Source organism: Nicotiana sylvestris, chromosome 3, assembly GCF_000393655.2.
Source record: "Nicotiana sylvestris chromosome 3, ASM39365v2, whole genome shotgun sequence".
Lineage (NCBI taxonomy): Eukaryota > Viridiplantae > Streptophyta > Magnoliopsida > Solanales > Solanaceae > Nicotiana > Nicotiana sylvestris.
In genome coordinates, this window is record NC_091059.1 from 214,067,241 (window position 1) to 214,139,329 (window position 72,089).

The window sequence follows — 72,089 nt, forward strand, 5'->3', positions numbered from 1 at the left end:
TCATCTTTCGTCGCCTTATGGTGCCTGCAAAGGTTTTCACCGATAAGACTCTCCCATTTTGCCCTTCAACGGGGAATTGGGGTGCTGCCGACATGACTCTCTCTTTCCGAGATTCTTTCCGGCTATCAGTCCATATCTCATTTATGATCCCCTTCTCTGCTGGAGATCAGCATATGATCCTCGGCTTCTATTGTCCTAACTTGGCACTCCTCGGACGTTGATCGGGAGGTCTTTTGGGCATTGGTGTTGGTTTTGTGTGTCAAATATTTATCTTAACTCCGATGGGTAAAGTGTTACAACTCTTGGAATCGAACCCTTTAGGATATTCAAAACATAATTCCTGGCCCAGTTTTCTGGCTTGGGGATTTTCATATTTACACTATGTTGAGCTATGCGCATTACGCACACTATGACCGAGCCGTAAGGCGCCTACGTATCCTCTTTGAGGAATCAGGTCAAACGTAGTTCCTACAGTTTTGTTTTTTTTTTCTTGCGATTTTTATCTTCTCTTTTTTTTCATTTTCTTTTAATTTCTTTTTTTTCATCTTCTTTTTCATATCTTTTTCCCATTAGTGATTCCAAAAGAGGGGTATGAAAGAATAACTTAAGGCTCAAAAGTGGGAGCAAGGGTTAAAAGTGTTTGAATAGAAGAAAGAATTGACTCCGTCATTTCATTATCCAATAAGTACCAAATACAAACAAACGAACCAATAACTATCACAATCGAAGAAATTACGCATAATATCTTTTGACCGCATCCGAATTGATAGCCATGTCGACACACCTTCCCTCGATATCTGTTAGGCACAGAGCACCGTTGGACAACACTCTGGTCACGATATAAGGCCCTTGCCAATTCGGGGCGAACTTGCCCTTTGCCTCGGCCTGATGCGGGAGGATCCTTTTCAATACCTGCTACCCTACTTCAAATCTTCTGGGGCGTACCCTTTTATTGTACGCTCTTGCCATTCTTTTCTGATACAACTGGCCATGACACACTGCTGCCAATCTTTTTTCGTCTATTAAGCTCAGCTGCTCTAACCTAGCTTTGACCCATTCATCATCATCAATCTCGGCTTCAGCGACAATCCGGAGAGACGGAATTTCGACCTCCACTGGTATTACTGCCTCAGTTCCGTATACCAACAAATAAGGAGTTGCGCCTGTGGACGTCTGGACCGTAGTGCGATAACCCAACAAGGCAAAGGGTAATTTCTCGTGCCATTGTTTAGATCCTTCCACCATCTTCCGCAGTATCTTCTTGATGTTCTTATTGGCTGCTTCGACCGCTCCATTCGCCTTGGGACGATATGGGGTGGAATTGCGGTGTGTAATCTTGAATTGTTGGCATACCTCTCTCATCAGGCTGCTGTTAAGATTTGCACCATTATCCGTGATGATCACCTTTGGGATCCCAAATTTGCAGATGATATGGGAGTGAACAAAATCCACCACTGCCTTTTTAGTTACCGACTTGAAGGTTTTAGCCTCGACCCATTTAGTGAAGTAGTCGATGGTTACCAGAATGAACCTATGGCCGTTGGATGCTGCCGGCTCGATAGGCCCAATGACATCCATGCCCCATGCAACAAACGGCCAGGGTGCTGACATCGTATGTAACTCTGTTGGCGGAGAATGAATCAGATCTCCATGTATCTGACACTGATGGCATTTCCTCACGAAAGTGATACAGTCATGCTCCATGGTGAGCCAATAATATCTTGCTCGAAGGATCTTCTTTACCAACACATATCCGCTCATATGTGGCCCGCAAACTCCAGCATGTACCTCTGCCATAACCGTCGTGGCTTGACCGGCATCTATATATCTTAACAATCCCAAGTCCGGGGTTCTTCTGTACAACACCCCTCCGCTGAGGAAGAAACCATTCGACAAACGTCGAAGGACTCTTTTTTGGTCTTCAGTGGCCTGTTCCGGATATATCCCCATTTTGAGGTACTCCTTTATATCGTAAAACCAAGGCTCGCCATCTACTTCCTCTTCTACCGCGTTGCAATAAGCATGCTGATCACGAACCTGAATGTGCAACGGGTCAACACACATTTTGTCGGGGTGGTGTAACATTGATGCTAAGGTGGCCAATGCATCCGCAACCTCGTTATGAACTCTCGGGATATGTTTGAATTCCACTGATCGAAATCGCTTGATCAGATCGTGCAAACATTGTCGATATGGTATGAGTTTCAAATACCATGTTTCCCATTCACCCTGAATCTGATGTACCAAGAGGTCCGAGTCTCCCAAGACCAGAACGTCTTGGACATCCATGTCCGCAGCTAAGCGCAGACCCAAAATGCAAGCTTCGTACTCGGCCATATTATTGGTGCAATAGAAGCGTAGCTGAGCTGTAACAGGATAGTGACGTCCTATTTCAAATATGAGTACTGCTCCTATTCCAACCCCTTTCGCGTTCGCGGCTCCATCGAAGAAAAGCTTCCAACCCGGTTCATCGGGTAATTCCAGCTCACCCGTATGCATCACTTTTTCGTCGGGAAAATACGTCCTTAAAGGCTCGTATTTTTCATCAACGAGATTCTCTGCCAAATGGTCAGCCAGCGCTTGGGCTTTCATGGCCGTCCTCGTCACGTAGACGATATCAAACTCTGTGAGCAAAATTTGCCATTTTGCTAACTTCCCTATAGGCATAGGTTTCTGAAAAATGTACTTCAATGGGTCCAAATGGGATATGAGATAAGTAGTATACGAGGACAGGTAGTGCTTTAACTTCTGAGCTACCCAAGTTAGGGCGCAACATGTTTTCTCGAGTTGAGTGTACTTGACCTCAAATACTGTGAAATTCTTGCTAAGATAATAACTGGCCTGCTCCTTCCTTCCTGTGACATCGTGTTGCCCCAGTACACAACCAAATGAATTCTCCAGGACCGTTAGATAAAGAATTAAGGGCTTCCCTAGCTTAGGCGGAACCAACACGGGTGGATTGGACAGATACCCTTTGATTTGGTCGTTAGCCTCTTGACACTCTGTCGTCCAGCTTACCGCAGCATCTTTTATCAGCAGCCGAAATATGGGTTCACAAGTCGCCGTGAGTTGGGCAATGAACCTGCTGATATAATTTAGCCTCCCCAACAGACTCATTACTTCCGTTCTATTCTTTGGCGGTGGCAAATCTCGGATGGATTTGATCTTCGATGGGTCTAACTCAATACCCCGTCGACTGACGATGAATCCTAACAGCTTTCCTGATGGAACCCGAATGCGCATTTGGCCGGGTTGAGCTTGATATCATACCTTCGGAGTCTTTGAAAAAATCTCCTCAGGTCTGCTACATGGTCTCCCTGACGCCAAGACTTTATGATCACATCATCTACGTACACTTCAATTTCTTTGTGTATTATGTCGTGAAACACCGTAGTCATTGCTCGCATGTATGTTGCCCCGGCATTCTTCAATACGAATGGCATTACCCGGTAGCAGTAAGTTCCCCATGGCGTAATAAAAGCTGTCTTTTCCGCATCTTCTTCGTCCATTAGGATCTGATGATATCCTGCATAGCAATCCACAAAGGATCCGATCTCGCGCCCAGTGCAATTATCGATCAGGAGATGGATGTTGGGCAATGGAAAATTGTCTTTAGGACTTGCTTTGTTGAGATTGCGGTAGTCGACGCATACCGTGATTTTCCCATCCTTCTTCGGAACTGGTACCACATTGGCTAACCAATCGGGATATCGAGTGACTCGAATGACCTTTGCATGTAGCTGCTTAATCACTTCTTCTTTGATCTTTACGCTCATCTCTGTTTTAAATTTTCTTAGCTTCTGCTTGACCGGAGGGTATGCCGGGTCAGTGGGCAATTTGTGAACCACTAGATTGGTGCTTAATCCCGGCATATCATCATATGACCATGCAAAAACGTCTTTGAATTCCACGAGGGTTTTGATCAATTCTTCCCTGACGTTTGGCTCAATGTGGATGCTGATTTTGGTTTCTCTGACATTATCCGTGTCTCCTAGATTCACAGCGTCAGTGTCATTTAAGTTAGGCTTGGGTTTCTCTTCAAATTGGCACAGTTCTCGGTTTATCTCTTCGAAGGCTCCATCCTCGTCATATTCAGACTCATTGTCACAAATGACCTTTTGTATCATTAAGTCGGACTCGGATTGATTTATTAGACTAGGTCGAAGATCCGATGTGCATGCCATGTCATTAGAACTAGAAAAAAGAGAACTGTTCAGAAAGAAAAATTACAAACAAAATTAAAATGAGACAAAAGAAGAGAACTTTATTAAACTTGCAGGATAACAGGGTTCACACTTTTACAAAACAAAAATAAAATTTGGATTACACCCTGGAATAATCCGAACAAGAAAAGCATAAATCAAAGCCTACTACCAAGACTCCCCCCCGACAGGAAGAGGAGTAACCGTCCAATTGTTGGTTTTGGCCTTAGGCCCCACACACTGTATATCCGCTTTGCTGGAACTCTCTCCAACTTCTACCATATTGACATCAGCGAATAGCCTCTCGAAACTCTGATTCAGGTCCCCGTCCACTCCAATCAATGGTCCGAGAATTTTTGGGACCGTTGACCCCTTGGAAATTGCTCTAACAAAAGATCTGGAGAGACGTGGCACAGGTTTGGGAAGAAACCAGACTTTCTTCTTCATTTTTCGCGCTTGTTTTACGTCTGCCGCAGTCGGTTTGAAACCCAAACCAAAGGTTTCCAAATTCTTGGGCAGGGAGACAGGTTGGACAATCCTCTGAAGCTCAACTCCCAGGCCTTTTCCCGGCACAAACCCGTTACCCAGCATTTCCGAGATCATCATGATTGTTGCGGAAGCTACCCTAGGGTGCTGAATGATCTCACCCTCAGAAATCTTGTTTGCCGATATTGCATCGAAAATTTGGTAGACCCAGGGACCCTTGTCATCATTGGTCTCAATGAATGGCACAATGGCGCCACCCATTGTGCATGCAGTGTCCTCGCCGTGCAGTACGACCTCCTATCCATCCCACTCGAACTTGACCATTTGATGCAAGGTGGAAGGCACTGCTTTGGCTGCGTGGATCCATGGTCGTCCTAACAGAAGGTTATAAGATACCGTGGCATCTAATACCTGGAACTCCATGGTAAACTAGACTGGACCAATGGTCAATTCAAGTACAATATCCCCCACAGTGGTTGTTCCATTTCCGTCAAATCCTCTAACACAAATACTATTTTTGTGGATTCTTCCGTGGTCGATATTTAATTGGTTCAGGGTGGATAATGGACAAATATTGGCACTTGAGCCGTTATCCACCAATGGCCGAGTAACCGCCGCGTCTTCACATTTGATGGTTAGGTAGAGAGCTTTGTTATGCTCCGTGCCTTCTACTGGCAGATCATCATCTGAGAATGTGACCCTGTTCACCTCGAAAATTTTGTTGGCAATTGTTTCCAGGTGATTTACAGAAATCTCGTTGGGCACATGAGCTTCATTCAATATCTTCATCAGGGCCCGACGATGTTCATCAGAATGGATTAATAATGATAGCAGCGAGATCTGGGCCGGTGTTTTCTTCAGCTGCTCGACCACGGAATAATCCTATACTCTCATCTTCCTCAAGAATTCTTCAGCTTCTTCTTCGGACACAGGTTTCTTGGTTGCAGGTGGGTTGGGTCTTCCTAACTCCACCGGGGCAAAACACCGTCCTGACCGAGTCAGCCCTTGCGCTTCACAGCTATCTTCCTCCACTTGTTTTCCTTTGTACATCACCACCGCCTTCTCATATTTCCAAGGCACGGCCTTGCTATCAATCATTGGCAGTTGGACTACATGCTTTATGGTGACCATGTCCCTGTATATCCCTTTCAACACAACTGCGGGCATGGGTGGGGTCCCTGATATTACCAACTTGGCTGGCTCGGGTTTGCTTGTTATGGTGGACAGACTCTTTCCCAATATCACTACTGGCTTGACGCCTTCTCCCTGCGACTGTACCCCCTGTCTTCCACTGGTCGATCCTTTTTCCGGAGCGGCCTGGATCATCATCACTGTCTGTGAGGGCTTCCTCGGCTCTCCTCCCTCATACACCAACTCGATCATGTGAGTCTCGTGGTGTGTTGGCAAGGGGTTCTGGTTGATGTTAGGTGCCTTCGGCGTCTGGACCTCGATTTTGTTGGCATCAATAAGATCTTGTATTGCCTGCTTCAGCCTCCAACATTTTTCAGTATCATGCCCCAGCATTCCCGAGTAGTACTCACAACTTATTGATCTGTCCACATTTTGGGGTGAGGGGTTTTGCTCTCTAGGTTCGACAGGACTCACCAAACCCAACCGTCTCAATTTGTGGAATACGGCGGTATAGGTCTCTCCCAGCTCAGTAAAGGCTCTATGTTTCTACATCCTATCATTTCTAGCAGCTTGACTCCCTCGAAAGCCTGCCCTAGGAGGGTTCCTGTATGTTCTTGGTGGAGGATAAGCATTTTGTGGTGGTGGGTAGGTGTTATGTGGAGGTGGGTATGTATTGTGGGGAGCTGGCGCATGCCATTGTGGGCGAACCGGAGGTTGGGTGTATGTCTGGGCTTGATGGACGGTGAAAGGTGGTTCTTGAGGTGGATAGTAGTGCTGTGGTGGGCTGTATGGGTAGTTTGGCCTGTGGGGCCTGGGTTGGTTGTAGTGTAGTTTGCTAGACCTGGACCAACTGCTTGCCTCAATCGTGGCAATTTCTTCTTTCTTCCTTCTTCCCAGCGCACCTCCCGTGCCGCTCTGAATGGCCTGGGTCGTTGCCTTGAGTGTCGAGTAATTAAGGATTTTGTCAGACCTCAGACCCTCTTCTATCATGACCCCTATCTTCACTACTTCGTTGAAGGATTTTCCAACAGTTGTCATCAAGTGACCAAAGTAAGTTGGATCCAGTGTTTGCAAGAAGCAGTCCACCATTTCTCCTCTCATGGGAGGATCAACTCTGGCCGCTTGCTCTCTCCAACGGAACCCGAACTCGCGAAAACTTTCCCCAGGCTTCTTTCCGGTCCTCAGCAATGTGAGACGATCGGGGACTATCTCGAGATTGTATTGAAAGTGACCTGCGAAAGCCTACGCCAGATCATCCCAAGTGTACCATCTGCTAGAATCCTGCCTGGTATACCATTCTAGTACCGATCCACTCAGACTTTGGTCGAAATAAGCTATCAGAAGCTCATCTTTTCCACCTGCCCCTCTCATTTTGCTACAAAAACCCTGCAAATGCGCCATGGGATCACCGTACCCTTCGTATAAATCAAACTTAGGCATCTTGAAACCAGCCGGGAGTTGGACGTCCGGGAAAGGGCATAGATCCTTGTAGGCCACGCTGACCTGGTTGCCCAATCCGTGCAGGTTCCTGAAGGACTGCTCCAGGCTTTTGAACTTCCTCATCACCTCATCTTGTTCTGGGATTTTAACCGGCTTTTCAATCTCTGTCGGTACCTCTAAGTGCGGGTTGTAGGTATGGAGTTCTGGTGCCTGAAATGTGGGCTCAGGGGGATAGTATTGCGTATCATGGGCCTAAAACAATGGCTCGCTGGTTGATCTTTGTAAGGTGGCTGATGTGGGTCCCACAAAAGTGGGAACATTTGGTGTTGGGAGAGGTTGATGGGGTGGTGGAGCTTGGGAATCATGGGGGCTTCTCTCCTGATGATAACGGTGATTCGAGAGGCTTGTTGAAGCACCGGAATGAGGGTATTCTGGCATGTGCCCTAGTGGTTAAGGGCTCTTTTGTGCTTTGGCCAGAGCTAACTGCATTGCATTCATCTCTAGTCCCATCCTTTCTATCTTTTCTATCGCTTCTTTAAACAACTGGTTCATCGGCCTTTCTTCCTCGGTACTATTCTCTGAAGTAGTCATGCTCGTTATTACCGGTCCTTTGGATCTGGTTTGGTAAGGGTGTGTTGCCAGAATTCTTTAACAACTAACTGTCTGGATGTTGGAAAATAACAAACTTGTTAGCGTTAGAGCTTTAACAGATTTGATAACAACACTTTGGGGATGCAAATGCTCCTAGGCAGTTAACCGTTTCTAACATGCTTTGCTTCGCCAACATGCGTCATCCCGGCTTGCTTACTTGTCCCTTTTTAAAGTACTTTGGGAACCCCTGTATTTTATTTTTATATTTTCTTTTCTTTCTTTCTTTTTCTTTTCTTTTTGTTAATGGCGGCCGAATCTTATGTGGATTGCCTACGTATCACGTCCCCGCGTGAATCAGATCGGGTGTAGTTCTGCCACAAAGTAAAGACACACAAAAATTCTTTTGGAATCATTTAATTCATCATCAAAATTTGCTATTACAAATTACTTCAAACAAAGAACAGCAATAGTACAGATTCCAAAGTTCTTAATCTGACTCCTCGACAGAAAGAAAACAACACATAGGAAAACAACAAAGCCCATTAAACAAGACTCGAACTAGGGGCTACAATTCCATCTTGAGGGCCCGCGAGGCATCGCTCGGCCTTTCCGTGGCCCTTGGTGTAAGGTCTCTTTGCAAGCTCTTCAGCTCATTCATGATCCGGTCGACGCAGCCCATGATGGAAACAAGGAGGGTTTTCCGAGGTATTTGCTCACATGCTAGGCATCTTATGTAGATGTAGTGCCCAATCTCATCAATTCTTCCTCGAATGTTGTCCCTTTCAACCAACAATTGCTCTATTCGCCGGTCTTTTAATCCCAGTGCTTGAGCATTATCGGCAAGTCGATCCTGGAACATCTCCATTTGTCTTTCCATTCTGGTCATTGCATCGTAACAACGTCTTCTGTCGGCCTGGGCATCTCGTGCTTGTTTGAAGATCCGTTCATGAAGAGCGGAGTTCGTTCTCCTTAATATCCCGATGCTCATTTCATAATCCCTTATGACTTGTTACAGACGCTGCCTCCGGGCCATTGTACCTTCTGCCCATCTGACCTTCATCCTTGCTATGCGAGCTTCTGATTGTTCTAATTCTTCTCGGCTTTGGCTGACCTGATTTCTCAAATCTGCTATCAATCTTTCGTCGAAGCGACGTTTCTGTCGGTCGTTGTTACTCTTACTGGCTTGGCGAATGCGGGCTTTTAGCGTCTGGTTTTCTTTGGCTAATTTGTTCTTTTCACCCCGCTCGGAGGCGACTTGTACGTTGTTCTCAAATATAAGCCTTTCGACTTGTTGCTTTAGCTTCCCGATTTCAGCCCGGTAGCCTTCCTCCCTTTTTAACCAGCTCCACTGTGCATGTGATGATTCCGCGAAGTCTTGGATGTGAGCTCTCTTAGTGGGTCTCTGATGCTCAAGCTCTCTTCTGTACCACGTGAGGTATTTTGGCGACACTTCGCCCTTGGCCCGATCTTGTACACAAGTATCTTCTTTCAGGGTTTGACATTCATTCCAGATTCTCCGAACGACCGCTTCAGGGAACTGCCCACCAGGCCCGATTTCGATTACATGGCTACTGAGATCCTCTTCCTTCGGGATTATTTGATATCGCCCCAACTGTCTCAACACTCTGCATGGTGCGTAGGGCTGGATACTTTGGAGACCCATCAACAATAAATGAGACTCAGCGGTCGACATGTATATGACCTCATCTATGGGTAGCCACTCAAATACCCATTCTATCTGGTTTGCTGACACCGAGCACAGTAGCGTGACCCATTCGGCGACCCCTTCTGGCAGTTTGAAACCGTTGATCCTGGTGGGAAACTCTTCTATACAAGTCTTTTGTGATGACCCATATCTCAGCAACTGAGGGCGATGACATAGATGCTCTATCATCCACATTTGAAGTAGTATATTACATCCCTCAAAGAAACTTCCTCCGGTTTTGCAAATAGTGAGTGCGCGGAAAATATCTGCTATTATTATTGGTGCCAGAGTGTTGTTTTCTTGCTTGAGCAAAGTGCTGACAACCCCAGCGATTTGTATGTTAATTTTTCCATCTTTTCTAGGGAACACCAGAAAACCCAGAAAGGCTATCATAAAAGCAATACATCTATGCCTCTCCCATTTCAACCGGCTTTCCCCACTGCAAATCTTACTTTCGGGATTGTTGAACCCTCCCAGATGACCGTACCTGTCGTACAGAAATGCCAAACTACAAAACCCTTTTGATAACTTTGGGTTATGTACCGTTCTGCGGATCTTTACGATGTCCAGGAACTTGTGTATGGTCACGGTTCTTGGTGCAATGAGATACTGTTCTTTCATAGGGATTTTAGGACATCCAATGTATCCTGCCAATTCCTCCAGCGTCGGGGTGAGTTCAAAGTCCGAGAAGTGAAATACATTGTGTGCCGAGTCCCAAAATGAAATTAAAGCCCTGATAATGTTCCCTCGTGGATCGATGTCCAGCAATCCAACCAAATTTCCCAAGTATATTTTGACTGTATCTCGCCCTGATTCTTCTAAGTCGTTCCACCACATGCGTAAGCCCAAAGGAACTTTGTTTATAATGGCCTCAGATGAGCTCCTACTTGTGCTCATTCTGAACATTTATTAAGGTGATTTTAGACGAAAGCAAAAAAAAATCTTTATTTTGACTCCAAACATTTTTTCGTTTTTTTTTTGAAAGAAACAATATATACATGTGTATATATATATATATACATATCATTATTGGTAAAACAAAATGGGGAGTTGGACCCGATAAGGGTTGCCTACGTATCCCATATCCGGTGAGAATCAAACCGACGTAGTTCGGGTAAGAAAATTATCTAAATCACGGGTTCTTCTCAAAATTGAAAAATATTTGGACATTGCTTTTTTCTTAAGTGAGAAACTCTTGAAAATCTTGTCATTTATTTATTTATATTTTTTTTCAAAATTTCCGTTATCACCCGCCGGTCAACATGCGAATTCGAAGCAAATTAAATGCGCTAACAGACAAGATGCCACATGATGGTCTTTTTGTTCTAGGTTACTATTCCTAGACGGGCCCAACCCCTGTGTTGAGCCCCCTAAGTCAAATGCAACGTGATGCAAATAAGCGTTTTCCTACTAGGGATCCGGCATGAAGTTATGTTTTACTAAGCTTCAAACTGTGCTTTGTTCTAGACCTGGCTTACACGAGCGGACAACTCGAGTCGATGAGGGGGCTACGTACCGGGGACCCGCGGGGTCGTCCGGCTTTGTAACTTATCCGAGCCTCTTTCTACTTGGGTATGACACTAACAAAATAGGGAGTCTCGACCAGCGAGCTTCTCCCTGGAGATAAGAAGAGAAGGGTTTTGGCACAATTTATATATACAGTCAAATAATATCAAAGCGGTAACACACATCATTTTGCACATGAAGCACATATCAGATAAAAAATATCAGATAATCCGTGAAGGGAAGCAGCAAGTCTAAAAGGAGTCAAACTGAGTAAGCTATGTCTGAAGATGATACTGTGGGGATAGTAAGCTGGAAAGGAAAGTCTGTTGAAGGGACTAGAAAATGAAAACGGGAAACTCTTACAGTACCTGGTGCAGTAAGGATCATGCCCATGTGATAGTGGTCTCTGGCAGTAAAGATTAAGAACTCAGAAAGTCTTGTGGGGTCGTACATTTGATCTAACAATTTCGGAGATGGGCAGTATCAGACAAATTCTGGAGATTGTGGAATTTTAACAATGGGAACACATGTTTGAAGGAAGCATACCTCTGGTGTAAGAAGATGCGGTACAAACGTTTTACGCATCTCTCTTCACTGTTGAGGGGGATCACATTTGTGCGCTAGTAAATGGAGTAGACATTGTACTTGACGCCTCAACATTAGGAAAAGTTCTCAGAATTTCATATGAAGGGATGTTCTCAGTCAAGGGTGTCTGTGGTGTAAACTTCAGGAGAGCCATCATGAAGGAGCAAGCAATTCAGTAGGGGGAACAAGTGCATAAGAAGGTTTTGCTTCCTGAGTATCAGCTTCTCTTTGAACTGGTCAATAAGGTGCTTTTACCTCATTCTAAGAGGCGATCTATTGCTATAAAATTGTATATGGTTTTAATGGAAGCACTTGATGAGTTTGTCCCAATCAATTTGCTAGTAATCATGATAGATCATATGCAAAAGGTGTCAAACTTTAAAGGTGGGAATCATGGGCTACCATATGACTTTCTCCTCACTCAGGTGTTCAGATTCTATAAGGTCCCCTTGGGGAATCCCAGAGTAGGCACACATAAGAAAACCTTCTCTAAGACCACTTTAGAAGAATGCGAGTGTATAGAAAGAGTTGGTGGATGCATCTTGACCATTTCTCAGCTGATCAACGCTCAAAATGTAGCTTCTGAAGATATCAGAAGGTTAAGGGCTCGAAATGCCATACTGGAGACTCAGCTCAGTCAAGTAGTTAAAGGACCTGATTCTGTTAATGAAGAAGTTGCACGATTGACAAAGGAAAATGATAGACTTCGGGCACAATTACTTTAAGAACAACTGTCTACAAATGCTCGACTGGACCTGGTTCTCAAAACCATTGTTGCCTCTTCTTCCAAGCCTCCTTCTTCTAGTGTTCCTTAGGATCCTCTTAGTGACTAGCTATTTTTGCTCTAATCTTCTGTGGCTGCTGTTTTATTTTTGTTGGATTTTGTTTTTCTGATGACATGCTGGAATTCACCATTACTGCTCCTATCTTGCTCAGTCCATTATAAACATTAATAAAACAACTCCCCTTTTTGCTAATACAATACTGTGTTCCTCTGATTTCTCTCTTTTGTCACGTTGTGTGCACATATATGGCATGAGCTAGCTGTGTTAGACTTCTTTATGCTAAATACCTGCTTGTGCTCTTTTTTAATGATGCCAAAAGGGGGAAGAATATAAGATTCGGGGGGAATAATTGAAGGGAACTTTGTGTAGTCAAAAAGTTCTGAGATTCTGAGCTTAAGGGGGAATCTAAGATTCAGGGGGAATAATTGAAGGGAACCTTGTGTAGTTAAAAGGTTCTGAGATTCTGAGATTAAGAGGGAACCTTATGTAGTTCCTGGTATCTTATCTGGTTATTTATGCTCTAAACAAATACTATCCATGCATAAGTTTGTCATCTAAGATTCTTATGTTTTGATGATCTCACAAACTTGTTGTAAAGTACCAGATAGAGAATCTAGCCCACATGGTATACATTTCAACTAACCTGGTCCAAGTCTGAAAATCAACAAATAAATGAACGCCCACAGGGAGGAACACAACAGGGACCGGGCGACCTTGTCCCTTAGGGTCTCCGACACAAGTACAAGTCAGTGACTGTCCGCAATCATTATAAAGAGAAACACAACAGGGACCTGGTCCCTTAGGGCTCTCTGACAGAAGTACATGTCAACTGTACAGCTGGAACGTAGCAGCAGAAAGTGACCATCTCACAACTATTACAGAAGAGGATCACAACTAAGACTTGGTCCGTTAGTGTTCTCTGACAGAAGTACAAGTCGACTATCTAGCTGGAATGCAACTGCACAGAAGTGGTTGTACAGATAGTACAACAGTCACTTCCTATTGGGAAGAAGCGTGTATAAAAAAATTGACACCACTATCCATTGTGATGTCTTTTGTGATATAACAACCTAGTGCAAGGCACAACATCATTGCACATTCAGTGATATTCTCTCAAGCATAACAGTGTTTATCCGGTATTGAAGTCACTGGTGTGTCAAGAACAAGAAGACAACTCCACTAAGGATCAGTTTCTTATTGAGTTTATGTACATCCGTAGTTGAGTTGTAATCTTGTCATTTGTTCTTCATTGTATTTCCTAGTTTGCTTTCTTAAAAGCTGTGTCTTAGGAAAAAAACAAAAATTCGTAAACTTCCGAGTTTATGTTGTGACTAGGAATAGTCATAAGTTTAAAGCCTTTGTAACTAGGAGAGTTATAAAGTGGCTTGTGGTGAAAGCATCACAAGTTAGTTGAAGTCTTTTTAATAGGGTTATTGCAAAGTGGCTTGTAATAGGGAGATTGCAAGTTAGTGAAGTTAAAAGCCTACAAGAGTAGGTCATGGTTTTTTGATCCCCTTGTGTGGGATTTTTCCACGTAAAAATCCTTTGTTTTCTTTACTTTCAGTCTCTATAGAATTCTCAACATCATCTCATATAGGACCAGGTACTCTATAGTTTGGTGGACTCATATAAACTAACACTAGCATTGTCCTCAATGCTAACTAACCAAAAATAGCTTAAAATAAATTAGAGAGTAAAGAAAACTCCCTATTGGCCCTTCGTTTGCATAGGATCATGAGTCTGGGTCCTTGGGTCCTCGGACTACTCGGGAACCTGTGACTGGATCCTTGTAACCTGTGTTTGCACTGGGATCTGGGCCTGTACTAGGTCCTGGGCTTGCACTGGGTCCTGAGGCTGGCTAGAGGAACCTCCATGCAGGTCCTCCAACTCTATCACAGCATCATCAACACGGGGAATTACCCTCTTCCTCTTTGCTGGCCTCTCCACCTCCTGCTCTGGATCAGGCTGTGCTGCTGGAGCCGGGTCATGCAATAATAGCTCAAAGGGCAAGTGATCAGCCTTCAATTTCTCTACCTCTACCCTCAACTTTTTCACTGACTCCTTTGATGCCTGAGTCTTTCTCAACTTCTTTGTTTCCTTTGTCAGCTCCTTCAATGCTTTGCCATGAGAATCCAGAAGCTCCTTGAGAGTATACTCCGGAGCATTTAGCTGAGTCGAGTAAGCAGGCCTCTGGTCGGCCGACCATCACTGACACCGGGCCCGATGATCTCTGGAGAAAGATACACGCCAAGGAATACTCAGTCATTGATCAGCTGATCAAAATACCGGCACAAATTTCTATCCTAGCTTTGCTGCAAAGTTCCGATGCACATAAGAACGCCTTGTTGAAGGTGCTGAGTGAGGCATATGTACCCAGCAACATCACCGGAGGAGAAATGGCAAACATGGTAGGGCAGGTATTGGAAAGTCACAAGATCACTTTTCATGAAGATGAGCTTCCACCAGAAGAGTTGAGTCACAACAAAGCATTGTACATCACCGTTCAATGTGAAGATTATTTTATCACCAGGATCCTGATTGATGGAGGGTCCAGCCTCAATATTTGTCCGTTGGTAACACTTAGAGCATTGGTAAGGGGCTGCATGACATCAAGGACGGAGCAATCAACGTCAAAGCTTTCGACAGTTCCCAAAGGTCCACTATTGGGAAATTAGTTTGTGCTTGCAAATGGGACCTACTTGGTTCCATATCGATTTTTAAGTAATAGATGTGCCGGCATCTTACAACTTGTTGTTGGGACGGCCATGGATTCATGTCGTTGGGGCTGTAGCATCAACACTACATCAGGCAGTAAAGTTTGAGTGGAATCACCAAAAGGTGATAATTCACGTCGGCGGCAGCAATCCCATATACGGTCACTAAACCATCCCAATGATAGGAGGAAGAATAAATATAGGTGGGGAAACCTATCACCACATCGAGCGAGTCAACACCGTTGACAAAGACAAATGGTGGGACAACAAAATTGAAAGCATATTGAACAGGAGCGGATATAAACCTGGCAAGGGACTTGGCAAGAATCTCCAAGCAATCGCTAAGCCTATCAAACTAAAGAAACATGGTACCACATTTGGTTTAGGATATGAGTACACTTGGGAGGAATTCAACAACTGGTCGCCACCATGGCGCGGTCCTTACTATCCGCTGGAGCGGCCAATACCTCACTTGGAGCAGACTTTCCAGCTAGCCGATGTTGTTTATGGGTCGGAAGAAGAGGAAGCACTGGAAATAGTAAGGAACTTGTTCCTAAAAGACGATGACATGGATTGTTGTGTCATCTTCAAAGAGGAGGAGGGGGAAGGCCCTTCCATACAGGCCGTAAGCCGGGGAGCATGCCTCAACAATTGGACCATCAGAACCACCAGAGCCCGGAAAGCCTCGGGGTAGCAAGGCCGAACAAAGCATCATGCACTATCTTTTATTTTTACTAGTTTATTTTCCTTTCGCATTTTGAATTTTTGCAATAAGATCTTCCAATGTTCAAAACAGTTATGAAATTTATCAAAGCATTTCAGTTTCCTTACAAATTCTTACTCTCATCATTTTTCTCATTACTTTATTTATACAGCATTACTATTACCTATCTTGATGAACCAATGACTGTGACATGCAACGAGATAACGCAACAAACAGACATAGATTCAGAGGAACATGATATGCCAGAAGAGATTGTTAAAGAGGTTGAGAATTTTGAGAACAAGCCGAAGTCCAACTTGGACGAGACTGAGATCGTTAACCTGGGAGATGCAGAAAATGTCAAGGAAACACGAATCAACGTTCACTTATCACCATTAGAAAATGAAGGGTACACAGAATTTCTAAGAGAATACAAGGACATATTCGCCTGATCATATGATGACATGACTGGTGTGAGCACATCTATTGTGGCCCACAAACTACTAACTGATCTGACATGTCTACCGGTAAAACAGAAGCTCAGAAAGTTCAAGCCTGATATGAGTCTGAAGATCAAGGAACAAGTCATTAAGCAAGTGAAAGTTAAGGTTCTCAGGGTAGTAGAATATCCGACATGGTTAGCCAATATTGTGCCGGTGCCGAAGAAGGATGGGCAGGTCAGAGTCTGTGTCGACTATCGGGATCTCAATCGGGCCAGTCCAAAGGACGACTTCCCCTTGCCGAACATACACATCCTGATTGACAATTATGTCAAGCACGAGTTGCAATCATTTGTAGATTGTTTCGCTTGTTATCATCAGATCTGGATGGATGAAGAAGATGTTGAGAAATCGGCTTTCATTACGCCATGGGGAATGTACTGCTACAAAATGATGCCGTTTGGGTTAAAAAATGCAGGGGCCACCTACATGAGGGCCATGACCACCATTTTCCACGATATGATACACAAGGAGATCAAAGTATATGTAGACGATGTTATCATCAAGTCCAAGAAAGCCACTGATCACATGGAAGATTTGAGGAAGTTCTTCAATAGACTGAGAAGGTACAACCTAAAACTGAATCCCGCAAAATGTGCATTTGGGGTTCCTGCCGGAAAACTACTTGGGTTCATTGTAAGTCGCCGAGGAATAGAACTGGATCCATCAAAGGTTAAAGCTATTCAATAATTGCCACCGCCAAAGAACAAGAAGGACATAATGAGTCTCTTGGGGAGACTTAACGATATCAGCAGGTTCATAGCACAATCTGCAGTTATCTGTGAGCTAATATTTAAGATGTTGAAGAAGGATGCCGCTACCAAATGGCCCGAGACTGCCAAAAGGCCTTCAACCGAATCAAGAAGTACTTATCAACACCACCGGTTTTGGTCCCGCCCGATCCAGGTAGACCTCTATTACTCTACCTCGCAGTATTGGATGGAGCATTCGATTGCGTTCTGGGTCAGCATGATGAAACGAGGAGGAAAGAGCAGGCCATTTATTACCTCAGTAAGAAGTTCACCCCGTATGAGGCCTAGTATTCATTGTTAGAGCGCACCTGTTGTGCTTTGACTTGGGTGTCGCAGAAGCTGAGGCACTATTTCTGTGCCTATACCACATATCTCATATCGAGGATGGATCCTTTGAAGTACATATTTTAGAAGCCCATGCCCACTGGCAATCTAGCCAAATGGCGAATCCTGTTGAATGAATTTGACATTGTCTACATAACTCACAAGGCGATCAAGGGACAGGCACTGGCAGATCACCTCGCTGAAAATCCCGTGAATCGAGAATATAAATCCCTGAAACGTATTTTCCCGACGAAGAGGTATTATTCATAGGAGAAGACCTTGTAGAATCCTATGATGGTTGAAGGATGTTTTTCAATAGAGCATCAAATTTCAAAGGAGTTGGCATAGGAGTTGTCCTGGTATCAGAAACCGTTCAGCATTATCCGGTCTCTACCAAACTCAAATTCCTGTGTACCAATAACATGGCCGAATACGAAGCATGCATCTTAGGGCTCAAGATGGCTATTGACATGAACATTCAAGAGTTTCTAGTAATTGGGGATTCAAATTTGCTTATACATCATGTCCGAGAAGAATGGGCAACCAAGAACTCCAAAATACTCCCTTATTTGCATCACATATAGGAGTTGAGAAAGAGGTTCACAAAGACAGAGTTCCAGCATGTTCCCAAAGTCCAGAATGAATTCGCCGAGGCACTAGCTACCCTATCATCCATGATACAGCATCCGAACAAGAATTTCATTGATCCTATTCCGGTAAATATCCATGATCAGCCAGCTTACTGTGCTCATGTCGAAGAAGAAGCAGACGGAAAGCCTTGGTTTCATGATATCAAGGAATACTTGGCAGAAGGAGAATACCCAGAACTCTCAAATGCTACTCAGAAGCACACGCTTCGGAGGTTATCCAACAATTTCTTTCACAGTGGAGGAATCCTGTACAGGAGGACTCCTAATTTGGGATTACTAAGGTGCGTCGACGCAAAGGAAGCATACAGGCTATTAGAGGAAATTCATGCAGGGACTTGCAGTCCACATATGAATGGTTTTGTCTTAGCAAAGAAAATACTCCGAGCTAGTTACTTTTGGATGACTATAGAAACAAACTGCATCCAGTATGTTCGAAAGTGCCACCGCTGCCAGATACACGCAGACATGATAAAGGTGCCTCCAAACGAGCTTAATGCAACAAGCTCACCATGGCCGTTTGCCCGCTTGGGAAATAGATGTTATCGGACCAATCGAACCTTCCGCATCAAACGGGCACAAGTTTATCCTAGTAGCAATCAATTATTTCACCAAATGGGTTGAAGCAACATCTTACAGAGAAGTGACTAAGAAAGTCGTGGCAGATTTGGTCCGCGACCATATCGTTTGCCGGTTCGGGATTCCGGAGTCAATTGTCACTGATAATGGTTCCAACCTCAACAATGAACTGATGAAATCCATGTGTGAAACCTTCAAGACCAGACACAAGAATTCTACAACCTACAGACCTCAGATGAAAGGAGCCGTAGAAGCCGCCAACAAGAATATCAAGAAGATATTGAGGAAAATGATAGAGAAACATAAACAGTGGCACAAGAAACAATCATTTGCTTTATTGGGGTACCATACCACAGTCCGTACATCAACTGGGGCAACCCCCTACATGCTGGTATATGGTACAGAAGCGGTCATTCCCGCCGAAGTAGAAATCCCTTCCTTGAGGATCATATAGGAAGCAGAACTCGACGATGCAAAGTGGGTGAAGAGTTGTTACAAGCAGCTGGCTCTTATAGATGGCAATAGAATGAATGCAGTTTACCATGGTCAGCTTTATCAGAACAGAATGTCCAAAGCCTTCAACAAAAGAGTCAAGCCAAGATAATTCACACCAGGGCAGCTGGAATTAAAGAAGATTTTCCCGCATCAAGATGAAGCCAAGGGGAAGTTCTCTCCCAACTGACAGGGTCCATACATGGTCCACCGAGTTCTAACAGGAGGAGCATACTTGCAGAAATGGACGGGGAGTTTGGCCAAAGCTGATCAATTCAGACGCAGTCAAGCGATACTATATGTAACCTTTATGCTTTCTTTCATGATGTAATTTGAACTACATCTGACCTGATTCCTGTTTAAGAGGGGATACGTAGTCAGCCCTATGGGTTCAATCACAAGTCAATAAAATTTTCATTCCCCCCCCCAATTGGAAACTGGGGCAGAATTTTGAAGAGGACCCTCAAAATTCCGAAGTTAATTTCAGCCAATCATCGCTAGCAGCAGTCGAAAGCATCAATCCATTAAAATGGGGCAGAATTTTGAGGAAGACCCTCAAAATTCCGTAACAAGAGAAATTGCAATGTCTTGAACCACGTCGCAGTCGTCGGTTCATCTAAAGAAAATTATTCTAAATTATGTATTTATGTTACATTTTCTTTACTAAAATCATGCATGTTTATTTCTGAAATCGCTCTGTTTAGCAACGCTACCCCAATGATACGGACAGCATCACCAGATCAAAATTGAGCTGGTCAAGTAAAGCCAACATGGATACGAACTAACCTCCCTGCTACAAAACTCACGATTTTTCTTTCGATGCAGACATTTGGATTGCGAAAGCATCCGACATGCTATACATTCATGAGACTCACATTGCTCAGAAATACAACTCTCAAAACCATTGCACTTAATCACAGCTGTTATCCGCACGCAGTGTACCCAACAGACACAATATCCCCAGCAATCACGGTACCGCAATCCGCTATCAGCTAAGAAAACTCTACTGCCATTTGCCCTTTTTACTTCCTGCATAAGGCTACTATTTTGCCTTCCGAGACTAAGCTCTGTCTCCATCTACATTTCCTGCATTGCATAAGGCTACCATTCTACCTTCCGAGGTTAAGCTCTACCTCCATCTGTATTTCCAGCATTGCATAAGGATACCATTCTGCCTTCCGAGGTTAAGCTCTACCTCCATCTGCATTTCCTGCATTGCATAAGGCTACCATTCTGCCTTCCGAGGTTAAGCTCTACCTCCATCTGCATTCTCTACAATGCATAAGGCTATCATTCTGTCTTCTGAGACTAAGCTCTGTCTCCATCTGCATTTCCTGCATTGCATAAAACTACCATTCTGCCTTCTAAGGTTAAGCTCTACCTCCATCCGCATGGCTGAAATATTGCCACTTTATTTACATCTTGCATGGCTGAAAGATCGCCACTTTATTTACATCTTGCATCAGTTGAAAGGTTGCCACTTCAGTTACATTTTGCATCGGCTGAAATACCGCCACCTTCTGCATCCCATGGGCTGAAATATCGCCACTTCATTTACATTCTGCATGGCTGAAAGATTGCCACGTCACTTACATCTTGAATCGGCTGAAAGATCGCCCTTCATCGACTGAAATATCGCCACCTTCTACATCTCATGGGCTGAAATATCGCCACTTCATTTACATTCTGCATGGCTGAAAGATCGTCACTTCACTTATATCTTGCATCGGCTGAAAGATCGCCACCTTCTGCATCTTATGGTCTGAAAGATCACCAATCTGTCCAAAGGCGTTATTGTTCGGAGGCACCATTTTCATAGCCCGATAACGCCATGCCATGGCCTGAGGACCCCTTTTATCTTTTGCATATCATTATTCAAAGGCATCATAGTTCGGAGGCATCATTCTCATACCCCGAGAGCATCATTTCATGGCCTGCAAATCCTTTATTACACACTTCATGTCCCAGGACGTCATGGTCTGAGGACGTCATCCTAACCATCCAAAGACAACATTCATGGTCCGACGGGAACTTGCATCATGTTTAAATTTACGCACAATATATGCTTGTATTGCTTATTTGCAGGTAAACCGGCGAGCAACGACTATCTCAGCAGGAGAAATCTCGCTCCAGTTCCCGCATCCCTATTAGACCTTAACCATTCATCCCGATCTGAATATTGCGCCTGTTCTTGAAAAGGTCTCCATCGGCATACTCCGCCGACGGATCCTGAACTACATATGGCCTGATTCCTGTAAGACCAGGGATATGTAGGCAACTCAGAAGACAGAGCACGGCCAACCTCTTCAAACCATTTCGTTCGGTCAAAATTGGCCATCATATCTTTACCCGACAACTCTTTCATCCTTCCCGGGTAAAGAGGGGCAGCTGTTGATACCCAATTTTTCTCTGTATATTTTTTATAGGCAAAATACATTCAAAATAGCATATGTATGCATATATAAGTGTGTCCAAATATTCAAGTATTTTTCCTAATTTTTTTTAAAAAGATTTTTAAATCAATTTATTGCCCTATTTTAGCAGTACAAAAACCAATAATTATTCCTCAAGTTATCATTTTGGTGATCAACTTATTTTATTCTCATATTTATACCAAAATATAGCTAAGGTAATTTTTACACTTTTTTACAAATTCATTTAGTATTTTTAAAGCTGAATTGCATATAATTGCAATTTAACCTATTGTAAGATTTAATTGTGTTTATAATTACAAAATTGATTCCAGTATTTTTAATTTAATATTTATATGTTTTTAATTAATTTAGTACCTTTAATTTATTTTCAGAAATTATTTACTATTTTCTATAAAATGAAAAGGGGAAAAGTGGCTATTTAAATACTAGCCCTATTTCATTTCAATTGTAGCCCAAATCAACCCCCCAATTGAACCCAATTGCAATTTCAAATTACCCGGCCCTATTTCTAAATTACCCGACCTCTGACCCGTTTAATTCAACTTGCCCGGCTCCCCTTTTGATCCAGGTCGTTGATCATTTTGATCAACGGCCACAATTCCCCCTTTCCTTTTTTAATTCACAAACACCCCAACCCTAAAATCATTTTCATTCACCTGCCACCTCTGAAACCCCTCTCCTCTCTCAAACTCTCTCGAACCTTCCCTAACCCTAGCCGTCTCTCACCATCTTCCACCTCGAAACCCACCGGAAACCATGGCTTCCCAAGCTGTGAGGGCACTATACTCACCTCCCCTTGCTCTTACACACCTTATACCTGAAGATTCGAGGCCAGGCCTTGAAGTTTTGCACCCAAACCTCTGCCGATTCATGGTTCCAGAGTCATTGTCGGCCTTGCTCCGGCGTACCATGGTGTTTTGAGCCTGATTTTGATCTCTCCAACTCAGATCGGTGACCTTTCAAAGCCTTTCTCATTTCTAGGGTTCTTCCGAAACCCTAACCCTTCGAGGTTCTCTCCCATTTTTCTTTTAGATCTATTGTTTATCTATGCTCTACTTGAGTTTTCAAACGATTTCCCTAAACTTTTCTTTAAAAAAAATTACTTTTCAAAGTCTTTCTTTTACGATCTAGGGTTTTCTGAAAATGCTTAAGTGTTTCTCTGACTTTCTTTTCCTTTTCTTTTGTGTGTATTTGCCTCTACTGTGTTCTATGTTTTTCTTATACCATGTATGTTCTTCTACTGTGCTTTCTATATTCTGTTCTTGTATGTTCTTCTACTGTGCTTTCTATATTATGTTCTTGTATGCTTTTCTATTATGTCCCGCTATTTTCTTCTACTATGTTCTGGTATATTTTGCCTATTGTATTCTTCTACCGTGTTCTTAAGTGGTCTTACTATTTTTCTTCTATTGAACTTTGTTTAAGTCTCTTTTAAAGGGATCTTCTTAAGCATGCTTTCTTCTACTGTTCTTATCAGTCTTTTCTCATCATGTTTCGAATTAGTTTCTTTACTCTGTTTTCTTTGAACCCCTCTAATGTATTTACATGCTATTTATGAGTTTTGTTGCTGGAAGAAGCATGTTAGAAGTTTCAGTTCTTTTCTGAAACCTCTAAACATGTTTCGATTCGACTACTTACCTCCTCATCTCTGTACTTGATTCAAGGTGGAAACCTTAGAATTTGGGGGTTCTGCCGAGGTTTGATTGAACTAGGGTTTTATTTTAGAACCCTTAACTCTTTCAGATTGACTTTGAGTCTCTGAACTTAGTTTGGACACCTCTGTTTTCATACAATGCTGAACTTTTTGCTAAACTCTTCTACACTGGATTTTTTCTACTAATTTACAGGACAGTCTTCTTTCATGCTCACATGCTCCTTATATATGATGAATTTTCCTCTAAATGGTTTTCAAATTTGCAATTAGTGCAAACTTCTTTCTGAATATAGCTTGATTGATTTCTTTCCATCTTTTACTGATTTCCTCTGTGACTCGACTTAAGTAAAACCATTCTTCATCTTTTCTGACTTGGTTCATTCATACCAAATCTCAGACTTTGTGATTTACTGGCTGTTAATTGACTCCCTTACCTTATTTGTATAAACCGTGTACTGTCAAAACCCTGTCCTTAAATAACCTTTATGTATTTGCCCTCAATTGCATGCTTTACACAAAGTGTTTATTCAATTCCTTTCCTTAAATGGTTTTACTCGTTTTGAATCTGAATCCCTTAATTAAGGGAAGGCTTGTGTAATTGATTGACAATCAGTTTTCAAACTATTTTCTTACCTTATTTCTCCCTGCTTTCTACACTATAAAAGGCACGACCCTTTTCACTTCACACTTCACACTTCACAATTCATAATCCTTCTGAACTCTTACTTACACATAATAGCATTCTCTCTTCTTGTCTGTATTGTGTCTTTTATAAGACTACTGCATTTTCTCTTTTGTTCCTTTGAAACTGGTATGTCCCAATTTAAGTTTCAGCATCACCAATGTGTTTACTTACATTCTTTGTATTCATGTCTACTTTATTATTTTTTGTAGAGTCCGACATTTAGCTTAGTATGCCTATGTTCTACTGCTTGTTCTTGTTATGAATCTTTTCTCCCTATCCCATTACCCCTATGTGTTTGCGAATGGTGACTTAGGGCATGGCAATTTGTCCATGAACTGAGTTTTGAACCAATGGGGTCTTAACCTCTAAACAGGCTGGAGGGTGTGCCAGCATATCCCATTGCTGGGTATGCCCATCAGCCTGCTCTTCTTGTGTTCTTGGAAATTCCCCCACTCCTCTATACCCCTATGTGCACTGATTTTAAGTTATTCCCTTTTCCCTTTCCCCTTTCCGAATTTCACTTCTATACTTGCACTTTCTCTTAGTCTTTAAGTTCTGCCCTCTCTTGTGAGCCTTGCCTTGGGGCCCTTTGATCTCCCTCTGAACTTGGACACTTGAGGGCTGGCCTTTCCACACTGCACTTGTCCTAATATGATAATACATTTGGGTGTGAGCATTGCCCGGGGTCCTTTTGATGCTCTTAGGGAACTTTGACACACTCAAATGGGAGAAAGGCTTTGGATCATGATCTTTGGAGTTGGTTTACCTCATATTTCAGACATGAAGTCTGAATCAGGCTCTCTTTGGTTGTACTTTTAATTTCTGATGTATTTTCTTTACTTTATTTTTCTGGACTGTAATAACTTTGTAATAAACTATTGGGGATGGCTAGTGAAAAAAGGGGGGATAGTTATTTATGTAAAAGGGGTAGATATCCTGCTCATAGGGAATTTCTGATTTCTGCATATCACATAGATATCCTGCCTATAGAAATTCTGCACTTCTATGCCTATAAGGAATTTTGCACCCATATAGATATCCTGCCTATAGGTTTCTGAAATTCTGCATTCATATGGATATCCTGCCTATAGTTGAATTTCTGTATCTCTCATATAGATACCATGCTCATAGTTAACTGGAAATCCGAATCTTGCATATGCATCTATCACTAGGCAAACCTGTTTATAGGGCTTAAATAACTAACTGCATTTAGATATCATGTTCATAGGCTTAAACGAAGTACAACATTTAGATGTCATGCCTATAGGATTTCTGCACTCTTTCTAGGTCTGTAAAAGTGTTTAAAATCAACAACGCCTAGAAAGCATGCCTATAGGAATTAATAACCAAGTCTGAAACGTCTCACTCGCCAACAAATCTAATATCATTGTCCGACGTCTGCAGAATTCATGATCTTTTGTCAAAACTCTTCTTTCCTGAATAACTGACAACCTTTTCTAAAATCATTATACTTTATCTTTTTTGAAATCAGTAGATATCATGCCTATAGGTTTTCGTCTAAAACTTAGGCAAGCCATAGGACAGTTTATAAACTGAATCAGATTTTATTAACTACAACCAGCAGACATGCCTGATTCGGGCTTCTTATCTGAAATATGCAATAAATCAGTCTGCCCCAACTTTTAATCAGACCCTAATTAGTACGTGTAAGACATGCTAAACTATATGTTTTTCTTTGATTTAAGGAGGTCTGTTTGAGACTTATTTGTTTATGTGCTTCCCCATACTTGCTATATATATGTTTTTGCTTGTTGCCTTAGTATTTTTACCTTTAAAACCACAAATAAGCCCGACTTCTCCTCCCTTTTAAGAATAGTAGTCCCAAGTACCTCCGGGGCTGATAGGATTACGGCGGGTAATAGCATGTAATAAGTAAATGAGACCGATCTGCGCTTTAATACCTTAACGGGGTGGGAAGAGTAGATATAGATATGATGACCACGTGATAATGTCATGTGTAACCCCTCATCGAGGAGCGATTACTAGGCATTGTGTGGGGTGATCCATATTATTTATAAACCTAGGATCCTCTTCCCTTTACTTGTTTATTTCATTGTTTACTTTCAAATTTCAAACTATTTTTCTCAAAATTTCAACTTTTCTTTCGTTTCTTTTAACTTCATCTATTTGCAACCATTATGTGAAAACCCCCTCTTATTTGAAAGCCTTACTTGCCTACGTGTTATTTGCACTTAAGTTCACAACAATATTCTGCTAGGGAACCACACTAGTGGATCCTAAGGGGTGCCTAACACCTTCCCCTTGGGATAATTTCAAGCCCTTACCCAATTTCTGGTTACTCAAATCAAATCCTTTTTAGTGTCCTAATGCACTTTAATCATTAGGTGGTGACTCTTCTATTCAAACCCAATTCCCAAAAGGAAACGAGTTGCCCTTCCAAATGTCATAAACCTGATTTTGCGAGAAAAAAGGGGGCGCGACAGCATTTTCTTTGTTCAGACGGGCAATCTATATGCCTTGAGAGGTGCTGGAACCATGTGCCTCCTGGCCCTGATTGAGCTAACCTCCAAGAATGACATTCTATGCCTTAAGCTTCTGTATCTCTTCAGTAGCAATATTCTGAGCTTCAATTAGTTGAGAGATAGTGGAATTACTGCCAAGTGCCAACCCCTCTTTTTCCAAAGGGACTTTGAAGAAGTCAAATATTTTAGTGAGTTGGAACCCGTAAGGTAACCCATGATTACCATCCTTAAAATCTACAATTTTAGCTCTATCATGAGACCAGGCATATTTATAGTGGTGTAGGCATCCAATGCTTCTATGAGAAACAAGTCTGCTTGTGACGTAATGGAACGTATTTCTTCATGTGGGGGAAGAACTTTGTTCACCATTTTAAACATTAGTTGGTACACTAGAAGAAGGGCCTTCTTGTGTACCCGTTCCCCTTGTTGTCATGCATTATCCTTCAAGATGGCATTTTTGAAGTTTGGAGAACAGGTCCCCTGATTAGAGGATATTCTGCCAGTAGGCACTCCCAAAATAGTTCTTAACACAGCCTCATCCATCACAAAGTCAACACCATTCACCTTCATGCAGATGTTGTCATCCTCCACTGTGAAAAATTCGGCATAGAAACTGCGCACCTATACTTCATACACCTTAGGACTCTCATTTGTGAACAAATGTGTCCATTGTTGAAATTCAAGAATATCAACCAGCTGGCGCATCCCTGTCATGTCAAGAATATCATGGGCATATGTTCTACCCCACAATACCTTCTAGTTTCTCAGATTTTCCCTTCCTTCATCCTTGGCCACACCCACCTTGGCCTTCTTGAAGAAATCGGGTTCCTCATTGGCACCAGCCTTCTGTTTCACTGATTTTCTCACAATTTTCCCTTTCTCTGCAGATTTCTTAGACACCTTTTCTCCAAACTCTTCAGACACTTTTTCACCAGACTCCTCACCCATCTTCTCACCAGACTTTTCCACTTCAACATTTCTACCTTCCATCGTTCTCACTGATGACTCCTTCCTGAGTTATGGAATAGTAGGTTTCTTGAAGGACTTACGAACTAAGTAACTATGTTCCCCCATTCAGCTCGTCATCAACATCAACAACAAGTGTTGGAGGCACTACTTGAAAGTACAAGAGGGGGGTGAATTGTTTACTAATTAAAATTGGTCGATTAATATAAGTATTAGTTGATTGACTTCAAGACATAGGGAGTGAAAGCGGTAAAAAGAATTGGTAAGGCACACATAATTTATACTGGTTCGATACCGTTGTGGGACTTACATCCAGTTTCCCTTGGGTCACAAGGGTTCCCTTAAGATCTTTGAACAAAGTTACAATATTGATGGTTTTTTGCGTTTACCATCAACGTACAATTTCAGCACTTGAGTTTGACACAACTTTCTTTTGTACTCTAGATCTCTCTATATTTTGAGACACTGATAACTTAGAATTACAGTGTTTGAACTAAGAAATACACAGATATGGAATACAGTTTGTGTAGTTGCATGGTATTCTTCTTGAGAGAGCAACCTTCTTATATAAGAGAAAAGAGCTATTGAGTCCTTTTCGAAATTGGAGGTACAAGATCTTTAATTAAGGGATTTGACCCAAGAGGTGCCTCTTTGAATCTTGCTCTTTGACTAGCCCAGATTCGAATGTGACCTTCCTTGTCACAACTGAATTCAAGGAAAGATTAATTTGCTAGCGCGATCTTCAAAACTGGAGTGACCATGATTGGCAATCTGTGTTCCCTTGATTGGGGACGAGTTAATCTGCTTCTTGATTGATCATTAATGCAGTAAGTGATTCTTCATTGGCAATTTGTGTTCCTTTGATTGAGGACGAGTCAATCTGCTTCTTGATTGATCATTAATGCAGTAACTGATTCTTCATTATTTCCTTATTTTGAATCTAGTAGCAATCTTGCTAAGCATCTTCATTCTTTCCTTTTTGTTTGTCCTGAAAATATAGCATAAGATAATATTGTCATCATTGAAACTTAAACATAAACTTATTAATCTCCCCCTTTTTGATGATGACAATCAAGAAAGAGTAAACACGTTTTAAGTAAATTAAGATACTTCCCTTTTAAGGAGTTGCTCCCCCTGAGCTAGTGCTTCCCTATTTTGAATGATGTGCTCATGTCTCCCCCCTGAGTGTTTACTCACATATTTTCTCCCCCTTTGACATCAGTCAAAAAGGAAAGAATAATATAATATACAAAAACACAGAGCAATATAATGTACATACTAAAATAGGTAAGAGCAGTAGAGTCTTAAGTTGGTACAAACCAAAAATAATTGTCTAAAGGCCACCATCAAAAACAGAAAAAAACGTAAGTTGTTTATCACAAAAACAGCCAGAGATAATTAATGACGTCCCAGAAAGTATTTGAAGGTGTTGATCCCTTTGGTGCAGAAGGAGTCATAGGAGTTTTCAATATCCTTGACGAGCTTGTCCATCTTTTCAGTCATGGAATTGAAAGCCCTGGTTCCATGTGTCCTTATAGCTCTTATGTCTATCCGTAGCTTTGCTACGTCTGAACCTGTCTCCTTAGTATCATCTCTGATCTTATCTACCTGTTCTTTCATTTACACAAGCAGCATCTTGACTTCATCAAGGTGTTGTTGAATGTGTGGAAGGTTCGGATAGGTAGTCGACTTAGGAACTGGTAGATCAGCTTGAACATCAACCGGAGCTGGAGCACTTTCAACCTTGGCTCGTTTAACCAATCCACTTCACCCAATGAGTATCCCATCATATAAAATGCAGTTTTATCATAAGTACAGGAGATGTGCTTGGGTGTGAAGGGTGCCAAGTCAACCTTCATAACTTCAAGGATATGAGAGATAAGAATACCATAGGTCAGACAAGCAGCAGAAGAGGAAATATCCCTAATACTCTCACGCATATATTGATGAATCCATATAAACCAATCAAGATGCTTGTTGTTGACTAGACAGTAGAGGATAAAGATATCTCTAGTGGCAAAGAACTTAGGGACCCAGACCTGAGAAGGAGAGTGGTGGCAATCATGTGGGTCAAAATACGGAGTTCAAACTTCAGATTTTTGCGGCCAATGTCAGGGGGTTATCAGACAAGAAAATTTTTGCTTCTTCAAGAGACACTTCAAAGTTTTTGGGCCAAGACTTTCTGACAAACACATCATACCCACTAAATTTGGCAGAAAAAATCTTTTCAAATTGGTATGAGTCCAACACAATTCTAGTTCCTAGGACCATAGATTCTAAGTCATCCTTATCATTCACAAAAAAATTTGCATAAAATATTTTCACAGGTTCTTCATATATAGAATTTCCAAGAGTGTCAAATAAAAGGGAAAGGTGCTGAAAATTAAAAATTGCAGTCACATCACAATGAAGGCTTTGCATAAGAGAGAGACTTATAAAGCATCCATAAGCAATGGATTTTGACTTATAGGACTCAAACCTTGCCTTTTCACCAGAGCCATAGAAAATTAGCTTGTATTCTGGACCAAAATCCAAGCACTCTACCTTGCCCTTTTTGCATGCAACCTTTTTAGGGGTTTGCTCCATGGGTCATTTTTTGGCCTTTTGTTTGGCTGATGGGGTGGATTTCAGATGAGGCACTGCTATCATTGTCAGTTTTGAGAAGGTCTGAGTTAATGGATGATTCTACATCCACATGTTCTTCTGTATTAAGAGGTTTTTAAAACCTACGGCTTCGTCTAGTTGTAGAGGAAGGGTTTCTTTTGGCCATGGAGAAGTCGGTGGTTTGGTAGAGAATGAGGAGAGTATTTGGAAGTGAGAGGCTTTTATCAAACAATTTGAGATAAGTGAAAGGGAGTCTTGGTTACTGGAAGGGTCAAGCAGAGGCGAAGGTGATGGTTCTGAATGACTATAATTAATAATTATACCTCCACAGTAAAATTAATTAGTACACGGATAATTAAGGAAATAAAATATACTGAAAGCTTGTAAAATAATTTAACCATTTTAAAAAGCAATTGGTTTACAAATTTGGCAAAATGCCAATTTTTTTCCGAAGGACACAAAATCTTTCGTCTAAAAAAGGCTTAGTAAAAATATCAGCAAGTTGAGAATCGGTGCTAATGAACTCTAATGTAATATTACCTTTTGCAAAATGATCACGAATAAAATGATGTTTAATTTCTATATACTTTGCTCTAGAATGATGCACAAATTTTTTAGATAAGCAGATAGCATTGGTGTTGTTGCAAAAAATAGGAGTGGCAGTAAGACATAAATCATAATCAACGAGTTGATGCGTGATCCATAAGACTTGTGTACAACAACTTCCAACAGCTAGGTATTCTACCTCAGTTGTTAAAAAAGCAACACAATTTTGTTTCTTATTATGCCAAGATACTAAGACATTTCCCAGCAATTGACATGTCCTATTGGTACTTTTCCTGTCAGTTTTGTCTCCTACAAAATCAGCATCTGAAAAGCCTCTCAAGGAGAAATTGTTAGTATGATCATACCATATGCCGAATTCAGTAGTACCAATTAAATATCTAATAATGCGTTTAACCGCAGTCAAATGGGATTCCTTAGGAGCTGACTGAAATCTAGCAAATTTACATACACTAAACATAATATATGGTCGACTAGCAGTTAAATAGAGTAGAGATCCAATTATTCCTCTATACATGATTTTATCAATCATTTTTCCATTGTTGTCATCATCTAGCACGGTAATTGGACTCATATGAGAGCCAATAGCCTTAGCATTTTCCATTCCTAACTTTTTGATAAGCTCCTTGGTGTACTTAGTTTGGATAATGAAAATGCCTTTAGGAGACTGCTTGATTTGAAGTCCAAGGAAGAAGGTTAATTCTCCCATCATGCTCATTTCAAATTCACCTTTCATGGAAAGAGCAAATTCTTCACAAAGAACAGTGTTAGGGCTACCAAAGATAATGTCATCAACGTAAATTTGAGTAATGCGATTACCAGAATTTGGTTGCTTAATGAAAAGAGTTGTATCTATGTTACCTCGTTTGAAACCTTGATAAAGAAGAAAAGAACTTAAACTTTCATACCATGCTCGCCGAGCTTGTTTGAGATCATACAGGGCTTTAGTCAGTTTGTATACAGGGTTTGGAAAGTTGGCATTTGCAAACTCAGGAGGTTACTTCACGTATACTTCTTCAGATATATAACCATTTAGGAACGCACTTTTGACATCCATTTGATACAGTTTGAATCCTTTGTGAGCAGCAAACGCAAGTAAGATTCGGATGGATTCAAGTCTTTCCACAGGTGCAAAGGTCTCATCATAATCGATTCCTTCTTGTTGAGAGTAACCTTGAGCCACCAGTCTTGCTTTATTTCGAACGACTTGGCCTGATTCATCCAATTTATTTTTGAAAACTCATTTAGTCCCAACAACAGAGGAGTTTTGAGGTTTTGGAACTAATTCCCAGACTTTGTTTTTCTCAAATTGATCTAATTCTTCTTTCATAGCATTGATCCAATGAGAATCTTTTAGAGCTTCATCAACCTTCTTGGGCTCAATTTGAGAAATGAGAGCTACATGAGACTTGTTCTTTTGTGATCTCCTTGTAGTTATTCCTTCCTGTGGATCTCCTATAATGGATTTGTGAGGGTATCCTATTTCGTTCTTCTATTCATTTGGAGTATTTGTTGTAGAGATCTTTTAAGTGTTAGTCGACTGAACTGGTTGAGATAAGTTAAGATCTTGTGGATGAACTTCAGCTAATTGAGTCTGTAGGTTAGCTGACTCATCTTGATGATCTTTACTTATAATAACAGATTTTGGAGCACAAGAAATTTCTTCGTCTTCAGCAACATGTTCATTCTATTGGCGAGGGTTAGTATCAATAAAAATAACATGAATAGATTCTTCAATACATAAGGTTCTCTTATTATAAACTCCGTAAGCTCTACTTGAGGGAGAGTAACCAAGAAATATACCTTCATCATTCTTCGGATCAAACTTACCCAGATTATCTTTACCGTTGTTATGAACACAGCATTTGCATCTGAAAGGGTAGAAGTAGCTGATGTTTGGTTTCTTACCATTCCACAGTTCATAGGGAGTCTTTTTGAGTATAGGGCGAATGAGACACCTGTTAATGATATGACATGTTGTACTTACCGCTTCTGCCTAAAAATGATGAGGTAAAGAATTTTCCACTATCATGGTTCTTGCCATATCCTGTAAGGTTCTGTTTTCTATTCTACTAAACCATTCTGTTGAGGAGATCTTGGTGAAGAGAAATTATGGGAGATTCCTTGATCATTGTAGAAATTTTCAAACGCTCTGCTTTCAAACTCTCCTCCACGATCACTTCTGATAGTAGAGATGTAGTAACTCTTCTCACGTTGAACCTTCTTACAGAAAACTTCAAAATTCTTTAAGGTGTCATCTTTATGACTAAAAAATATAACCCATGTAAATCTAGAGAAATCATCTACAATAACAAAAGCATATTTCTTTTCTCCTATACTAGCAGTTCTAGTAGGGCCAAATAAATCCATATGCAGCAATTGAAGAGTTTTAGAGGTAGAAACAATGTTTTTGACTTTGAAAAAGGAACGAGTTTGTTTTCCTAGTTGCCATGCATCACAGATGTGATCTTTTGAAAAATCTAGTTTTGGAAGACCAATAACAAGGTCATGTTTTGAAAGTTTTTGAATGGTGTGCATGCTAGCATGCCCAAGTTTCCTATGCCAAACCCAGGGATCTTCAATTGTAGATGTAAGACAAATTTGATCACCAAAGTTATCCAAGTTTTTGATAGTATAGACATTTCTGTCCCTATTACCAGAGAGAATGATGTTACCTGATTCGTCTTCTATGAACCAGCCATGTTTCTTAAAACGAACCTCATAATGATTGTCACATAGTTGACTGATGCTGAGAAGATTGTATCCGAGTTCATCTACTAGGTAAACTTTATCCATATCACATGTAGAGCTTAAAGGAACCTTTCCAATACCATAACAATTCCTTTGGATTTGTCACCAAAGGTAACTATTCCTCTATCTAGCTTGGTGACTGATTTGAACAATTGTTTGTCACCCATCATATATCTGGAACACGCGCTGTCAAGATATCATTTTTTCCCTTTTTGATTCTTCTTGTGATGTTCCTGCAAAACAAGAGTACTTATTTTTAGGTACCCAAGCCTGCTTGGGTCCTGAACAGTTAGATTTTTGAGAGTTAGTTTGATTTAAAGATTTTGGTCTCCAAATCCATCTCCTGTTGTTTTTGAACCTGCAATGGTTTGAGGTGTGACCTCTTTTACCACAGTAGGAGCAAGATGAACTGTTGAAGTTTCCAGAATTATTTTCAGCTCTAATTCTATTCCTGCAATTGTTAGTGCTATGACCATTTTTACCACAAAAGGAACATGCTATTTTCTTTCTAACAGGAATGTTCTGAGCAGTCTTGACTGAACTAGAACTTGAGCTTCTTTGAAGACCATTCAATCAAAGCCTGATTTTGCATACTTATGTTTCAGGGCCCAATCCTTCTTCTCTCTTTCTCTTTATCTCTTGACTTTTTTGAGTTCATTTACTACTATTTCTACATCTACAAGAGCAATATCAAAAAATTCTTGAAGTTTATAACAATCTGGACATAAAGGAGTACGTACCTCACTAGTTCATTCATCCAACGGTGAACGAGGTCTTCTTGAATCATCTTCTTCATCGTTGCTATCTACCACTCGACCAAGTTCCTCTGATTCTTCATCATTGCTTAGAGCCATAAAGCACATGTTGGCAATTTTCTCGTGATCAGATTCCTCCTCATCACTCAATGCTCCAACAGCTTTCTTCTTTTGAACATTTCTACTAAGCTTCCTTTTTAATTCAGGATAGTCAGCTTGAACGTGTTCGAACTTTCCACATTTGTAACATCTTCCATCATTTTTATCTATTTCATTGCTCGCCCTTCCTTTTCTGAAATTTGACTTACCTCTTCTGTAGTTTCTGTTTCTTCTCATCACGTTGGTCACAACTTGCGAGAGCATTGCAATTTTTTCATCTTGTTCTCCTCCTTCTACTTCATCTTCATTTTCTGGTTCAGCCATAGTTGACTTGAAAGCAATAGTTTTCTTCTTCTCTTGAATTTGTTTGTCAAGATGAGTTTTCTCAAAAGCAATCAAGTCACCTCTGAGATCATCATAGGAGATTTTGTCCAGATCTTGACATTCCAAAGCTATGACCTTTGATTTCAAGATTGTAGGTAGGCTTCTGAGGATCTTTCTAACCTGTTCGCCACTTTTAATAGGTCTTCCAAATGATTTGAGGTCTCCAAGGATTTTGCTGAACCTAGAAAACATTTCTTCAACAGATTCTCCATCCTTCATTTGAAATAATTCATATTCCCGAACCAGGAGATTTATTCTAGTCTCTTTCACCTTGTTGGTTCCTTCATAAGTGACTTCTAGTTTATCCCACATTTCTTTTGCAGTCTCACAACTGAATATTTTTTCATATTCTTCTCTACTGATAGCATTGTATAGTAGATTTTTTGCTTTTTCATTGACGGTGATAACAACTGCTTGTTCATCAGTGTAATCATCTAAATCCAAAGGATTAGTTGATGTGATGACTTGACCATTTTCATCCTTCTTTGGAGGAATTGGAAGGTTTTTCTTTTTTATCACATGCCATACTTTGATGTCATATGACATGGTATATGTTTCCATCCATACTTTCCAATGAGAAAAATGTTGACCATTGAAGTAAGGGGGTCAAACCTGAGAGGTTCCTTCTTGAAAGAGAGCACCAACAACAGTGTTGGATCCCATTGATCTTTTTCTCACTAGCGGTAAAGCAAAGATTGTGAGCCTTGCTCTAATACCAATTGAAAGTACAAGAGGGGAGTGGATTGTTTACTAATTAAAATTGGTCGACTAATATAAGTATTAGTTGACTGACTTCAAGACAGAGGGAGTGAAAGCAGTAAAAAGAATGGGTAGGGCACACACGATTTATACTGGTTCGGTATCGCTGTGGTACTTACATCCAGTTTCCCTTGGGTCACAAGGGTTACCTTAAGATCTTTGAACAAAGTTACAATATTGATGGTTTTTGTGTTTACCATCAACGTACAATATCAGCACTTGAGTTTGACACAACTTTCTTTTGTACTTAAGATCTCTCTATCTTTTAAGACACTGATAACTTAGAATTATAGTGTTTGAACTAAGAATTAGACAGATATGGAATACGGTTTGTGTAGTTGCATGGTTTTCTTCTTGAGAGAGCAACCTTTTTATAGAAGAGAAAAGAGCCGTTGAGTCCTTTTCAAAATTGGAGGCACAAGATCTTTAATTAAGGGATTTGACCCAAGGGGTGCCTCTTCGAATCTTGCTCTTTGACTAGCCCAGATTCGAATGTGACCTTCCTTGTCACAGCTGAATTCAAGGAAAGATTAATTTGCCAGCGCGATCTTCAAAACTGGAGTGACCATGATTGGCAATCTGTGTTCCCTTAATTGAGGATGAGTATATTTGCTTCTTGATTGATCATTAATGCAGTAACTGATTCTTCATTGGCAATTTACGTTCCCTTGATTGAGGACGAGCCAATCTACTTCTTGATTGATCATTAATGCAGTAACTGATTCTTCATTCTTTCCTTATTTTGAATCCAGCAGTAATCTTGCTAAGCATCTTCATTCTTTCCTTTTTGTTTGTCCTGAAAATATAGCATATGATAATATTGTCATCATTGAAACTTAAACATAAACTTTGGGTTTTATAACAAGGGAAAAAGGAGAAACTGACATTGTAATGACGTGGTACTTTCTCAGCTGTTTAAAAAGTTATGCATGAGAGTACAAAGGAACTACTAACCTGTGTCAAGGGAATCAGGTTCCCTGACTACTTTTGTAAATGTGCGTCTCATCCTTTTACCAAAATGCAACACCATTAGCTTCTTCTTTGCTCTATAATTGTCATGCGTGTCTACCTGTAACGGTATAGAAATGAGTTAGAACGTGCCAAAAAACACTTTTAGCTATTTTACCTGTTCGTTTCTTTCATAGCCAATCATCATGGGACCAGGTCCTCAACTTGATTTTATCAACCCCAGTGCCAAATGATTCTTTTCAAAATGCTCTCTGCCCAGTGCTTCTGTAAAGATATCTGCAGTTTGATCTTCTGTGCTGCAAAAATTCATGCAGATAAGCCCTTTCTCAACATTATCTCTGAGAAAATGATGTCGCACATCAATATACTTTGTTCTCTTATGCTGAACTCGATTCTTTGCCATGTTGAGAGCACTGGTGTTGTCATATAGTAATGGCACACAATCAGAGAACACACCAAAATCTTCTAGCTTCTACTTGATCCATGGCAATTGAGCACAACGAGAGGCAGCTGCCACATACTCAGCTTCTGTAGTTGAAAGAGCCAGTGAGTTTTGTTTTCTTGTACCCCATGAAATTAGACACGATCCCAGAAAGTGTGCCATGCCTGAAGCACTTTTTCTATCCCCTAGGTAACCAGCATAATCAGCGTCAGCATACCTAATCAAGTCAAAATTGTCTCCTGGAGATAGTAGAGAACCAGGTCTTGTGTTCCTTTGAGATACCTCAGGATTCTCTTGGCAGCCTTCATATGAGATTCCTTGGATTAGATTGAAATCTAGCATATAGACCCACACTGAAATCGAGGTCTGGTCTGCTTGTTGTGAAATACAAGAGTGACCCAATGATACCTCTATACATGGTCTCGTTAACAGGAAAACTAGGTTCATCTATGTCTAGACGAGTGGCAGTGGCAATAGGAGTATTAATGATTTTTGAACTTTCCATATCAAATCTCTTTAGAAGCTTTTTCATGTGCTTTTGCTGACTTATCATTATGCCCTTTGGAGTTTGCTTAACTTGCAGACTTATGAAGAAATTCAATTCCCCCATCATGCGCATCTCGAACTCACTTCCCATAAGCTTTGCAAACTCTTCACACAGGGAATAATTTGTTGCACCAAAGATGATGTCGTCAATATAGACTTGCACAATGAGCATGTTCCTCCCCTGTTTCTTTAGAAATAAGGTGTTGTCAATTTTTCTTGTTGTAAATCCATTTTCAAGGAGGAATTTGGACAACCTTTCATACCATGCACGAGGAGCTTGCTTTAGCCCATATAAAGCCTTGTCAGGTTTGAATACATGCTTAGAATGCTTATGACATTCAAAGCCAGGTGGTTGTTTGACGAAGACTTCTTATTTTAGATATACATTTAGAAATGCACTTTTGACATCCATTTGGAATAATTTGAATTCCATATGAGATGCAAAGGCAATGAGGATTCTGATGGCTTCTATTCGAGCAGTTGGAGCAAAAGTTTTGTCATAGTCGATCCCTTCTTCTTGATTGTAGCCTTGAACTACTAACCTTGTCTTTTCTTTCTTGTGTTGCCAAACTCATCTAGTTTATTTTTGAACACCCACTTAGTTCCTATAATAGTTCTGTCAGCAGGTCAAGGAACCAGATGCCATACGATATTCCTCTCAAATTGATGAAGTTCATCTAGTATAGTAGTAATCCAGTCGGCATCTTTCAATGCTTTTTTGATATTTTTTGACTCAATTTGAGAAAGAAAGGTTGAGAAGGCAAGTGAGTTTGTTAACTTTGACCTAGTTTGAATCCCCGAGGCAAGAGGAGTGATCACATTCTGAAGAGGATGTGAACTCTTATGCTTCTAGTTAGACACCTGAATCTCATTGTGAGAAGATCCAGGTTCTTCTAAATGTGATTCATTATTAACATGAGTTTTACTTCTCAGATCAGCATCTAGGTTCCTTGCACAACATCAACAACTCTATTCTCTACTTTAGTTATTATGATTCAGGTACCAGGTTCCTCTACATCAACTGGAGATTCAGCTGCACCATTATTATTTGATTCTTTGACCAGACTTATCATGTCAGCCTTTCTATTTGCCATATCAATAACTTCACCAGGAACATTTGATAGGTCTCCATCTTGATCAGCCTTATCGTGTGAATCTCTTCCAAATAGGTGGTGTGATTCATCAACGATCACATGTATGTTTTCCTCAACATATTGAGTTCATTTGTTGTACACCTTGTAAGCTTTTCTTTGTAATGAATAGCCAAGAAATTTTCCTTCATCACTTTGGCATCAAATTTTTCTAGTGCTTCCTTACCATTATTGAGGACAGAACATTTGCAGCCAAATGTCCTTAAGTGTGTTAGCTTGGGTTTTCTCCCGTTCAGTAGTTCATACAGGGTTTTGTCTAGGAAGGACCTAATCATGAACATGTTCACCAAGTAGCATGCAGTGTTAACTAACTTTGCACAAAAACTTTTTGCAATCCACTGTCATCAACATTGTCCTAACCATGTCTTCAAGAGTTCTATTTTTTCTCTCTACAACACTATTTTCTTGGGGTGTTCTTGGAGCTGAAAAATTATGACATACTATTTTCAGCATAGAATTCGTTGAACTTTGCATTGTCGAACTTTGTGCCATGATCAGATCTTATACTCACAACATTATGACTCGTCTTTACTTGGATCTTCTTTACAAAAGCAGCAAACACCAGGAAAATCTCATCTTTGGTTTTGAGGAACAAGGTCCATGTGAATCTGGAGTAGTCATCTACTATAATGAAAATGTATTTCTTTCCTCTTCTACTTGGCACTCTCATAGGTCCATATAGATCCTTATGGTGGAGATCAAGTTGCGTGGAGGTTCTTACTTCCTTTTTGGGTTTGAAGGAGGACCTGATTTGCTTTTCTTTTACACATGTATCCCACACCTTGTGATCTTTGAAGATTGACTTAGGTAGCCTACGAATCAGGTCCTTCTTGACAAATTTGTTCAGCAACGTAAAACTTGCATGTCCCAACCTTCTGTGCCACAGTTCAGCATCATCATCTACAGCACTCAGACACGTGAGATCCCTATTGTGCAAGAACTCAAAATAAGCAACATAAATGTTTTTGTATCCTTTTGCCATCAGGACCACTTCACCAATCACGAGGTTTGTGAATGTGCAAATTTTTAACATAAATTCCACCTTGTTTTTCTTTGTCACGGATTTGAGAAACACTTAGTAAGCTATACTTCAAGTAGCTCACATAATACACATTTTCGATTGAGTGAGTGGGAGATTTCCCAATTCTTCCTACTCCCAAAATGTATCCGTTTTTGCCATTACCAAAGGACACACTACCTCCTTGCAAGGCTTTGAGTGAAAGAAAATCATTAGTGCTTCCAGTCATATGCTTAGAACATCCACTATCCATATACCATCTTTGGTTGCTCCATGCACAAGGAAATTAAGTATTAGACTTAGGAACCCAAATAGGTTTGTGTCCATTGTAGTGAGAAAAAGGGTGAATCAAGGTTCTTTTTGTCCAAGCAGGCATCACACGTTTTTTATATGAGGGACCAGGTTCTTTAGCAGTACTTACTTTTTCAGCAAAAACTTTATTTTTTTGTTGGCACTGAAATCTAGCTTTACATGTTTCTTTAAAATGCCCAGTGTTACCACAATGAGTGCAAAGCCAGTTATCAGGGACACTAACGTACTTGCTATGAGGGTTGTAAGGAGTCTTTTCCCTTAATTCCTGATTCCCTGCCTGTTTCCCCTATTGTTCTTATGCATAGTAGTGATTGTATCAGAGGACCAATTCCACTTAAGAGATTTTTATAGGCCATTCTTAACTCTGCCTAGATCTTCTTGAAGTTGTTTGTTTCTATCAAGTTCAGCACACAAACTAGATTTCAATGATTTTAGCTCATTTTCAAGCCTAAGGTGTACCTCGTTTGCAACTTCTTTTCCCTTTTGAGTGATCTCATGACTACCTTCCCTTTTTAGTTCCACAATTGTTTCCTTTAGGTCCACAACTACTACTAATAAGTCATCTCTCTCATGCTCTATGTTTTCAACCTTTTCAGTTAAAGCATATTTTTCCTTTTTTAAACCATCAATGGTCTCTTTTAGATCGACCACAACAACCAGTAGATCATCTCTCTCAATTTCTACTTCTCCTAGTTCCACAGTTAGCATATTCTTATCATTAATGAGATTGTGATATGTATCAGTTAGAATATTAGCTAAGGATATAAGCTTCTTTTAAGAATAGGGCTTCAAATTTCTTTGAACGTCCAGAAAGTTTACCTCATCTTCCTCATCCTCGTCAGATTTTCCCATTAGGGCAAAAATAGAGTCATACTCAGCTGCTTCACTTTCTACTACCATCATAGAGCTATAATCTTGCTCATCATCTTCTCTAGATTCGCTTGAAGAGTCTCCCAATGCAGCAAGAGCTTGTTTCACAACATTGTCAGTGACATCTTTTCTCTTGAATCTTTTGTCAGGAACCGGGTTCCTCTTGGCTGCTTTGTATGTGTTGTGTTTGTACTTTTGTTGCTTGTGGAGAGGACAATCCTGAATGAAATATCCTGGATTCCCGTATTTATGACATAAGTCATAGCCTCTTGGCTTGCTAGAGCTGCCCCTTTTTGGAATACCTCCATTTCTGCGAACCATTTTCTGAAATCTCTTTGTCAGGTACGCCATATGAGCATCCTCACCACTTGAGTCATTGTTGTCAGTCTTGAGGACCAGGTTCTTCTCCCTTTTGGGCTCTCTTCTCTCATGAACCTTATTCTTCTTCTTCATTTCATAAGTTTTTAAATTGTCAATGAGTTTATCAATAGTGAGCTTTTGCAGATCCTTTGCCTCCGTGATAGCATTTACTTTGCTTTCCCAAGAACCAGGCAATACACTGAGTATTTTTCTGACAAGCTTGTTCCTTGGAATTATTGTCACACCCCTTTTTTAACAGAACCTCACTAACCCTCTTAAATTATATAAAAGGATTTAGTAAGGCTTGAAAAGGTTTTCCAATTAGAACGTGACAAAAATTGTGTTCAGAAGGAAATAACTCAGAGTCGCCACCTGACATTGGTTTTGGTGTGCCAGGCCACCGTTTTAAAAAAATAATTTTTCCTTTTAAAACACTTAGGATTCCAAAACTAAGTCTGTACCAGAGATTCGGGTAAGGGGTTCATTTGACTCGGGGAGAAGGTATTAGGCATTCCCCGAGTCCCCTAACTAGTACGGTTGCGTACTTGATCTAGGTGGTTTTTATTGAATATTCGAATTGAGGTAAAAATAAAAACATAAAAGCAAAATAAACACACGCGAGGCTCGAGGCTGTCCCCACCTAATAAAATAAAAATAAAAATACTACGATTTCTACTATCGACCTCCAAATACAAATACTTCGGGGCATACCCCGGAATAGAATAGATACAAATCTTTCGGGGCATTCCCCGGATAAATTTAACTAAGGGAACAACCTCGAGCCTCGTGTGTGTTTATTTTTCTTTTATGTGTTTATTTTTACCTCAATATATTCTAAAAACCAACTAGATCGAGTACGCAACCGTACTAGTTATGGGACTCGGGGAATGCCTAATACCTTCTCCCCGAGTCAAATGAACCCCTTACCCGAATCTCTGGTACAGACTTAATTTTGGAGTCCTAAGTGTTTTAAAAGGAAAAATTATTTTTTTAAAAACGGTGGCCTGGCACACCAAAACCAATGTCAGGTGGCGACTTTGAGTTATTTCCTTCTGAACACAATTTTTATCACGTTCTAATTGGAAAACCCTTTTCAAGCTTTACTAAATCCTTTTATATAATTTAAGAGGGTTAGTGAGGTTCTGTTAAAAAGGGGGTGTGAGAACAACCTCTTGCCTCGAAACTAACAAATATCCTAAAGATTGCCTACTTAGGTGTGGTCGGCCTAGTCATGCTCCTAGCGGTCCAATTAACGAGAGTAAGAATAAAGAACGACAAAATTATATCAAACTCTATATCAAAAACAATTGAACGAGAGTAACAGATTCATCAATTGAAATTTCCTAGCTTCAGATGTTAAAGGCAACCTAAATCCATCTTCCTTTTTAACATAACCCAATCACAGATTTCATGGAAAATTTCAGCACAAGTTGGTTCGTGTAAATCCAAACCAATTGATGTGAGAAGAATTAACCAAGCAAAATATTATTAACATGGATCAAACAAACATTTCAACACAAACAACACATAAGTTTTAAAAAAGATAAGTTGAGCGGAGAACTGAATAATCGGACCTGGAAGAGGGAGTTTCAATCAATTCGATGTTTGTAAAATAATACACTTGAAGGCAGTAACTAAAGCTTGACGGATAGAAGCGTATTCCACCAAATGAGCATCGAAACAGACACTTCAAAACCCGACGACATTCAACGAGCACCCACGAATTCAGCACCTTCACTCATTTGAATTCCGTCACTTCGAAACTCAAATCGAAATCAAAAAATCAATAGAGAAATTTGCTAAGATTCTGTCCAGAATTTCCTCTCGATCTCTGTCTACGGAAACGGGAAATGGGAAAGTACGCTGGCCGAAAATTGGAGAGAGGAGGTCGCTCTCTTCCTTGTGTCCCAAGGTTGAAGAAGCAGGGGGTCTTTTGGGCGAGGGTAGCAGTGGGGATCCGTTTAGAGGTGTTCAAGGCTAGAAGAGGAAGAAGCCATGGTTGAAGGAGTGATCTTTTCTGGCTGGTATTCGAAGAAGAAGAAGAAGCTAGTGGGGGTCGCTACTGTGCTATGTTGTCGCGGTTGTTTCTGTGTGCAGCGGCGATGGATGGCTGGTTTATTCCAGCTGGTTGTGGCTGTTGAAGAAGGCTACTCCCTTTTCTTGTATGTCTTTTGTCCGTTGTTGTCTAGATCAAGAAGAAGAAGAAGCGGTCATCGATGTCCTCCAAGTTCTGTCGTTGCTGCTGGTTGCTCAAAATAAAAGGGGTCGTTATTTTTGCTGGAAAAAAAAGAACAATGGGGTGGAAGGGTTGTGTATCGTGTTTCTCTGGAGTGACGTTGATGGTTGTTTTTGGGTCTTGAAGATGGAAGATGAAGGCTAGGGTTCTGTGTTTTTCCTTGAAGTAGATGAAGTGCTGAAAGGTTTTCTAGGGGGGTATGGGCTTATGGGTTAGAGAAGAAAGAAATTGGGCCTTAATATTGGGCTAAAAGAAACAAATGTCCAAATCTTATTTAAATTTCTTTTAATATAAGATAAATATACTACATAATGTAAAAATTAAACTGATTAATTAAACTAAATTATATGTAAAATATGAAACTATTTTTTGGTATTTTCAAAGATTATGATAAAAAAATGTAAAAGAGTCAAAATTAGTTGAAATAACTATATTAGACCTAAACTAAGTATTTAAATGCTAAAATATATAAAATCTTGGGGAGGGTCAAAAATCACATGTCTACAATTATCTATCCCAGTAAATGAAGCTCATTGATGATAGAGGTGAAGCGAGTGTGCATGTCTTTAATGGACTCATCATCCTTCATTCTGAAGAGTTCATACTCAGTGGTTAGCATATCAATCTTCGACTGCTTGACTTGAGTTGTCCCTTCGTGTGCTATTTGGAGAACTTCCCAAATTGGCAAGCAAAAATCCTGTTGTATTCGTCTGGTCCAATACCACAGACAAGGATCTTTTTTGCTCGAAAGTTCTTCTCTATAGCCTTGCGTTCAGCATTGTTGTATTCCTTCCTTGTCTTGGGAACTGTCATTGCTGGTTCACCAATGGTTTTCATAGGAACAAAAGGACCATCGCAGATGACATCCCAGAGCTCTGTATCTTCAGCCATAATAAAATCATGCATACTTTTCTTCCACCATCCGTAGTATTGTCCATTGAACCTCGGTGGTCTGTAGGTAGAATGGCCTTTTTCAAAGTTTGGTGGAGCAGCCATGAGGATCTTTTGTAGGTGTTAGCCTGATAGAAAGAACCCGCTCTGATACCAATTGATAGAAACTAAGGGTCCACCAAACTATATAGAGAACCAGGTTCTCTATTAGTTCCCACGGAACATACACAGAGCAGTAAGCAAATAAAATAATGGAGTTTTACGTGGAAAACTCCCAGCTTACGAGATTAAAAATTATGATCTACACTCGTAGTATATGTACTTCACTACTGAGTAAACTTCAGATTACAAACTATTGTAACTTAGGAATTAACCTTTTAATCCCTCACTAACTTGTAATAACTCTATTACAAGTCTTTTTGTAATAACTCTATTACTAGGCTTACAACTTGACTAACTCTAGCCAAGACACAAACTCAAGGTTTATGGTTTTACAAAAGATTTCCTACACAATGCTTCTAACTAAGTTAAGTAGGAATTATAAGTAAATCTCTTTAACAAAGGTGCAACACAACTAAGGACATATAATGACTCAATGCAGTAAATTGGTCATTCGTTATGCTGTTCTTTGTTCTTGAAGCCTTGAAAGTTACTTGCAAGATTGCGACACGCTCGAGAGAAAGCTTAATCAATTCTAGAATATGCAAGTGTCTTGTTTTAACTTTGCTTCATGTTAATGTTATTAATATTGCCCAAATGATATCACTTGAATGATGCAAGCATATTTGGTACAAGGGCATTCCCCATAAAGTGACTGCTGCACTGTTGGCCTTGTTGCGTGCATGCAGAGGAACAGTTGCAACAACTTTACAGCTGTGGGGAGTTGACTTGGTACAGTCAGCAAAGGAACTGATGTTCATCTGTTCCCACTGTTGTTTCTTTGACTCTAAATATTGGAACATGTCCCAGACTTGAGACTTGTTGATGTTGAGTACTTTGAGGATGTGGAACAGGTTCCCCGTCTAGTTTTTATCACTAAGTTTGTTAGAACATCAAAATATAACAGAACACATAAACCTATCAAATGATTTTTTATTCTTTTTGACGTGGAATTTACTGAGTAACAAAGCGCTAATGCGTCGAGTGACATGTCATAATCCAGTGTAGAAAATTGACCCTCCAATTTTTTGTAACTTGAGCAATTCAAAAAATGGTTCATTAACTTTAATGCGACGAAAAAAATGATTTTTAACTTTAGTTTTGTTATGGTGATAAAATTCAGTGACATCATACGTCAAACTAATTCGAATTTGTGGCCGCATAAATTCAACCATCTGCAATGCATAACAGTCGCGTTTTTTCCTAAATTGAACCACTAATATTTTTTTTATAGGGAATTAATACTCTTGGAGTCACCGCCTCAAGCCCTCAACTTGAAACACACCTACCTTTAGTCATTGTTTTAAATTGAAATTAATTAACGATTCGAATTATAAAGATGCAATGAGGTCAGAGTCTGGTATCCAGATTAAAATACATAAATTAAAGCAACAAGTTGCACCTATGACCTAACTCGGACTTTACAGAAAAAGATATAAAATTAATAAGAGAAATTCGGGAAAAAGATTAAGAACAAGATTACAAGCATACCACAAGGCTTCTCCAACATATATTCTCCTTTAACATTAGAACTGCGTTGAAAAAGAATATGCTTTGCCGATGAATATTGTTTATTTTTCCTTATCATAATAGTTTTTTCTGCATTCTTTCGATTGTCGTTAATACTTCATGTGTTTCTTCTCATTGCTTAGCGAATTTAATAGAGAATCATTTTTAGACAAATGGTTATAATTATCAGATATGCATTCAACTTAGAACATGCTTTCTAGATAAGGTAGAAGCAACTTATTGATACATCCTGCTAAAAAAAAGCAACTATATATATATAGAGAGAGAGCATAGTTATATGATCCATCATCTTCACATGCATGCATAATACTCATCTCCTTAACTCCTGGTTTTTTTTTTGGGCATTTGCACAAATGTCCTTTTTGAGGCAGCTATTTAAATTCTGTTCACCGTTAGTTAGTGGACTCAATCTGTCTATAAAAATAAAAATTTATTCAATTATTAATTGAAATTTAGCCTATTGAACTAGCGCTAATAGAGCTTAGAGCATGGCCTCAAAAAAGGCTATACGCTGCAAATAATCTGTTTTCTATGCACTACTAGTACTAATCTTCCTAAAAGTAAATATAGGTCCACCTTGTCTTCTCTTTTCCATTTAGTTATTTGTACCAAAAAAGAAAATAGTAAAAAGACAAAAAAGAAGAAGCTGGAAGAAAGGAAAGTCTCATAAAGTATACTAGTATTACTGTTTAAGTTTAATTTTGTGTTCATATGGAGTAGTATAGTAATATACTTTTTTTACAGAATAAAATGAAGTTACCTGTTAATAATTGTTTGTAACAATCACGATCTATAAACTGAACGATAGGTTAACTTATCAATTATAATAAGTTAAATTATAATTTAGTTTTTCACACAGCTATTATAGTATCTTAAACCCAACAGAGTAATAAAACAGGCGGTGTCCTAGCTGTTTCGCGTGCTCAGACGTGAAGATTCTAAACTATAAAAAATACCATGAGATCGAACTATAGATATCGTTCTATAGCCTTCTATTTCTAGGCTACTCATCTTACACGCATCACATATATATTTAATAATCTTGGATGACTAGTAATTAGGGTTACATTATCCAAAAGGAAATTAAATATCTTGATATTGGTAAACTACCCTAGCTACTAAACCCAGCAACTAGGTTCAGATTTCATGTGCATAAAAAGATAAATCTTTGTGCTTAGGCGGCGGGTTATCATTAAATCCAAATTAAAGGTTAAGATTAGAAACACATGAAGAAAGAATAATAATATTTCTAGGAAAATTCGAAAAAGAAAAAGTTGTGCGTTCTTAGCCATCCAACACTTGTCACCTTTTACCCCATGTCATCAGCCATTATTTTTTAAGCAAAGGCAAAGCGCAGAATGCAAATGGATTATTTATATATTGAATATCATGTGATTTTATTATTACCTAATAAGCCCCCTCCACATGTTAGCCAATAAACCCTCCTCCCTCTGTTTGTTTGGCCACGATTCTCACCAACCCATCCCAATTATTGATCCAAGAAACTACTTTATTTTCATATCCAATGGGAAGGTACGTCGTCGTCCTAGCTAGAGCTAACAAAAACTTTTCATTAGCTCCCCACATAAGTTATTGGTTTCAACTTAATTATAATTAATAGTGGTACCCATTCCTTTTTCTCCTTGCTTTAATTTCTTCTCATGGTATTCCTTTTTTGTTTTAACCTTTCTTTTCATAAAATATTTTTAAATGAGTACTTGAAAAATGGAGGGACTATCAAATCACAGATATGAATCAGAATTTCTTCATAACTAATACTACTCCATAACGAATCTTCCTTACCAAAACTTGGAATTTATTTAATTTAGGGATAAGAGGGGTTGCTCTGATGGTAAGCAACCTCCACTTTCAATCAAGAGGTTGTGAGTTCGAGTCTCCCTAAGAGCAAGGTGGGAAGTTCTTGGAGGGAAGGATGCCGGGGTCTATTTCGAAACAGCCTCTCTACCCAGGGAAGGGATAAGGTCTGCGTACACACTATCCTCCCCAGACCCTACTAAGTGGGATTATACTGGATTGTTGTTGTTGTTTAATTTCGAGGCTTTCTAATCTTTTTGACTGAATCTAGAAGCGCGATTACCGAACGCACAAAGAAATTTTCAGCAGTATAAAGACCAATGCAAATGTTTGTTCTTTTCTACATACTAATTTATTCTTAGAGGAAATTCCACTTGGTGAGAAGAAAAAAAAAAAGAAGAGGAAATTTGACCTAGCTATGGTTCTTTTCGCAGCGCATGCAGACTTAACCATTGGAACGACTTATTCGAAAAAGAGATAGTAGTATTAAAGAAAGTACTATATATATTCATTGCGAACATCATTAAAACACAAGATGACAATCCAATAGAGCAACAATTATTGGAACACCATCCGCTTAAACACATTAACAATCACCATCGATTGGATAATAAATAAAGTATACTTAGATACATGCACCCTCTTTACCTTTAGCAATAGAATCTTGGTCATTTATATATTTAAATATTCGAGTTTAAATTATAAGTATATACTAATATTATAAATAATTTTACACCATCATTGCAATTATTTAAGTGTTTATGACACATTATTACTCTATTTTTTTAGCTTAGAATATATCAAACTTGATATGAATATGTCAAATTAATCTGATAGTGTAAAAATTATTTGCACGATCAGTGCAGATAACACAAGCTCTAACCATATATATGAACTTGCCGCTATTGCACGATAACAAACAAGAATTTATTAAAAGCAATAAAGAAGGAAAAGGTCCTCTAAAACCGGCGATGGCGCCATGTCAGCAGTTAGCAGGTCCACTTCTTTAATTTATTATAGTAGTAACATGAAAGGACCATAGTATGGGTATAAATACGGGGTGATGGAATATCAAGTTTTAGCTCAACTCAGACTACATTTTCGACTTTCTTCTCTTAGATATATTATCCTCTCTATCAGCTAGCAACATCAGTAGCTAGCTAAATATAATGTCGCTTAAAATCACAGCAGAGAATTTGGTAGCTAATGATCAGGATCATCCGTCTACCGAAGATAACAACAACAACATACCCAGTATTATTCCACGCCGTGGATTCTGGGAGTCTGCAGAAGATAAGAAAACAATAGTGATAGTGAGGCAATACGATGAAGAAAGAGACAAGTTGGCAGTGGAAGAGTTGGAGGGACAGTGCGATTTCGGACAACGAGGGCAACCATCTTTGTTCACTGACCTCATGGGTGACCCCATTAGCCGTATTCGCAACCTCCCCTTACATGTCATGCTGGTAATTAATGAGCGGCTATTTAGATTAATTCTTCTTAATTATTTGGATTGCTCTTTCATTACCAATATATGCTATTAACCAATTGTAATGATGAACAGGTAGCTGAAGCTGAGTGTGGAAAAGATAGAGAAATTGTTGGGATAATTAGAGGTTGTATAAAGACTGTAACCAGAGGAAACAAAGGCTCCACTCCATGTCCAGTTTATGTAAAGATTGCTTATATTCTTGGCCTGCGAGTTTCATCTCAACACAGGTACATCCATTAGTGGCGATGCCAGAAAATTCAATAAGGGTAGAACATGCAAGGATATTCAAAGTCTGTTTTTATTATCAATAACAAATAGTAATAGTTTATCCTATATACAGTACAATCTTTTGGCGAAGAGTATTCAGTTAACCATAGTTGGCCACACATATCTTCGCCCTACGTACCATATATACTGGCACTATATATACTTCATTATCATCATCATCATCATGTATTTTGCAGACACATATCTTCGCCTTGCGTACCATATATACTGGCACTATATATACTTCATTATCATCATCATGTATTTTGCAGAAACCATAATCCTGGGGCTAATTTTGCCGTAATATTTTATTTTATTTTTTTGCTCAAATTTCGACAAAATATGGATAGAATATTAGAATCTATACTGTAAATCTTAAAGATCCACGCACAAATGCGAAGATATTAGGCAAAGGATATGCTTTCCAACTATCCAAACTCATATCTACGCAAATGATGCGTGTAAACAGTATTATATAAAAAATTATGTCGTTATCGGAACATATTCTTAATTTAACTCACAGTATGTTTGAATAAGTTAAACTATATGGGCCAAAGCACCTTTATTTTAACTTTACATACATCAATGGGAGACTCTCAAAATGACTAGAACAATGGAGAATTGTCTCCTACTTTTTTACTATTTAAAACCTTTTAGTATAATTTAAGTATCCAAAGTCGTCTAACATGCTTTCCATCACACCTTTCTAACTATTCAATCTATATTAATTATTTTTGTTGTTATTTTCAACTTTAGGAGGCTTGGCATTGGAACAAAACTAGTTGAGAAATTAGAGGAATGGTGCAGTAGCAATGGAGCAAAATACGCTTATATGGCCACGGACAGTAACAACCTAGCTTCTATCAAATTATTCACCTCCAAATGTAATTACGTCAAATTTCGTACTCCTTCAGTTTTGGTGCAACCAGTTCATGCTCATTACAAGCCCATAGCATCGGACATTGCCATTGTTCGAGTTTCACCACAACTTTCCGAGTCATTTTATCGACGAATTTTCGCAAACTCAGAGTTCTTCCCCAAAGACATAAACCATATCCTAAACAACAACCTTAGTTTTGGCACATTCATGGCTGTGCCAAAGAAAACCCTCCTTAATTGGGACCCCAAAAGTGGATCTTTCCCACCAACTTTTGCTATACTAAGTGTTTGGAACACTAAAGATATTTATAAGCTACAAGTTAGAGGCATATCACCTTTAAAATATGCTTGTTGCCTAGGGACTAGGGTTTTGGATTCTTGGATGCCATGGCTAAGGGTGCCATCTATCCCTAATATTTTCAAGAGTTTTGGGTTTTATTTATTATATGGAATTCACATGGAAGGAAAAGAAGGTCCGAGACTAATGAAAAATCTTTGTGCATTCGCACACAACATGGGAAGAAATGATAGAGAGTGTAGTTTGTTGGTGGCTGAAGTTGGAGTTGATGATCCAGTTAAAGAGGCAATCCCACGTTGGAATAAATTTTCATGGGGAGATTTGTGGTGCATGAAAAACCTTGAATTCAAGAATGGTGAATCTGAGGATAATTGGGTGGAGTCTCCAGTTTCTTCTTCTTCGGTCATTTTCGTTGATCCACGTGACTTCTAACTACGTTAATTTGCAGAGTTTTGCATGGACGGACTTTTGGATAAGCTCTCTAATTGTATAACAACCCGAACCACAGAGAGAGAGAGGGGAAATGATTTGGTAGAATATTAACAAAATCCAATTAACTAGAAACAAATATAGTAATGTTTTTTTTTTTCCTAAAGGGAAATTGCGGTTTTAGTCATGTAAATATCGGTAAATTCGGATTTTATGATCTTTGTGGCATCAGCACGTTTAACCTTCAAATTTCAATGAATTGAAGTGCCTTTTTGATACTTTTGCTATGTGAATCTTTACAAATTAATCGCATTATTAATTGTTATATAATTTATTTATCTATGAGTTATCTTAAATTTATGTTAGTTACTCCATATTTGAGGGTGATATATACAGTTCTTAAACTAATCTAAAATATATAACACACACATGTATATATACGGTCGAAATCAGGTATGCCCGATTTCATGGGCTCGAAGAGTTGCCTCAAGCCCGAGTTCAGGATGGATCAAGTTCAAGCCCGATGGACCAAGCTCGAGCCCGACGACAAAATACAAGGCTCGAAGATCGAAGTACGCAAAGAGTACCGAAGCCGAGTATGACCAACCCCAAGATGATGTCGTTATTGGTTTGTAACAGAAAGAGTAAGATTCCCACCACATCCTCAAGATCGTGGCGTAAATTTCGGAATAGATTTGTACAAGTTAGTATGAATATGTACTAGGCGGTTAGACAGTTGTCCCAATAACATTCCTTATTGTAAATAGAAATGTACCTTATTTAGGGTTTTTCCACTATATAAAGGGGACCCCAATCGTTGTAACGATCATCAATCATTGACAAAAGAATATACACTCTTACTTTCTTTTTCATTACTCATTAGACTTGTCTCTTAAATTTATCGTTTTTACTTTACTATTCGTGCGGACCTACCTCGAGGCCATCACAGCTCGAGGTCAAGATTGGCTTAAACATTAGTTTGATTCAACTTACTTCCTTAATTTATATGTTTGATTTCTTGGCTATTAATTAGTATTGAATTAAATCACGTATCTTTAAAATCATAAACAAGTTTAATTGTTACTCGTATTTTCAAGGTAAACAATAATTATATATATAAAAAATTTAGCCAGATAACACTGACCAAAATCAAAATTTATCAATAAGAACCAGGGATGAAAAGGGAAATTATCCCTTTATTTTGTTATTTTCATCTTATGGTTTAAGATCTTGAGCAAAATATGGGAATATGGTCGTTTAACAAAAGAATAATATGGAAGCACTAATGTGTCATATCCAGGAAAGTTGTGTATGGTCCCCTCCATTTGCGTAATGTATAACTAATAGTGTGGGAGAAAAAAAGAGATGGACATTTCTAAAACTTTCGGCTGAATAACCAAAACCCAACGGCGCATGGATTAAAGAACAAAAACTTTCGCCAATTTATGTAATGACAGCAGGAATCTAGCCACGCGTTAGCTTTAGAGCTTTGATCACATATATAATCATAAAATTAAAAAGCTAATTAATTCGTAACTGTTAAAGCCTTAACTTTAATTTAGCACTCATTGGGAATATTCATGTGGACCACATTGAAATAACGTATCACATTTATACTACGTCCAATGTGGTCCACAGATGAAAAATGTAAGTTTTCCTTTAATTGTGATTTATACTAATCACTAGTCTTACTTCTTCCTTCAGTATTACGACGTACTTCATATATTTAAAATTAATTTCAGTCGATGCACAAATGCACTCCATAACAATAAAGAAAACACATAACTTAATTGTCTCTTATTGATTGTGTAAAGATTTCCAAACCAATATATAAAGTCCTGGCCACTTGGTTTTTGGGGTTCAAGTGTACAAGCAGCTGGATTAGTCAAAGAAAGAGTTTATAAAACTGTATAAGTGGGCTATTTATACTTGTATCCTACATAAATGAAAGATGAGAGTAAGTTGCTAGGATCGTAGTCCCAAGCGATTTGCCAAATTTGAGAAAGAAATTTTTTATTGATGATAAATTTGATAATAACGAGAAAAATATTAGAGGAGACACAAAGATTTTAATTAGGACGTAGTTCAAATTAAGATCTATGTCCACCGAACCAACGCGGAGATGAAGAACTTGCCATTCCAAAAATAACATAAATAAGATTAAGCAAATAATTTTTAAAAAAATCACTTTTTAAAGAAATTACACACATACAACGAGTTAATAATAATGATATCCCAAAAATTCTATCCCTATATTGAAATGTATCTCACTGAGATATGCTACCAAAAAGTTCGTTGTTTTTACAACACTAACTATAGTAGATTTATATTCTCTCTTCTAGGATAAGAAAAAATTAATTTTATATGACAAATATGTAATATTCTCCCTTTAAAGAAGGTAAAGAAGTGCAAACACACAACATGATATCAAATTGTGTCAATAGTAGTTAACATATGGGGTTGACCATGTGTAATGTTCAGTAGTAAGTGCGTGATGGTACCTTTTCTGATACGAATGAAACAGTATAAAAGTGCTTATTACTCAAATTATTCCTGATCGAAATTCCTTACTAGAGAAGAAACGAAAAAAAAGAAGAAAAAAAACAAGGTTCACCTTGTGGCACCAGTGCTAAAATGTCATGTTCAACTTACTATCTTTTCATTTTTTTTTAATATTATCCCCGTGGGGATATATATATTAATTAGGTAGAAGTAACCCTTTAAATTGCCGTGTTTAATTAAGCTTAATCTCAGTGATTTTTTTAAAGTCTAACTTATATATACCACACTTTAAATAAATAAAAACAACATAGGTAACATTAGTTTTTCAAATTTTGAATCTCATTTTTTAAGAAGAAACACATATATAAGTTAAACTCTTATCTATTTTATCATTATAGTATTATTTTCCAATTTAGACTTTGTGTTGCTTTTCCCAGTGCTTTTAACCGCCCTATTTTCCCGTTAACTAGGTGGAGAAACAACTAATGATGACTATAAAATATTCATTTATTATATACTTAAAAATAAATTATTTTAAATAATATATATATATATATATATATATATATATATATATATATATAAAATATGTCAATTATCTGTATTTTTTAGTAGTATTTTGCAAAAAATAAAAATATTATGATAAAGCAAATAAAGGAATAAAAAGATAAGCATGAGACATCATGGCAAAAGAACCACGAGGCATCATGGCAATAGAAGCACGACGCATCATGGCAATAGAAGCACGACGCATCATGGCAAAAGAACCACGAGGCATCGTGGCACCTTATGAGATTTGATTTCTATAAATAGGATGTTTGTGTTGAAAGGGGGAAGATCATATGTGCCTAATTAACAACTTTTCTCTAGTTTTGGTCTTTGCTTCTTTCTTTATCTATTTCATTTTATCTTGTAGTCTTTGAATTTTCTAAGAGTGTTGATAGTATTTTAAGAATTTCTTTCTTTGTGAGATTTAAATACTCCATAATAGAGTAATCTCTTTTGTTGGGATAGTTGATGAAGCTCGATAGCGTTATAATATTAATCTCAATTTTACTACGTGCTTAACCTGAAACTTTCTAATTATATTTCTATATTGTGCTGGAATATTAGTTTTAATTAATTATTATCACTTCTATCTATTTATTCTCCAAAGTTAGTTGTATGTCAATTTTGTAATTCTCACGAAGCAAAATTATCTCATTCCAAGTCTGTAATCTTGCTTACTTCCATTCTAATTCTCACAGAGGAGTTGTAGTTGGCAAGATTATTGGTTTTTAGTAAAAAGTAATCGCAAGAGGTTTTTGCTATCTTTTAGCACAAATCAGGCAAGAAAATTATTTCGGTTTAATCGTCACAAGTAATATATCAATTGATTTACATAACCTCGCGGAGTGTTTTTAATTGATTAATTCTTAGTGAGCAAAATATAATTGTATTAGCAATAAACAGTTATTCCTAAGAGAAATATATGTAGAAGCTAAGATTTTATTATTATCACGCTATCGAGTGAATTCAATGATTCCCAACTCTTTTTAAATATAAATCTTCCGAAAGTTGTTTAGTTTCAACTTAAGCAATTTAAATTTTCAACAAACAAAACTTCATCAATTTGATTCTCTCAAATAGTAGTAAGAACATTATAAGTTTGTCGCTAGATTCTCCAATCTCTGTGGGACGATATCATAAACTATACTAGAATTTGATAGAGTACGAGTAGCAAAATCTTATACGCATTGGCCTCGTCAAATTTTGGCGCCGTTATCGGGGATTGGCACAAGTCTACTTCAGACTAAATATTCTGTTACTAATTTGGGAACTTACTATTAGTATTATTATCTTTGCTATCAATATTTACTAAATATTACTATTATTACAAGTACTAACATCTTATACAAGTGTTATTATCATTTATCCTTCTTATCATCATTATAGCATAGCAGTCACTATTATTAATACTAGTACTACTTGTAACTATATTCTATACTAGTATTATATTATTATTTTCCAGCGTTAGTTACTGTTACTACTAACTGATTTCGTTTACCATTTTTTTTCATAACATCTATTGCTAATTAGTACTAATATAATTACTATTATCATATACTACTACTACTACTACTACTACTACTACTAATAATAATAATAATAATAATAATAATAATAATAATAATAATAATAATAATAACAACAACAACAACAACAACATTATCATACTACTATTTTTATTTGATCGCTTATTATTTTTGTCATCTTTGTAATCTTTGTTGTCCTTGTTATTCATCATTTTCTTTTAATTATTTTCTTCTAAGTACTACTACTACTACCACTTTAAGAGTTAAGTTCAGTTTGTTTTTTTTAGAATTTTGAGTAGTTTATGACCCGCTCTTTTATAAAAGAGTTGGTCAATTACGATCTTGAAATTGAAAGATCTCTTCGATTGCGCAGGAAAGGACAAGCATTATCTTCCCAAAGCATAGCTTGTGAAGGTATGGAGAATAAGGAAGTAGAAAATATCAACCCACGCGAAGTACCACCACCAGTCCAAATAGAGGATCAATTTGATGAAGTGGCGCCAAGGCCAGCAAACAGAATCCTAAGGGATTATGCTAGACCTGACCGCTTCAACTGTGAATCTAGTGTCAGTAAACCTCCAGTGGCAGCCAAAACTTTGAAATCAGGACTGTCCTGATTCAAACAATTCAACAGTCTTGCATCTTACTGGAGACGCAGGTGAAGATCCACACAGTCATTTAATTGACTTTTTGGAACTTATTGAAATAGCTAAGTATAATGGAGTAACTCCTAAAGCTATCAAAGCTATTTCCTTTCTCTTTAAAAGGAGATGCCAAGACTTGGTTGCGAAATTTGTCATAAGGTTCCATTACCACATGGGATCAAATGACTCAAAAATTTATAAACAAATATTTTTCCCCTGCTAAAACCACAAAGTTAAGACAAGACATATCTAATTTTTTGCAGACTGACACAGAGTCAGTTTATCAAGCTTGGGAAAGGTTAAAAGCAATGTTAAGAAAATGTCCACACCACGATATTCCTGAACATATACAATTGTATATTTTTTTATCACGGGCTAAAACCCTCTTCTAGAAATGTGATAGATGCAGCTGCAGGAGGTTCAGTAATGGGAAAAACAACAGAGGAAGCATTGCAATTGTTGAATGAAATTTCTGAGAATGTCATCCAATGGTCATCTGAGCGTATAATTATCAAGAAGGCCGCTACAGTAAATCAGGTTGATGCTTTAAATACACTAACACAACAAATTATTTCTTTGACACAAAAGTTTGAAACTTTTCAGGTGAATACAAAACAACTAACCCAATCTGAGGCTTGTGACATGTGTGAAGGAAATCATCAGAACCATGAATCACAATGATGAACATGTCAATGTCATCGGTTACAAGCAGTATCCTTTTGGAAGTCCAATGGCACAGAAACTTCCAGGATTTCAATGGAGCAATCTAAATGGTGCAGAGAACTCTCAAAGCTTCCAGAAGCAACAAATACAGGGTCCACCCGGATACCAGAATCCAAATCAAGGTCAATCAAACTTTAGACCTTATCAACAAGCAGGGCCCTACCAGCAATGGCCTCAACAAGCTCATTCAAGTCTTGATTATTAAGGTCACTGATGAAAAGATGGAGAGCCAAAATTCATCCCTCAAAAATCTGAAAATATAGTTGAGCCAATTGGCAGCTCTTGTTTCAAAAAAGATTCAAGGTCCCTTACCAAGCAATACAGAGAAAAACCCAAAAAAGCACCTTAAGGCCATCACCTTATGTTCAGGTAAGGAGCTTGATGAACCCTATGCAGACCAGTCAGAACAACAGGTAAACAACGGTAAGAATATTGAAATACCCTCTAAACCATCTGAAAAGAATGAAGTCAAGAAAAAAGAAGAAAAAAATATTGAAAAATTGACTCCTCTCCCTGTGACTATTCCCTTTCCACAAAAAATGAAAAGAGAAAAGCTTGACAACCAATTTACAAAATTTTTGGAGATTTTAAAACAAATTCACATCAATATTCCTTTTACTGATGCTTTGTTACAAATGCCTTAATATGCCAAATTTTTAAAGGAAATTTTGTCAAGTAAAATAAAATTAGAAGAAGTTTCTGTGGTAATGCTTACGGAAAAATGTAGTGCTATACTTCAGAATAAGCTACCACAAAAACTTGATAATCCAGGCAGTTTTACAATTCCATGCACCTTGGGAGGAGTATATTTTGAAAGACACTTTGTGATTCTGGAGCTTCAATAAATTTAATGTCATTTTCTATCTTTAAAAAGTTAGATCTTGGTGAAATAAAAGACACAAGTGTTTCCCTTCAGTTTGCAGATCAAAGTACTAAGAAACCTAAGGGAATAATTGAAAATGTACTCGTAAGGGTAGATAAGTTTGTTTTCCCTGTAGATTTTATAGTACTTGAAATGAAAGAATGTCCTAATGAACCAATAATTTTAGGTAGACCATTTCTTGCTACAGGAAAAGCAATTATAGATGTTCATCAAGGACAATTAATTTTAAGAGTTGATGAAGAAAGAGTCATATTTGATATGCAAAAGATACTAAGATATTCAGGAAATGAAACATCATCTTCATGTTTTTCAATTGACATGATTAGTTATCTTACATATGAATTCAAAGATGATCAATTAATTCCAGATTCAATGGAAAGATGTTTGATCAAATCAGGCACCACATAGGACGATGATCCCGCCATCAGAAGAGAAGCTGAAATATTGGACAAAGATTCAAAAGAAGAAGAGATGAAATCCGAACAAGTTAAATCAAAAATTAAAATCAAAACTCTCCCTTCTCATTTGAAATATGTTTATCTTGAGCAAGAATTATTTTCGGTAATTATTTCATCTTCTCTTATTGTAGAACAAAAAAATAGTTTGATCAAAGTATTGAAAGCACACAAAGGGGCCTTGGGGTGGATTGTAGAAAATATTAAAGGGATTAGTCCGGCTATTTGTACACACAGAATCCTCATGGAGGATAGCTACAAGCCAATAGTCCAACCGCAAAGAAGATTGAATCCATCAATGTAGGAAGTAGTGAAAAAAGAGATCGTAAAGCTGTTGGCAGAAGGTATTATATACCCCATTTCTGACAGCCCGTGGGTAAGTCTTATTCATGTAGTACCAAAGAAAGGAGGAATGACAGTTATAAAAAATGAAAATAATGAGCTCATACCTACCAGGACTGTTACAGGATGGAGAGTTTGTATTAATTACAGACGTCTCAATGATGTCACTAGAAAAGACCATTTTCCTTTACCATTTATTGATCAAATGTTGGAAAAAATTACCGGATATGGCTTTTACTATTTTCTTGATGGCTATTCAGGATATAATCAGATACCAATTGCACCAGAAGATCAAGATAAGACGACCTTCACATGCCCTCATGGAACATATGCCTATAGGAGAATGCCATTTGGTCTGTGTAATGCCCCTGCTATATTTCAGCGTTGCATGTCAACAATTTTTGCTGACATGACTGACAAATTTCTTCAAATTTTTATGGATGATTTTACACTATTTGACAAAACATATAAGGATTGTCTTAACCATTTGACCTTAGTTCTTAAAAGATGGTGAAGAAACAAACTTAGTTCTTAATTGGGAAAAATGGCATTTTATGGTTACATAAGGAATTATTTTAGGACATAAAATCACTGCTAAAGGGATAGAAGTTGATAAGGCAAAAATTAATCTTATAGCAGGATTACCCCCTCCCATAACTGTGAAAGGAATTAGAAGCTTTCTAGGTCATGCAGGTTTTTACAGACGATTCATAAAAGACTTCTCAAAGATTTCAAAACCGTTGACTAACTTCTTGATGAAAGACACTAAGTTTGATTTTTCAGGTGACTGTGTGAAAGCATTTGAAACCCTTAAGGAAAAGGTATCAACTGCACATGTAGTTGTGTCCCCTGATTGGAACCAACATTTTGAGGTCATGTGTGATGCTAGTGATAAAGCAGTTGGGGCTGTTTTAGGCCAAAGAAGGGATAAGATTTCGTCCCATTTACTATGCTAGTAGGACAGTGAGACACAAGTGAATTATGCCACGACAGAAAAAGAGTTACTAGCAGTAGTGTTTGCTTTTGATAAGTTTCGCTCCTATTTGATAGGAACCAAAGTCACTATTTTTACTGATCATGCAGCTTTAAAATACCTCTTAGCTAAGAAAGATGCTCGACCTAGATTATTAAGATGGATTTTACTTCTGCAAGAATTTGACCTTGAGATAAAGGACAAAAAAGGGACAGAGAACCAAGTAGCTGACCATTTGTCTAGATTAGAAAATCCTCCCCTTGAGTTTAATGAGATAAAAGAAGAATTTCCTGATGAACATATTTTTTCAGTTGACACAATTGTGACTCAACCACCCTGGTTTGCAGATATCGCGAATTACTTGGTTGGAAAGTGGATACCACAAGATTACTCTTACCAGCAAAGAAAAAAACTTATATCTGATGCAAATTATTATCTGTGGGATGAACCTTACTTATTCAAAAATTGTGCAGATAATATCATTAGAAGGTGTGTACCTGAAGAAGAGATGGATAAAATTCTATATCATTGTCATGATGGAGCAATTGGAGGACATTATGCAGCAAATCGAACAACTTTTAAAGTTTTAGAAGCCGGATTCTTCTGGCCCGTACTCTTTAAAGATGCCCGAGCATATATAACACAATGTGACAGGTGTCAGAGAACAGGTAATATCACCAAGAGAGATGAGATGTCACTGCAATCAATACATGTATGTGAAATATTTGATGTTTGGGGAATAGATTTTATGGGTCATTTTCCTTCTTCTCATTCTTTTGAATATATCCTTGTGGTTGTGGATTACGTATCAAGACGGGTTGAAGCCATCCCTACAAGAAATAATGATGCTCGTACATTGTGTAATTTTCTTAAAAAAAATATTTTTACCAGATTTGGCACACCGCAAGTCATCATTAGTGACCAAGGAACTCATTTCATCAATAGGCAATTTTCTGCTTTACTGTCAAAATATAATGTGACTCACAAAACAGGAACACCATATCATCCTCAAACTCAAGGGCTAGTTGAGGTTTCCAACCGCGAGTTACAGAGAATTCTTGAAAAAACGGTTGGAATCTCAAGAAAAGACTGGGCTTTAAAATTAGATGATGCATTATGGGCGTACCGAATGGCTTTCAAAACGCCAATTGGAACATCTCCATATAGATTAGTCTTTGGAAAAGCTTGTCATTTGCCCATAGAATTAGAACATAAAACTTTTTGGGCATTGAAAGCACTGAACTTTGATTTAACCTCCGCTGGTAAAAAGCGATTTATTCAGGTTAATGAATTGAAAAACTGAGATTGGGAGCCTGTGAAAACGCTAAAATTTTTAAAGAAAAAACAAAAATATGGCATGAAAAGTTGATCCACCAAAGAGTTTTAAAATTGGAGATCAGGTACTTCTTTACAATAGTCAACTCAGGTTATTCCCAGGAAAATTAAAATTCAGGTGGACGGGTCCTTACAATGTTATAGGTGTTACTTCGTACGGGGCAATTGAAATTCAGAAAAATGAAGGAGACAAGTTTAAGGTAAATGATCACAGGCTAAAATTGTACTATAGAAGATATTTTGAACAACATCCATCGGTTACTTTGATAGACTGATGAATTCTACAATTAATAAGTCGAGCTGACGACTTTAAACTCAGAACTAAGATACAAAACCCGTAGCCATTGAGGGAGAAGCAGTGGAGCCTCATAAGCCCGACATAGATTTGAGTAACTAAATGCTTAATCAATTGATCTGGTCAATATCCAGGTTATTGTACAACCAGAACATCTCATGAATGCCTCTACAAAAACAGAGACACATGTGTAGGAGTAACTCCATGGTGATCGGTATGCCTAAGTAACTGGTTGATTAACCATTTAATGAATCAATTCAAAATGTTGGCACAAGTAAATTTGTTGGTTTATATTTAAACCAGGACCAAATGACTAATAAGGTCTTAAATTAGTCAGTCTATTACATATAAAAATATGTGTTGTCACACACTCTTTCAAGTTTTTTCTTCTCTCTCCCTCTCTCTCTCTCTCTCTCTCTCTATATATATATATATCCATCTTTTATTTTATTCTTAATTGTTGTTCTTGTACAATATTAAAGTTTTAAAGTAAAAGTTTACATATTTTTCAAACATAATTTTTTTCGTTTATGCCATATAACTTCCAAGTTTGTGATTTTATTTTTGCGAAGGCAAGAACGAGTATCTCTAAATTTGAGAAAGTGTTGGAATTGAGAAGCATTATGATCTCAACAGGTAGAATCAATAAAATTCTGCTAGAACTTGCCCCAAATGTCTATCAAGGCAAAATTCTAGACAGCACTATTTTTAGAATAAAATTAGGCTTTCTTTGATACCCTTTTTAGCCTATCTATTTTTAACCACAAATATTTATATTTTGCCTTTTAGCACCCAACTTTGAGCCCAAAAAAAGAAAAGAAAAAAAAAGATGGATAAACCAAATTTTATTGATACACCATATTGGTTTATCCTACAAAAAGATCTATACTACTCCTTCCGGTTATAGTTGAGAAAAAATGATTATTAAAGCAAGCGATGAAGGAATACTTGTGGAGTAAATATTTTATTTTACTCTAAAAGGGGGGGGGGAGAAAAAGAAAACAACGTGTATATATCTGTAGAATAAATTCTTGGTTCAAGAAGCTTGAATTTAAGGAATCTATTGAGAAAAATGATGACTTAAGTGATATTAATTATGGAATTGGAGATCGGGACCTTTAGCTCAATCTCTAGAGTTATTTTCTTTGTGTTGAGTTGTACATAGTTACTTTGGTAAAATAGTCAGCTCTCATAATAAAACTGGATGGAACAAAGTCACTACCAATATATCCCTTTACCTTACCAACATTAAGCCTATCATTACAAGCCTGAAAAAGTCCTAAATTAATTTTAGAATTTAGTGTTGATTCTACATTAGTGGAGACAGACATGAAGGGCAAGCCTATGGACAAAATTTGAGAAACTCAAAATTGTGATCTTAATGTTATCAATCTCAAAAGGTTCATCAAAAGAGGAGTTGAAAGTTTTTGGCAAACAAAAGCAGAAGCAGAAACAAGGTATAGATTTGGCGACTTGAAAAACTTATAGGTTTTGAATTTTATGTGAAACTTTATTTTTTTTACTTTTCTACTCTACAAGAAACAACAATTATTGATAAAATTACTGCCTCGAGGACGAGCAAGGATTCAAGTGTTGGGGAGTTTGATGACTATAAAATATTCATATATTATATACTTAAAAATAAATTATTTTAAATTATATATATATATATATATATGTCAATTATCTGTATTTTCTAATAGTATTTTGCAGGAAATAAAAATATCATGATAAAGCAAATAAAGGAATAAAAAGAGAAGCACGAGGCATCATGGCAATAGAAGCACGACGCATCATGGCAAAAGAACCACGAGGCAGCGTGGCACCTTATAAGATTTGATTTCTATAAATAGGATGTTTGTGTTGAAAGGGGGAAGATCATATGTGCCTAATTAACAACTTTTCTCTAGTTTTGGTCTTTGCTTCTTTCTTTATCTATTTCATTTTATCTTGTAGTCTTTGAATTTTCTAAGAGTGTTGATAGTATTTTAAGAATTTCTTTCTTTGTGAGATTTAAATACTCCATAATAGAGTAATCTCTTTTGTTGGGATAGTTGATGAAGCTCGATAGCGTTATAATATTAATCTCAATTTTACTACATGCTTGACCTGAAACTTTCTAATTATATTTCTATATTGTGCCGGAATATTAGTTTTAATTAATTATTATCACTTCTATTTATTTATTCTCCAAAGTTAGTTGTATGTCAATTTTGTAATTCTAACGAAGCAAAATTAATATATGATAACTATTGAGTAAAATAATAGAGTGAGAGTAATTCTTTTTAAGCTATTATTCCAAGTCTGTAATCTTGCTTACTTCCATTCTAATTCTCACAGAGGAGTTGTAGTTGGCAAGATTATTGATTTTTAGTAAAAAGTAATCGCAAGAGGTTTTTGCTATCTTTTAGCACAATTCAGGCAAGAAAATTATTTCGGTTTAATCGTCACAAGTAATATATCAATTGATTTACATAACCTCGCGGAGTATTGTTAATTGATTAATTCTTAGTGAGCAAAATATAATTGTATTAGCAATAAACAATTATTCCTAAGAGAAATATATGTAGATGCTAAGATTTTATTATTATCACGCTATCGAGTGAATTCAATGATTCCCAACTCTTTTTAAATATAAATTTTCCGAAAGTTATTTAGTTTCAACTTAAGCAATTTAAATTTTCAACAAACAAAACTTCATCAATTTGATTCTGTCAAATAGGAGTAAGAACATTATAAGTTTGTCGCTAGATTCTCCAATCTCCATGGAACCATATCATAAACTATATTAGAATTGGATAGAGTATGAGTAGCAAAATCTTATACGCAGTGGCCTCGTCAACTAACAAGAAAAATATGAAACTGAACGTCGTAACGACAACTGTTGACCCAAAATCCGTTATAACAAATCCTTCAAAAGTTTATTTCCTATTTGGTATACCGGAAAAACTTGTTCCCTTAATTCCCTCTCCTCCTTCTTCTTCTTCTTCTTCTTCTTCTTCTTCTTCTTCTTCTTCTTCTTCTCCTTTTCACTTTCCTCTCGTCCCTCCGAAAAGCTATTCTTTGATGTAATTCTCCGGCAATTTGATGCACTTTGTAAATTAGAATCGTCAAGATTCAACGTTAAAGGACGTTCAGGGTAAGTTCCATTTTTAGCCTTTTTTGTCTCAGTTTCCAATTTCTTTCTCGTCAACATCTTTGAGGTTGTAAATTGATCCCTTTTGGAAACAATTGAGGGCTTGCTCCTTTTACTCTTTTTTGTCGCTTCAATTTGGTGATGATCGTCGTTTGTTGCTGTTTTTCAGAGCGAGATTTTCTTTTCTTTTTTTAATTCACTACTTATCGACACGCATTGATATTATTGTACGCTTGCCTTAGAAACGTCAAATTTCATGAAATTGTATTTTATTGAATTTTGTCAGTTGTCTTGCTATGCATGCATGCATGCATAACGAGTTTTGAGGCTATGGCTCGTTGCCATTAATTAATTATCTAGCTAGCTATCTTTTACCACCAATGGGTTGTAGTGGATGGATAGGATCCCTCCCCCTTAATCATAGGTCACGGGTTTGAGCCTTGAAAATGAAAAAAATCTTGGCATGAAGCAGCGCTTCCCCCTTTAATGGCCTTATGCGGTGCAAATCCAGATTAGTCCGGCGGGTACCGGATACCGGATGACAAACCAAACAAAAATATCTAGCGACCTGTTTGTTCCCCCTCACATTTCATTTTAGTTCTTTTGTTGGTTGAGGAAATGGGAAGGCATGGACTGCAAAGAAAATAAAATTCTGAAATTTCTAGGTGCTGTATTTCACTTTTTTGAGCAACATGGCTTTGGAACAATAGTAATTGGTTAAATGTTGTGGAGGGTTATATGCCGATTTACAGACTGTTTTACGCTTTTCAATGATTACAATCTGCTGACACCTTATATAATTTTGCCCCAAAATTGAAGTGCAGTAACAGTGGTCAATACATTATTAGTTGATGTGGATGGCCATATGCCTGATGTTTTGATGAACTCCTCCACTCTCTATGCAAGTGATTTAATACAATGTTTGGTAATTACAAGTCTCAGCTTATTGGAGGACAAAAAGAAAAGTTTGTAAGGTATGCGTTTATTTGAAGCATTTCTTTTTCCCTATCTGTATATTCCCATATTTCTTCTTTATTCGGTCTATATCCGTGTATGTATTTGTGCAAACTCTAAATGCTAAAATGCTCCTTTTGTCGTCTCTGTACTTCTGCCAGTTACACAATACAGAACATACGCCATCTCGTTGCATTCTGAACTATGACCGATACATTTTGGCAAAATTACATCTTCCCGACTATGTAGAGGAGGACCTTTAACCATTAGCTTCAAAAGAAATTTGCTTAAGACCTCTCAATACCAAAGAGGACTTCCAAGAGGTTGAACAAAGTGCTAAAACATAATCATTGTGTATTATATTGGATTGTTTATCTTATCCTAAAAATACCTTATCAAAAACCAAGCAATTAAATTGCTGCATTAGGCAACGAGTGGATTCTGTATGCTCTTTCTTGTCTTTAAACACATTTTGCACACCGATACTTCTGTAATTGTGTTGCAGAGTGTCAAGTACTGGGCATGCATATTTTATCACTTCAATTATTTTGTCCTATATTGAAGCATATGCTTGTAATTGTTCAGACAGCCTCTCACCCATAAATTCCTGGAGTGAACTAGTTGTCTATTATAAGTCAAAAAAGGTTTTCCTTGTTGTTTCTTGCAGGTTGGAGGACGCTAACTCTGACTTATCATTTAAGTCCGATATGGCTGGAAGGACAAAGTTTGGCTTTAATATAGAGGGGATGACTACTGGTGGGCGTCCAAACAACCCATCCAAGTCGATAAAACTAGGAGTAAAAAGAGGATCTGAGGGACTGATGACATTTGGCCGAACACTGAAATCTGGTGTTACCCGTGCAGTTTTTCCAGAAGATCTTAAAGTTTCTAATAGAAAGATATTTGATCCTCAAGACAAGTCTCTCCTGTTCTGGAATAGGCTATTGGTCATATCATGTATTTTTGCAGTATCTGTTGATCCTCTATTTCTCTTCCTTCCTGTTTTTAAGAGTGAAGGGATGTGTCTCCATATAGATGAAAGTTTAGCAAAAGTAGTAATCAGTATGCGGACAATACTTGATTTGTTTTACGTTATCCGCATGGTTCTCCAATTTCGAACGGCTTACATTGCTCCCTCTTCCCGTGTTTTTGGGCGAGGCGAACTTGTTATAGATCCCAAACAAATAGCAAGCAGATATATCCAGCGTTATTTTGTGGTGGATCTTCTTTCTGTTCTTCCTTTACCGCAGGTTCCTACTATTCCTTTGACTATTCTAATGTGCACATTCAGCATTCAGTTACCTTTCGGATTTCTCCTTGGAACTCTTTCTCTCTCTCTCTCTCAGACATGCATATAACCTATTTTACTAGTTGTACACAGCATTATACAAATGATACCTATTTTTTCTATGCACCTTTTGTTCCAGCAATAGACAATCAAAAACAGAAAGTTAAAGGGGCACATATGCCTATAGCCTATTTTAGTACTAGCAGCCACAGTAGACAGATAATATAAAAACATCTGGATTTCCTCAGGAAGCTTCAACTATAACTTTACCATTGTTTCTTTCTCCATAAGGTGGTATTTGCTTGATTTATGTCTTCGAGTGCTTTTTTCTTCTTCAGCTTGTGGTAGCGAGATATCTTGATGGATCAAAAGGTTCGGATGTATTGGGTACAAAGAAAGCGTTAGTGGTCATCATCATCCTTCAATATATTCCTAGATTTTTGCGATTTGTTCCATTAAGTTCGGATTTGAAAAAGACTGCGGGGGTGTTTGCAGAAACTGCTTGGGCTGGTGCTGCATATTATCTGTTGTGGTTTGTGCTGGCTAGTCATGTAAGTAACTTCTCAAGTCTGTTCATTGTTACATTCGGTAGTACTGTTAACTGCTTTTGTTTTTTCATTCTGGGACAAGAAGAATTACTAACTCATGTTGCTACAATTTATCGTGAATTCTTTTGCCTGATAAGGTTCGACATAAAGTGACCAGTCATTACATACAATAAGAATGTATATAATTAACAAGATAAAACATCAGGCTACCATACTCTTTAAGGAATCATTTTAGTATTAAGTGAAGCTTAGTTTTTCATCAAAATGCTTACTAGAAGAACCTTTATAGGTAGTTGGTTTTCCACTCTGCTTTTTTCTGGTTCTTGGTCTAGAATATGGAAATTCTGTGATAGCTGTTCTTTTTTCTAGATTTCATAGTACAAATAGCTTTGTGCCTTGGACTAGTTCTTTAATGTGACTCATAGGATGCATTTGTTAAGGGCCGCCATTTGGGACACTGCATTACATTCTTTTCATCCTCCTTATTGAACACAAGTTGTACATTACTCCTATCTATTCACCCGACCTCAATTGGTAAACTGGATCCTTTTATTTCCTTTTCCTTTCGGCATACTTTGTTATCATTCTAATCTGAGCTGTTAACTATAATTCCATCAGTTATTAGTATTTGACTATTTATGGTACTAGGAGAGGCTAATTTATCTCCAGTCAAAATAACCAATGTGGAATCTCAAACATGATGAGAAGGACATCGTTCAAGAGTCCAGAAATGCTTAAAGTCTATTGTTTGTGATATGCAGATATTCGGGGCCTTCTGGTACCTGTTATCCATTGAACGCAAAGATACATGTTGGAATGAAGCATGTAGTGAAAATGAGCGGTGCAATGAAAAATTATCTTATCTGTATTGTTCACGTGAAGGAAACTTTAATGTGACAGAATGGCAAGAAATTGGTAAGAGTGTTCTTGACAAGAAATGTTCTGAGGAGGAAACCTTTCAGTATGGAATATATGCAAGAGCTGTAACATCTGGTGTTCTTGACTCTGAGGATTTCGTTGTCAAATATTGTTTTTGTTTGTGGTGGGGCTTGCAGAATTTGAGGTAAAATTTCAGCTATATGATGCCTCTAATAATATTGTTATTTCCCCTCCTTTCCACACTTTGTATTTGGTCAACATTCGTCTGCCTCATAATTTTCCCTGTACACGTTGGTGTTCACTACAGCCAGAAAATCGCCCTTTGGTCAATGCCGCCTTACAAGGCCTCCTGAGCTTACTAGTTTGATATTTCATTTTTTACAGCACACTTGGTCAGGGGCTTGAAACCAGTACCTATACTCTGGAAAATCTCTTTTCAATAATATTGGCCATTTCCGGACTCCTACTATTTGCTCTTCTCATTGGAAACATGCAGGTGCGTTGATTAAAGAGGCCTTTATGTTTTGGTTTTCTGGGAACGTTTTTCTTAAGGTTGAACTTGTCAGATTCTTTAGAAGATGATGCAGAATAATACCAAGCTTTTCAGTGTCATACTTCGTTTATTCTTTTAGTTTCTTTTCAAGGGTCAAAGCTGGCAATATCTTGAACAGGACTTATGGCCACTATTGCATAGATACTTGGCGTTAAAGTTAATACAACTGCATATTTGTTTGACAGTCTAGTATTGAATAAATTGACCCAAGGAATTCAAAAATCGGATGAGCACCATAGGGATTTTATCAGATCTTATACAAGCTTTTGTTTAATATTAGTTCAATAATGATAAAGTGCCTTCTCATATTGCTAACATTTTAAACATATGGCTCCTTCGGTTCCTCTAACTGCTTGATGTAGGAGACGGAAGGTGAAGCGGAAAAAGAAGGAGATTTACCTCCTATTTTAGTATTTATCCTTCTCTGATGTTGTTTAATCAGATTGGAAGAAAAAGTAAGGAATTTGGTCTTTCTTGTTTCATATTATTCCGAATTCAGATTGGTTCAAACAATAAAAATGGAGGGATTGCATAACCTACCTTGTTATGTCCTAAACAAATGGGAGAAATGACTTCTAACAACCTGCTAATTGCCTGATTACGGGAAATGCTTGATTGTATTACACTATACTACTATTAAACCTTAGGAGCATGAAAATTCTTTAATTAGGAAAACGTACAAGTTCGTACATTCCAACAGTGTTGAAACTTGAGGAATCTTTTGTTCCCTACAGACCTATCTTCAGTCTCTGACGGTACGCCTTGAGGAAATGAGGGTCAAAAGGCGTGACTCGGAGCAGTGGATGCATCACAGAGTACTTCCTCCCGAGCTAAGGGAGAGAGTTCGACGTTATGATCAATACAAATGGCTGGAAACTAGAGGAGTAGATGAAGAGAGTTTAGTGCAAAATCTGCCAAAAGATCTTAGGAGGGATATTAAGCGGCATCTTTGTTTGAATTTGGTCAGAAGGGTAAGTACTCTTTTCTTGTTGATAATCCTGTTTCCGTATCTTAAAGAGTTAAGAAATTTGATGTAAGTGTGCATAGAAATGAAAAGAAAGCTTACACTTTTGGGCATGATAATATTGGAGTACCTTTATATATTGAAACCTCAATGTGAATTTGTTTTAATATTGTGAATGACCCGTTTTGTAGGTGCCCTTGTTTGAGAACATGGACGAGAGGTTGCTTGATGCAATCTGTGAGCGGTTGAAACCAAGTTTATGCACAGAAAATACGTACATAGTTAGGGAAGGGGACCCGGTTGGTGAAATGTTGTTTATAATCCGTGGTCACCTAGAAAGTGTAACAACTGATGGTGGAAGAAGTGGTTTCTTCAACAGAGGTATTCTGAAAGAAAATGACTTCTGCGGGGAGGAACTGCTGACATGGGCATTGGATCCTAAATCCGGTTCAAACTTGCCGCCATCCACTAGGACTGTAAAGGCACTCACAGAAGTAGAGGCATTTGCCTTAGAAGCAGAGGAAGTGAAGTACATTACATCTCAGTTCAGGCGGCTGCAGAGTCGACAGGTACAGCACACTTTCAGATTTTACTCGCAGCAATGGAGAACGTGGGCTGCCAGCTTTATACAAGCTGCATGGCGTCGGCATATGCGTAGAAAAATTGCAGAACTTCGTCACAATGAAGAATTGGAAGACGACGACTATAATGAGAACGATGATGGAGATTCGGAGTTGACACCAATGTTGCATAAAGCTCCGGAGCGACCGCGTTAGCCTCTGAAATTTTGCTAATGCTATGTGTGGAGTTCATAAGCTTCAAAACTCTGAGTTCTAGAGGGTATATAAAACTCATGAAGCCTTCTAAGCCTGGCTTTAGTGTCCATAATTCAGACTAATTACTTGATCAAGAAAACGTTTTGTTTTTTTTTTTGTGAGTGTTTGAATTTTAATTATGACAGAGTTGTTTTTGGATTGCTGTAAGAGAATTAGTTGCGTACTAAAAGTTTCTAAATTTTGTAAAAGCAACAGATAGTACAACAAAAGTATTTTATTTCCTAGTCCAAGCGGAGAACGTATTTTCCCTATGGAGAAGGCAATCTTTACAAGAACATGAACCTTGTACAAATGGTGAAACCGGGTTCTGTCTCTAACAACTTGTTTACTATTGTAAAGATTTGATATTAACTTTGTTACATGGTGGCAATCTGCACAGATTCTAAGGTTTTTAACTATCCTAATAGTGGATTTAGGTTCAGAATTAATTAGAACGAATGCAATCGCCAACTTCTAACTTAGCCGAGTAAGGGAGTTCTCTTTCTCCTCTTCTCCTGTGTCAAGAGAAACCTCTGAAGTATCAGGAACATAGCCTGCTAATTTCAGTTCTTCAATCAACTCAGCCAACTTTAAATAGATGCTTTTAGATTGAGGATGAGACCGATCCCCTGCAACAAATTCATGAACAATCCCATGCATCTCTATCAGACTACAACCTGGCGTCTTCTTGATTCCCTGATGCGTCATTATTCTTCTTATCTCGCGCAAGTTTTCCCATTTTTTACAAGCTGCATATATATTACACAAGAGAACATAAACAGCCCCACTACCAGGCTCTAGCTGAAGAAGTTGTTGAGCTGCAATTCCAGCCATTTGAACATCCTTGTGAACTCTGCAAGCACCAAGAAGAGCTCCCCAAACAATTGAATTTGGTTTCATTGGCATATTCTTTATAACCTCATAAGCTTCCCCCAAGCGCCCTGCTCGACCAAGAAGATCAACCATACAGCCATAATGTGTAACATTAGGTTGAATGCCGTGCTGAGAGGTCATGCTAATAAAAAACCTTTTTCCTTCCTCTACCATACCCATATGAGTACAAGCACTAAGCACGCCAATGTAAGTCACCTCATCAGGTGTTTCTGAAGCTCTCAACATATCAAAAAACATATCTAGAGCTTCTCTCCCATTCCCATTAGTTGCAAGACCGACAATCATGGCCGTCCATGTGAATTTGTCCTTGCAAGGCATTTCAGAAAACACCATCAGTGCCTTTTCCACATTTCCACACTTCAAGTACATGTCTATGACAGCGTTCCCCAAATGTCTATCAACCTTAATCTTGTGCTTGTCAATGTAAGCCTTGATCCACTCTCCAAGTTCAAGAGCCCCAAGATGTGCACATGTGGTAAGGATGCTAACCATAGTGAACTCATCTGGTCGTATCTTTGCTGCTTGCATTTCACGGAAGAGCATTAAGACATCTTTAGATCGGTTTTCTTTGACATATCCATCAATCATGGCTGTCCAAGATATGGAATCCCTCTCTGGCATCTGATCAAAATATTTCCTAGCTACATCAACTTGTCCAATGTTCACGAAACCTTTGACAATTGTGGTCCACGATATCACATCTCTATGCTTCATGCTCTGAAATAGGCCAAGTGCAACATCCATCTTTCCAGAACCCGCATACAGGTCAATTAAAGCATTGTTCAAAACCAAATTAGACTCTACCTTACAGTCCTTAACATATTGATGAACTCGGTTGCCAGTATCTAAATCCTTAAGCTGTGAG

The 72,089-nt window shown here is 38.4% G+C and overlaps 5 protein-coding genes and 1 non-coding gene across 8 annotated transcripts in view; 2 read left to right on the plus strand and 4 right to left on the minus strand.

Moving 5' to 3' along the window:
• Positions 1 to 34,054: 34,054 nt before the first annotated feature.
• Positions 34,055 to 35,104, minus strand: LOC138888659 (uncharacterized). The gene has a single exon (XM_070170561.1). It carries the CDS (start codon positions 35,102 to 35,104, stop codon positions 34,055 to 34,057), a length of 1,050 nt encoding a protein of 349 aa, XP_070026662.1.
• A 4,981-nt stretch (positions 35,105 to 40,085) lies between these two features.
• LOC138888660 (uncharacterized) lies at positions 40,086 to 44,202 on the minus strand. Its single transcript, XM_070170562.1, has 3 exons — positions 43,880 to 44,202; positions 40,560 to 41,217; positions 40,086 to 40,451 (listed from the first exon to the last, which is right to left on the minus strand). Exons 1-3 carry the CDS (start codon positions 44,200 to 44,202, stop codon positions 40,086 to 40,088), a joined length of 1,347 nt encoding a protein of 448 aa, XP_070026663.1.
• Positions 44,203 to 48,681: 4,479 nt separating this feature from the next.
• On the plus strand, positions 48,682 to 51,244 carry LOC104214106 (probable N-acetyltransferase HLS1). Its single transcript, XM_009763729.2, has 3 exons — positions 48,682 to 49,067; positions 49,166 to 49,320; positions 50,117 to 51,244. The coding sequence occupies exons 1-3, from the start codon at positions 48,771 to 48,773 to the stop codon at positions 50,967 to 50,969; spliced, it is 1,305 nt and encodes a 434-aa protein (XP_009762031.1). The 5' UTR covers positions 48,682 to 48,770; the 3' UTR covers positions 50,970 to 51,244.
• A 5,173-nt stretch (positions 51,245 to 56,417) lies between these two features.
• On the minus strand, positions 56,418 to 56,524 carry LOC138888814 (small nucleolar RNA R71). The gene has a single exon (XR_011406393.1). It is a non-coding gene; the product is annotated as a small nucleolar RNA R71 (small nucleolar RNA).
• Positions 56,525 to 64,121: 7,597 nt separating this feature from the next.
• On the plus strand, positions 64,122 to 70,445 carry LOC104210586 (putative cyclic nucleotide-gated ion channel 8). 3 transcript variants are annotated; one of them, XM_009759529.2, is made up of 8 exons: positions 64,122 to 64,332; positions 65,149 to 65,303; positions 65,951 to 66,533; positions 66,910 to 67,122; positions 67,881 to 68,182; positions 68,383 to 68,494; positions 69,286 to 69,522; positions 69,707 to 70,445. In XM_009759529.2, the coding sequence occupies exons 2-8, from the start codon at positions 65,248 to 65,250 to the stop codon at positions 70,289 to 70,291; spliced, it is 2,088 nt and encodes a 695-aa protein (XP_009757831.1). In that variant the 5' UTR covers positions 64,122 to 64,332; positions 65,149 to 65,247; the 3' UTR covers positions 70,292 to 70,445. The 3 variants fall into 3 exon arrangements, with proteins under 3 accessions (XP_009757831.1, XP_009757823.1, XP_009757836.1); XM_009759521.2 differs by having other exon boundaries at positions 65,154 to 65,303; XM_009759534.2 differs by lacking the exons at positions 64,122 to 64,332; positions 65,149 to 65,303 and adding an exon at positions 65,333 to 65,606.
• A 135-nt stretch (positions 70,446 to 70,580) lies between these two features.
• The window catches only part of LOC104210624 (putative pentatricopeptide repeat-containing protein At3g15930), a 2,650-nt gene continuing 1,141 nt past the window's right edge, over positions 70,581 to 72,089 (minus strand). The window contains exon 1 of the mRNA XM_009759576.2: positions 70,581 to 72,089. This exon is cut by the window's right edge and continues 1,141 nt beyond it. Coding sequence (XP_009757878.2) covers positions 70,805 to 72,089 — 1,285 coding nt within the window. The 3' untranslated portion in view covers positions 70,581 to 70,804.

Coding starts and splice junctions, on each gene's coding strand:
- LOC138888660 (XM_070170562.1), bottom strand. CDS start 44,202: ATGGCTGCTCCACCAAACTTTGAAAAAGGCCATTCTACCTACAGACCA. Junction 41,218..43,879: donor TTTGCTTGCCAATTTGGGAA/GTTCTCCAAATA, acceptor CTGTTAAAAAAG/GGGTGTGACAATAATTCCAA. Junction 40,452..40,559: donor ACGAGGATGAGGAAGATGAG/GTAAACTTTCTG, acceptor ATTAATGATAAG/AATATGCTAACTGTGGAACT.
- LOC138888659 (XM_070170561.1), bottom strand. CDS start 35,104: ATGGAAACATATACCATGTCATATGACATCAAAGTATGGCATGTGATA.
- LOC104210586 (XM_009759529.2), top strand. CDS start 65,248: ATGTTTGGTAATTACAAGTCTCAGCTTATTGGAGGACAAAAAGAAAAG. Junction 68,183..68,382: donor TGGGGCTTGCAGAATTTGAG/GTAAAATTTCAG, acceptor CATTTTTTACAG/CACACTTGGTCAGGGGCTTG. Junction 69,523..69,706: donor GTTTGAATTTGGTCAGAAGG/GTAAGTACTCTT, acceptor CCCGTTTTGTAG/GTGCCCTTGTTTGAGAACAT.
- LOC104214106 (XM_009763729.2), top strand. CDS start 48,771: ATGTCGCTTAAAATCACAGCAGAGAATTTGGTAGCTAATGATCAGGAT. Junction 49,068..49,165: donor TCCCCTTACATGTCATGCTG/GTAATTAATGAG, acceptor AATGATGAACAG/GTAGCTGAAGCTGAGTGTGG. Junction 49,321..50,116: donor CGAGTTTCATCTCAACACAG/GTACATCCATTA, acceptor TTTCAACTTTAG/GAGGCTTGGCATTGGAACAA.